Here is a 67,370-nt window from a genome sequence, read left to right on the forward strand (position 1 = left end):
GGGGATGCGGCGCGGGCAGGAGAAGAGCCGCGGGTGCGAGGATGAGCGAGGTGAGGAGAAGTCGCGTGCGTGCTCGGTGAGAGGGAGGAGAGCGGCGGTGCTACGGGGCCGCAGTCCAGCGCGGAGCCGTGGAGATTCGCGAGGAAGGCAGGACGACGGCGGCATGGGACGCTCCAGTGCGGGACCAAGGGAGCTTCGTGCGCGGGTGAAGGGCTGGCACCGGCGGACGCAACCATGGCGGGGCACTGCGGGACGCGGCACGATGAGTAGGGAGCTTCGCAGGGCACGACGTCTGGGCCAGGCAACGACGGGCACGGATAAGCAGAGGGAGGGCGAGGGAGGCGGAGTAGCTCGGTCTTTGGCTTAAGGCGCACGAGGGCAGCAGACAAGCGCACGAGAACATGGCATGGGCTGTCAGGACGTCCCTGTGCAGTGCAGCGAAAGGACAGAGAGAGAGAGAGAGAGAGGAGAGAGTGCACAGGCAGGCGCAACATGCAGTGGCACTAGCGAGCTCGGTCCTCTCCCTAGGACAGGGGCGAAGTAGATGAAACGAACGGTTGTGAACGCACGCGATGAGCAGCGGCACAGTAGTCACGCGGGGCCGATGCACAACGACGCGTGAGAAGTGCAGTGGCACCGCGATCAGAGCATTAACTCGACTTGCCAATGGGACAGGGCCAGTGAGGGCAGTGGCATGGACGAGACAACTCAAACTTGGCGGGACACGAAGGCAGACCACGACGCTGGCGACAACGACAATAGCGCGACGTGACAACGGAGGCAGACTGCGGTACGGCTCCATCGGTTGATTTCTAGCAAGCCCGCGTACACGGGCGACGTGGTCCGACAACGTGACACGACGCTAATAATTCGGATGATGGATTGATTCAGAGCAGGGGAAACGCTCCACCATATTCAAGCGGCCAGAACGGCAGTGAGGCAAGGACAGCAGCGGCACGGATTCACCTCAATAACGCGCGGCAGAGCACAGACACGAGGGAGCACGTAGCAGACGAACACATGGACGTCGCGTGGCTCTGCTGGCTGCGCGCCTGCGCGATAGACGACGCGACGCGGATGTGAACGATTTGTTTATAAAAATTGTTTTTCACGCTTAATCAAATAGGCAAGACGTCCGCTATTCATTTACCCTCAGGCATTTTTAATCACTAGTCCATACGTCATACTAACTCGTAGAAACAGAACATCTAGGAACTAATTACCTGTTGTTCAATATCATTCGTCAAAATGATACTTTTAAACATAAGTTAAATTTATAAATCGAGAAAAATCGCTTCGGTAATTTCTCTTAGGCCTAAATCTCGGTGCTAAACGAGCTCGTAACACCAGAGGTGTTACGACGAGATGGTCGGCGGCGACAATGGCCGGCTGTCAGGCGAGCGGCTGCAGCGGAGAACGTGGGTGAGGAAGGGAGAGAGTGGGTGGCTGAGGGGAGGGAGGGGCAGCGAGCGCGGCTGAGGGGGAGGGAGGGAGAGACGGGGCGACGGACAGGGAGGGGCCAGCGGTGGGCGGGGGCGGGCCATGGCAGGCAGGCGCGGTTGGCGGTGGGTACGGCTCGATCTGGATCTGAAGTGAGGGAGAGAGAGGGAGGGAGCCTGACCGCACCCCGTTATCAGGCGCTACCATCCGGCCTAGGCGAGTTGGCGCGGCACTACCGCGCCGTAAAGGGTTGGCGCCGGGCCAGCCCCTGCCACGCAAGCGTTAAGCGAGCCGGCTGCCTGCCATGGTAGCGGCCTTGCCGCGCCACCAGGCATGGCGCGACGGCATGAATTTGTCGCGCCATGACACTAGGCACGCCCAAAAGTATTAGTTTAAAAAACCATGTTAGATTTAAAAATAGTACTAAAAATTGTTAAAATAAAAAAAAATATGAAAGTCAAGGTTCAGAATTTCGGCCGGTTTTCACTGAAAATCGGCTACTTTTGTTTCTATCGGTGACCTCCAGTAACTGTACATACCGGTAATTTTGATTCCATTTTGTTCAGATTTTTTTTCAAATTTAGCTAAAATTTCATGAAAATTTTAAATTTGGACCGAAAATTTAAACCAATTTTCACCGGTTTTCGCGATTTTCGTTTCTATCGGCCGCTGAACACTGAAACCCGGCGGCACGCTTGCAATGCCTGGTTTCCAAGGAGGAGTCTGATCTGTATTCAAATTTTTGCGTGGGTTCCATGGAGGTGTCCAATCGGTATTCAATTTTTTGAACCTCGATGCGTCCACCGGTAGCCTCAACGTTTGGGTCTGCCGTGGACGATTTCTCTGGAGGCTTATTATTTTCACCGGTTTTTGCGATTTTCGTTTCTATCGCCGCCCTCCGGTATTTGTGTTTCCACTGGTACGCTGAACACCGTGAAACCCGGCGGCACGCTTGCAATGCCTGGTTTCCAAGGAGGAGTCCAATCTGTATTCAATTTTTTGCCTGGTTTCCATGGAGGTGTCCTATCGGTATTCAATTTTTGAACCTCGATGCATCCACCGGTAGCCTCAACGTTTTGGATCTGCCGTGGACGATTTCTCTGGAGTCTTATTAGGTGTAGATGTAGAAGAGAAGAGATAGATCCCCTCAAGCCTAGCTGACCGATCTCATGCCTCTCGGTCCCGGGGTGCATTGGGAGAAATTCTCTTGTCACGCAGGGACGACACCGGCACCGGCACCTTCGTTCCCGGTGAGGCAAGCGACCACTTCGCATAGATATACAACATGGACCAGGCGAGAAATTTTGATATTTAACCCTCAATACGCAAGCCTCTCTAGATTTGACATCCAATTCGTAAGCCTTTACAAATTTGACCCTGATATTAGGGATTTCTCTCTATTTTTCTCATTTTCTATTTTTAATAATTTCTTCTCTTTACACCGGCCATGGGGAAAGCCTAAACTACCCCTGCCTCCTATCAGGACAGAACTGGAGTCGCTCGGCGAGCGAGTCGCGACTCGCGCCCCCCGCCCAGGCTTCTCCGGCTCCGCCACCTCCACCGTGCGTCTCCGGCCAGCTCCACCGCCGCCCCGCCCGCCCGCCAGGCGTCTTCGGCTCCGGCCATCTCCACCACCCGCCTCCGGCCACCTCCTCCGCCTAGCGCGTTTGCCAACCACATCTGCCACCCGTTAGACCCTGCCCGACTCTAGGGTTTGGGCGACGACGTCCACCGGGTGACGCTCCACTGGCTGACACCGGACGGGGCAACGGCGCCGCCCTCCGCCGGCCGGGGACATGCCTGCGCCGGCCCTCCAGGGTTTTTTTTCGATGGAGGGGTATTCTAGTCTTTCCCATGGCCTGAGTAGTGTGAAGACATTATTAAAAATAGAAAATGAAAGAAATCCCTAATATCACAACAATTCACGTGTTCAGGGTCAAATTTGTAAAGGCTTACGAATTAGATGTTAAATCGAGAGAGTTTTGTGAACTTAGGTTAAATATCAAATTTTGTCGGGCCAGGCCGGCCTAAAAAGGCCCGTGCGTTTTCAGTGCTTTTCTTCTCCCGGCTCCCGCTCCCCCTCGTGCGAGCGCGCCGTCTCTCGTGCCGACACCTGGGCGACCGCCGCCGCCGCCCTACGCTAGGTACCCAGGTCTTCGTCGGGCACTTCGTGGCGACGAGCACCCACCAGGCATGCTCATCCCTTCTCTTCCTTCCTGCTGTGCGAACCGAACACCCGAACCCTAGACTTAAGCTATTTGGCTATTTGAATTCGTATCTGAATCTAATTGCAAGTGTATACAAGTATTATGCGTACTAACCCATGTCCATTTCTGGGTCCGCCCCTGCTTAAGGCTTTGCTTTGTTTCAAGGATGTCCGATGTGAGGAACAGAACTTGTTCATTGTTCTACTAGAATTTAACACCTGTTCGACTGACAGGATGTCCAATGTGAGCGTGTGCGTGCGGTTCAGACCGCTGAGTCACAAGGAGAGGAAGGCCAATGGTGACAAGGTCTACTTCAAGAAACTGGACTCGGAGTCTTTTGTTTTCAAGGTCTGGACTGGACCCTCTTCAGCCTGCTGCTTCCTTTACCTTTCACGGATAAAATGCATGTGGTGATGTTTCTGGTGGGATTCACTGTTCTGTTCCTGTATTGCACAACGCAACTTTCTAGATCAATCAATTTACTGAATTGGTTGACAGTTCTCGTGACCACGCCCTTCTGAACATTAACCTGTTTAAGCATCGCCCTACACAATTATGCTGTAGGGAGTAGGGACTATGAGCAAGAGCGGAATCAGGATCTAGTGAACTGAGGATCAAACACACACTCTGTTTGTTCTGTGTTAGCTGGATTCATCATCATTTTCCCTGTGATCTTATTGGTGTGAGTGACATTTCAATGCTTTTGCTTCTAATGTATTGGCAAACTCTTGAATTAGGATGAGAGGGAAGAAGATGTCATATTCAGTTTTGACAAGGTGTTCTATGAAGATGCGCAACAGTCTGATGTCTACAACTTCCTTGCAGTGCCCATTGTTTCAGGTTTTGTTTTTTCTGTTTCCTTCTAGATTTGTTCTTCAAGATAGTCAAAGCTGTTTCTTATCACTATGCTTTTATCATAACTAGATTATCTAATAGCCATTTTCCATATTCTGGAAACAGATGCCATCAATGGAATAAATGGGACTATAATTACTTATGGTCAGGTATCTATTGCTTCATACACATACACTCTGTACCCTGATTGACCAGTTGACAGTTGTACACTTGTTTTACTGCACATGATGTATATGTGTATCCACTTATTTTTTTCCCCCAAAGCAATGCTTGTTGTATTGCAACTTTCCAATTTACTGTAGACAGTCGTAATTTACAGAGCACCTATGATCAATATCTTAGCGATCAACTTTTAACCATACTGACATTTATTTCAAATTTGCATTTGCATGTGTCTAGACTGGGGCGGGAAAGACGTATAGCATGGAGGTAAATTAAATGTCCTTGAGCTTTAATTTATAGGATAATTACTGATCGTGTGTCTTCAGTCTTGACCTTACACATTTATGTAATTTTGAATGTAATAACATAGGGGCCAAGCATCTTGCATTGCAATGAACAGAAAACTGGACTAGTACAGCAAGTTGTGGATGAGCTTTTTGTATGTTTAGGATCATCAGCAAGCACGTGGACTGTGAAGCTGTCAATGGTAACATACTATCCTCATGCCGATTTAGAATCCACATTGCTTGTTTTTTTCCTTAAGTTTTTAGGTTTGCTTAATAGTAAAATAAGTTGATTTACCATGTCTCAGGTGGAGATATATTTGGAAAAAGTTAGGTGAGTATTTGGTAGAGAATTTCTCATGCTTTCCTCTTTATAAATGGTTTTTGTAGTGCTGCTATGGAGAGGATCAACTTTTATCTGTTCTTATCTCAGGGACCTTCTTGACTTGTCCAAAGACAACCTGCAGATCAAGGAAAGTAAAACCCAAGGAATTTACATTTCTGGAGCAACCGAGGTCAGAATGAAGAACGCATGCCTTCCTTTCATTCTATTTTTCTGTGATATTCAGAAAGAAGTACTTGTCATCAGGACCTTGATGCTATCACTTTGATATCTGGTATCTGTTCAATTATCCCTGCAGATATCCATCCTGAACAGTTCAGATGCATTAGAAAACCTTTCTGTAAGTCTTCTTGAGCTTTATTTGGAGTGCCTTTCTATAAGCAGGTACAAAATTTAGCGTTTACCTGTCTAAATTACAGCAAGGAATTGCCAACAGAGCTGTTGGGGAAACACGTATCCTCTTTTTGTCAATCTAGATTCTAGAGTCCTGAAATAGTTATTTTAAATTTGATATGGTATGCCATCCTTAATGTAAACAGAGATGAACCTAGCTAGCAGTAGAAGTCACTGCTTATACATTTTCTCAGTACAATATGGATCCACTTCAGATGAGAGGTATGCCAAACATTAGAGTTACATAGCTCTATGTGAATTTATTAATGGGACAAAAACGGATGTTCATGTTGTATTCTGCATCATGGGCAGATCGTTCCCACAGACCATTCACAACCTTTGCAACATGCCAAAATTGGATAGGTTTTCAAGTTAATTCATGTATCATGTTATTTTTAAGCCCATTTATAACCTTCAATATTTGATTTCATATGCTATTAATCAAGGCTGTATTAAGCTAGTCCCCATTCTTGCTAAATATGCAATGTTTCCTGTGCAAATGCAATTCTTCTTTCTTGCTAGATTTCTCTTCTCAGATGGTTGACTCTGATATTGCAAAGCAAACATAGTTTCATAGACTCATGTTACTGCAGTTATGAAGAAAATTATGCTATTGTCTGCATTTCATAATTGCTTCTTACCCTTACAGGGTAACATCAGGGAAGATTATACTTGTTGACTTGGCTGGTTCTGAGAAAGTTGAGAAAACTGGTGCTGAAGGACGTGTTCTTGATGAGGCAAAGACAATCAACAAATCCCTCTCAGCTCTAGGAAATGTCATCAATGCCTTAACGACAGGTGAGGAGAAAAGGATCCTTTTTGGAAGGAACAAACTCAATAAAAAAGTTAACCTGCCATGTGTTTGTGATTAGCTTAACCTGCCATATTCTTTAACCTCCAGGTAAACAGAATCATGTGCCTTTCCGTGACTCAAAACTTACACGCATTCTTCAAGATGCGTTGGTTAGTCTAAAGTTTCTCCAGCTCGTTTTTTTATTTTTGAAGAGAAGTATATTCAGGATTTCAATACCATGTGGCCTTGTCTAAACGCTACTGCTTGCTTGCAGGGTGGCAACTCAAGAGCGGCGTTGCTGTGCTGCTGTTCTCCCAGCCCATCAAATGCACCAGAGAGTCTGTCTACGCTTCGCTTTGGAACCAGGCATGACAGTCAATCAGTCTCACACTTGTACTGCGCTGCCGTAATTCATTGCTCTCTTTGATAAATACCCTTTCAGGACAAAGCTCATAAAGGCTTCTCCCAAATTGATCCCTGAGGCAGTGGATAACACCAAGAAGCCCACCATCGAGACTCATGATGAAGACGATCTGCGCGACAGGATACTGAGCAAGGTCTGTAGCAATGAACCCGAGGCGATTGATTTTATTTAGCCTACATTTCCTGTTTGTCAGCATCTTACTCTGAACCAAAACTTGTGTTCAGCTAAGGTTGAGCCTGAAGGAGGATGATGTGGATTTGCTGGAGGAACTGTTCGTGCAGTAAGGCATCATCTTCGATCCCAATTCCGTCGCGGACTTTGACTCGTCGTGCCGGGACACTGCAAGCGAGGAGATCTCGTTGCTGATGCAAGCTGTGGAGGAGCTCAAAGAAACTGTGGAAGAGGTAGTGCCAAAACGTCCAAACCTCCATTCTGTCCGTTATTGCTGTTCTTGAATCTCGAGCAAGTTGCCCGCCTTGTGAATAATCAGGCTGCCTGCCGGGACACCAATGTGTTCTAACCCTGACTACGCGTTGCAGCTCACGGACGAGAACGAGAAGCTAAGGCGCAGCCTCCAAGTCGCGCAGGAGATGACCGCTCAGGCCCAGCTTGCTGCGGCTGCCAACGCCGCCGGAGCTGCCGGGAGCCGTGCTCTGCTTGATTTCGTGGCGGCGGTCCTCCTCCGGCCCTTTGGGTTTGTACCAGACTGACGACAGAGCCAATGCCCATTGTCCTGTGAAGAACCATGTCATACACTTGGGCATATAATAGACCATGGTGGTGTACAGTATACTTGCAGTACAGATCCTTGGAGGTTCAGTCTGTTTGTAATGCGGCGAGAAATACTGATTTTGCTATGACATGTGTATCAGATATTTCTCGTTAAATTTGAGATTTTTGTGCTGGAAAATGCCTAGGAGTATGTTTTGTTTTTGAGCAATTTTTTCTTGAACTTGTATTGTATCGGTTTTTCTCTGGAACGCTCATCGGTTCGTCTGTTGGGCAGGATGCACACGTGGCTCAGCATCCAGCCGTTCGTCTCCTCCCTGGCACGAAAGCTCGCACAGCCCGTCCCGCCTCCTGTCCCTCCTCTTCCACCTCCCGCCCCAATCCCCCGCTCCTCCCTCCCTATCCACCATCACCATGGCCACAGCCACCGCCTCCGTCTATCATTGCAACGCCATCCTCCACCTCCCCAGACCTCCGCACTTCCGCCGGCTCCCGCCGCCTCTCCCCGCCCTCTTCACCCGCAGAGCCGCGAGCGTCGGGCTGGGGGCCGCCCGTCTCGGCCCGAAGGCGAGGGCAAGCTCCGTACCGCCACCGCCTCCACTTTTTGAAACCGTAGAAGAGGAGGAGGAGGAGCGTGGGTGGTCGGATGCGGAGGCGGGCTTTAGTGACGAGGCGGAGGATGAGCAGGAGTGGGCGGGCGGCAACGGCGCGGCGCGCGGGGAGGACTTGGGCGCGGACGCCGGCGAGGACCTTAGCGGGTTGGCCCGGCAGTGGCCGCGCCCGCGGGAGCTGTTTGTGTGCAACCTCCCGCGCCGCTGCGACGTCCAGGACCTGCTCGAGCTCTTCACGCCCCACGGCACCGTCCTCTCCGTCGAGGTATGCAGTGTGCTATGCGACAGCACCCCGCAGGATAATCCCCAGTTGAGCTTACGCCTATCCATTTTTTACTGTGAACCAATCAACAACGGGTTCCCACACTACATTAAGATGCTTGTGCATGTACAGTACCTTGCCAAAATGACGCATCAGCAAGTCCGATACTTCTGAATGGTTGTTCTGAGAAAAATTTTGTATTTGGCCTTAAAAATAATGCTCCTTTCTTATTTGACATCGAAACTGAAAATCTTTCCTATATGTCCTAAACTCGAGTTTTTCTTTCATATTTGACACTTCCGTCAGTTTGGATTGTTAACGGTGTAAGTCCTATGTGAAAAGTCCATTTTACCCCTAGAGTTTTTTACTAGTCCTGGCATTCCATGGTTAATATTGCTATCTTTTATTAATGTTTTTATCTTAAACTGTAATGTTTCATAAAAGATAGCAATATTAACCAAAAGATAGCAATATTAACTATGGAATGCCAGGACTAGTAAAAACTCTAGGGGTAAAACGGACTTTTCACATAGGACTTGACACCGTTAACAACCCAAACTGACGGAAGTGTCAAATAGGAAAGAAAAATTCGAGTTCAGGACATATATGAAAGATTTTCAGTTTCAATGTCTAATAAGAAAGGAGCATTATTTTTAGGGCCAAATACAAAATTTTCTCTTGTTCTGAACCGACTTGTACAGTTGTACTTGACACGATAGGCCTGGACACTAAGTGCATCAGCACTGCTGCATTTGCCAATTCCTCTTCATTGGTCAACCCAATGAACTCATTAGACGAACAAAACAAGCAGAATTTTCAATAAAACCATGCTCTTGACATCTTTCTGATGATACTGTATTAGCTGGTACTGTTTGACGGGATGGATGAACTTGGTGCAGATTCTTTTTATGATGGACTAGTATAGTAGTTACATTGTGAGTAGAGGCTGCTTGCTTGTGTTGTGTACAAATGATGATGTTAACTCTTTGGGTTGCATACAATACCTTCTAGTCTTTTACCAGTTCCTTTTGGTGTGTATTTTAATGCTAACACTACAAGTCATTTACGCCTCGCAGATTTCACGCGATGCTGAGACTGGAATTAGTAGCAAAATCTGGATGCCGAGTAGCAAAAGTTAACAACAGGCAGTTCTATGTAACCAAAAGGGTTTATGGCATCTTCCACAGGACATTCACGATCTCTAGTTCACTCCAAACTCATAAAACGGTACATAAAAATGATTCCAAGGTTGGCCCCAGCTTCAAGCACCTGATGTTGAGCTCCTCACTTAGGCCACCAGAGTGCTTGCGGTGGTTGACTCACTGCAGTAGAGCAAGAATTGTCAGCTACAAAGTAGAAGTGTATGATCGTCCAAATAGCATGCCACATAACAGAAAAAAAAAACACAGCACAACACAAGAACTATGGGGAATTGACCCATGTACTGCCTTAAATACAACTAAATGTTGATGACAATTCATTTGGTTACACGGGTCAGATTTTCATAACATTGCTATTGTAATCTCAAGGTGACAAACACTGCACACTAGCACCATGTTTGGCAAGCCTCCAGCTTTCAGCGGTGCATCAGATATGGAGTATGCACGGTAAAATAAAGTGGTTTATGTTGGCCCGAGATCTCTCGCACGAGTGAGCAATCGGCTCACCGGCGCACTCTCGCACTCACACTAGGCTAGAGGTTGAGGAGGAGTTGAGAACAGAGCACACACACGCAGCACAAGCACCAGCGCTGGCCGGTCGAACTCTGCTTCTAAATGTGGCGAACTGAACTACTCTATTCCATTGCCTTTGGTTAGAATATATACAACTCTACTGTATCTTGCCAGGTACACGGGTGGTTGGCAAGTACTCCAACCCCCAACTACTCATATCTAATCCTAGTACACAGACATGACCTATTGCCATGCTGCTACAGTGACTAGATGGGACAGCAGGGCTGACTTCTGCTGTCCACCCGTGAGTGAGAGAGAGGGGCAGCGGCAGATTACAGTTTAAGTCTCTACATTTAGTCCAAAATGGAATACGGCATACCGAAGCATCCTCAACATAGCGAGTCCTCAAATTCATGGAGTGGGGGATAGATCTCTGCCAAATAGAACCCTAAAATGCCAATGAATCTACATGCTTTATGAAATTGCACCAGATGAACATACTACAGCTAGCTATATGAACAATACCGCGTGAAATATAGCTCACAAATGCATTTCAAATAAGAGTGTTCTTTATCAAAGACTACCCAATTCAGCTGCTTCACAATTACTTGCAGCACAAATCCATGGCTCTAATCATCTACAATATCAATCATCGTTTATAATATCGAGTTTCACACACTGAATTGTATTCACATCACGGTTACATGCTTAGGTAGCAAAGAATCAGTAGCATCTGAAACAATCAACAATACTCTGACATAAAGAAATTACTACAATACTACAGCTCCAATGTAGTAATCGCCAGGCACAACAGATCAATGATTACCAAGTCAACTAAGCTAATACCACATACTTCAGTAATCATGCTAGTACCAACAAGCAACAAACTACAATGCATGGGTTCGAGTGACTTACTACTTCCAGGTGGGTGGAAGCTTCTTTGTGCGCTTGTAGTAGCGAGCAAGGCGGTGGATTCTGCTCTCAACAAGAATGAGCCTGAATTTGGAGTCTTTATCCTTCCTGTTCCTCTCAAGGTGCTTCCTTATCGCCACCGCCTTCTTGATGAGGAAGTACAGATCCTCTGGGATTTCTGGCGCCAGCCCTACAGAAGCACATGAAAACATGAATACATCACAAACCACAAAATACCAACAAGCCGACGAGGTGGAGCTTCTTTAGGGCCACAGTGGGAGATGGCCCGTCCTCATTTTGCAATTCTATAAAGGATGCTTCAGTATCTTAGTATATTTTGCTGATGAAGCTTTAAATTTGCCACCCTCACACTCCCTATACCTCAAGCTCCGCCACTGCCAACAAGTGAATCGAACGATTGGGATGTAATTCTCACCATGAGCCTTAAGGATGCGTAGGATCTTGCTGCCGGTGACGCTCTTGACAAGGGGGATACCGTGCTGGTCACGGAGCAGGACGCCGATCTGCGACGGCATCTGACCCTTCTTCGCCGCCTTAGTGATCATCTCCTCCACCTACCAGACGAGAACCAACGACACACACACACATCAACCAACCAAATCAGCAACCCCAACAATAACGGAAGCAGATGACGCCCGAATGGAATGGGGTCGAGGGAGAGAGGAGAAGGCTCTCACGTCGGAGGCCGCGGTCTTGAGCCAGGTCGGCGGCGTCCTCTTGTACGGCAGCGCCGACGACGAGATACCCTTCCTGCGTCACGGAGCCACGCAGCCGCCATTAGCACACAGATCCACTAGACTAGAAGCAATAGCACAAGTGCTACGATTACGAGGGCGGAAGGGTTACCCGCGGCTGTGCATACGCCCCATTGCGGCGTTGGTGTGTTTGGTTCGGGCGACGGCGAGCTGGCGCTTGCAGCGGCGGCGGCGCGATTGGGATAGAGGCGCGAGTGCGAGAAGAGGGGGACGGATGGAGTTAGGGTTTTGGATCCTATTCAACTTATCTGAGAGAATTTTCACTTGGACCCTTATGTATACTATTATTTGCAGATATGCGCTTATCACTGCAAAAACGCTTCTGGGCCGTCGGTCGTCTTCTTCCATTACCCCCACTCCCCCAGCGTGCGCACGAGGTCGTCTCTGCCGCACTAATTCGGCCCCTTCGCCGGCGACGAGCACCGCCAGGTACGCCCTCCCCTTGGCCTTCCCTTCCTGCTGTGCGAAACCGTGCGCGCCCAAACCCTAACTTACTATTCGTATTCGGATCTGAATCCATTTATTATGCCTACTACTTCGTTTGCTTTGCAAAAACTTTCGATGTGTTTGTGACGTGTTCAAACCCTCTGGGGCAAATAATATGTGTTGGAATGTTACTCTGCAAATTTTTGACGCGGTGATCAGAGCTAGCTCCATTGGCCGTTGGGTGCTAATAACCATGCTGCTGCAATTCTTTGTGCAATCAAAGCTGCTGGTCTTTACTTCACAGTGTTAACCTTTTGAAGACTGATGATGCCCGACATATTTCTTCAATTCTTTGCTAACTGCAACGACTCACTCATCTCTATCTGTAAATATGTTCTATTTCCTCGTGTGTTCATTTACCCCCATCCATTAATAAAAAAAACAAAACAAAAAACAGTCTTATGTTGTAGCTTTATTGCCAATCACCTCTATATCAACTGATGAAGCTATAGCAGTCTTCTGTTGTAGCTGTATTGCCATCACCTCTATATCGACTGAAGCTATGTCCCAAGCTGATGATGAAGTTCCTCAACGCGGGGATGTAGTAGACTCCGGTGAGCAGCCTGTGCTCACCAGACGGTGAAGATGACGGAGCCGACGCCCTTGATCTCCACGCCGGAGGCATCCCCAAACTTGACGGAGCCTCGGACGCTAGAGTCAAGCTCGGTGAAGAACCCCCGTCGACCGGTCATGTGATGGGTGGCGCCGGTGTCGAGGCACCACCCGTCACTCTTGTCGTTGCCGGAGCCGTCGCCGAGGAGGGCGTGTGCTTTTGGCTCGTCAAGGTGGAGGAGAGCCGCTGCGGCCAATGCCGCTGGAGGTAGCTCGATGCTTGCATGTGCCATGAACAGAGCCGGCTCCTCCTTCGCCTGTGCGACGTGAGCCTGACCGTGTCGTGGCTGTCGACAGTCCTTGGCCCAATGGCCAAACTGGCCGTAGTTGCGGCAGGCGTCGTCTCGTGCTGGCTTGTGCCTACCGGCGGCGCCGCCTTGGGCGCCTCCACGGGCATCACCCTCAGCACGTCCTCCGCGCCCTAGCCTGGGCGTCTCTGCGCAGCTTGCCATGCTTGCGGCCGCCTGTTGCGGAAGAAGGCTCCCCCTTCTTCCGGTCACCTTGGCTGGCAAGCCACTGCTCCCGAGTGAGAAGGAGCTTCCTGCCAGTGGTGATGGGCCCCGAGAGGGACTGTGGCTCATCGCTGTCGACGACCTTGAGGCAACCTATCGCCTCCTCGATCGACATCGTGGAGAGATCCAGTAGAGACTCGATCGAGCGAGCTATCTGCTTGTACTTCTCGGAGACGCAGCGGAAGAGCTTTTCGGCAGCTCTCTCCTCGCCGTAGGTGTCATCGCCGAACTGCACCATCTTCTGCAACAGAGTGTTGAGACGGAGAGCGAAGTCATCAACGTCCTCACCTGGCTTGAAGGCCAGGTTCTCCCACTCCTTGCGAAGTGCCTGCAGTGTGGACTTGCAGGTGTGGTTGCTGTCGATGCGTGCCGCAGCGATGGCGTCCCAGGCCTCCTTGGCAGTCCGCTTGTTGGTAAGCGAGAACTGCATCTCGGGCGGGACTGCAGCGATGAGGGCATCCAACGCCCGTCGATCTAGGTCGTAGTCGACGTCGTCGTACCGGACTGCCTCCCACATGTGCCGCACCTGGAGCTTTACCCTCATCACCGCAGCCCACTCGACGTAGTTGGTCTTGGTGAGGGTAGGCCACCCACCGCTGGGGCCGACGTCCCTGACGACAGCCTGGAGCCCGTGGTAACCACGGTATCGATCCGGGGAGAGAGAGCCACGCTGCCTGTGAAGGCCGCGCTCTCCATCGACCCGTCCGCCACCGTCGCTGTGCGTGCCTCCTCCAGGAGCGCCACCGGCGCGTCCACGCCTGTCGGGGCTGCCTCCCTCCCCAACAACTCGAGGTCCGCGTCGGCGCTGTCTTCAGCAGAAACGGAGCTGCTGATGCTGCCGCGCAGGGCCTCGACCTCTGTTGCTGCCGCACGCGCTGCATCTGATGTCGCCGCTGCTTCCGCCTCCGCTCTGGCCGCTGCCAGCCTCGACGCCCTTGCCGCCGCCGCAGCGGTCTCTGCCGCCGCCGGCTCGCATCGCGTTCCTTAGCCGCGGCAAGTTCGGCCTCCTGCCGACGCCGCGTGCTCGAGACGACCGAGCGTTGAGACTGCCCTGCGGACATGACGCGCTACGAGGGGCTGCTGCGTGGGGAGAGGGCTGCTTCAGATGAGCTGCTGCTCGTCTGCACAGAGGGAGAGGAGTGAGCAGGAGCGGCCGGAGCTGCTGTTGCTCCTAGCTGAGGTTTGTTGTGCGGCTGGGAAAGGAGATGGGCAGGAGATGCTAAGGCTACAGGATAGTACGGCTTTGATACCAGTTGTTAGTCGCTGAATTCTCTCTTGGTAGAAGCAGAATTCTTACTCTTATCGAGAGAGGATGACACTAGGAGTTGGGGCAATTTTCTGGTTTATTTCCAAATGACATGCAAACCTGAGGGGTTGGGGATACATATTTATAGGCTGCTAGCCAGCCAAACATATGTCAAGATGCTAGTCTAATATGCTAGTGTAAGCTGTTGTCCTCTAAAATGTTGTCTTCTAGTCTAAGATGCTGTCATAAAAATAGACCATGCAGCCACAAGAACCATGTGACCAGCATAGCCCCACAAAGACCAGCCCACACATGAGACTTATCCCATCATTATCTGTATGGATATTCAGCAACTTTTGCAGAAACTAATAGCTCATACTTCATACATTTAGTTTGGCAAGATCTCACTTGTCTGGCTGTTCAAGTTCATACGCATACTGCTAGAAGAAAGAGAAAAAAATGTCATCATCATCACTCTAAAGGCCAGGAAAAAGTATAATGTCGGTAAAAAAAGAAGCTATGCAAGCAAGGTCATGAAAATGCCAGGATAGTTTTTGAATCTTTTTAGAATATTTAGTGTGACATGCTAGACAAATAGTTTTGAAGAACTTTTGAACCCATATTGTAGATCGATTTCATGTTAGGCTTTTCTTCATGCTTGTTGCCTTCTTAGTGACAGTAGAAACGTCCAGACCCTTCTATAAGAACTATTTTACAGGTTGCAAGAAAAAAGCATATTCATATTCCACTTCTAGTATCAAATAGCCATTGTATATGGCAAATGACAACCATGTTTAGCAGGTAGCTTTGTTTAAGCCAGAAGAAATATTATGTAGCTTTATCCCAGCAGGAATGTTCACCTCAGTAGATCATATTCCACTTCTAGTATCAAATAGCCATTGTATATGGCAAATGACAACCATGTTTAGCAGGTAGCTTTGTTTAAGCCAGAAGAAATATTATGTAGCTTTATCCCAGCAGGAATGTTCACCTCAGTAGATTGTTCCAGTAGCATCAGGTCAAAGAATGGCATGATCCAGTTCTCAAACTTGCAGTAGTTATCATTGGGCACCAACAGATTTCCTATCCGGTTCAGTCCTTTTGACCGCAGTAGTGCTCCAGGTAATGAAAAATCACCTCTGTAAGTTGGTGCAAGGCATTTAATGAGATCCCCCTCTATACCCCCAGCAGTTGTAACAATAACATCCTCCAAAAGAACATAATTTTTCAATGAAAAAGTTAACATTAGAACACTAGAGCTCAATGCATTTGGTAATGTTAGGAACAGATATTTCTAGGCATGCTCCAAGCAGACCACTTTAAAGAGGGACATTGAAACTTCTTTTCAGTCCAAATTTGCACTTGTGATACAGAAGTAAGAGAATTTACCATGTGACGCTGAGCTAGAAAACAGATTATATCCCGGATGCCAGACGACACAAGGTTTGAAGTGAAGCCCAGAAATATCTTGCATTTCACAGATTCTCTATATTTAGGGTCAAGTTCAGCTTCATCACAATCTTCACCGGGCTTCTCATGTGACAACCTCCAATCTAAGAGCGTGTTTGGAATGAAGGAATCCAAAACACTGGAATAAGAAAAAACACAGGAATAAGGTATGATGAAAAGTGAAAAACTACGGGATTTTAAAACACAGGAACAGAAAATTTAGGCTGTTTGGAACACAGGAATTTACAACATAGGAATTGTAACATGTAAGGCAAATATAGGTCAGTGAGAGCCAACGATGATCGTTTCCCTTGGATCGCAGTGGATGTTTTATTTCCTGCGTTTTGCACATCAGCTACTCCCTTTCCTGCGGAACGTAACTCGCATTCCTTCAATCCAAACGCTCCAACGTGATTCCTTTCCTATGGAATTTGTTCCCTCAAAATTCCCGTGGAAATCCTTCATTCCAAACAGGGCCTAACTTTAGTTCAGCCAAGCATAGCAAATATCAGAACCATGCAAATGATAGTAGTGTCCGTGCAGAAAGTGACCAACTAGTGAATATTTATAGTTTTGTTGTACGTTGTGATCGGAGGTGGCCTAGCACTCAATGACACAGGATTTATACTGGTTCGGGCAACGTGCCCTATGTCTAGTCGGGGTCGGTCGGTGACTTTATTCCTGAGCCCAGGTGCTCGAAGTCTGTAGTGGGGTTACAAACAAGAAGGAGAAAGGAGGGGTGTTCAAGAGGCCCGGTCGGGTCCGACCGGAAGGGCCGAGGGCGACCGGAACTCCGCTATGAGCTAGAAGTCCAAGCGTGTGCTTGAGGGGTTGTGAGCTATCGATCTAGTGAGTTTGAACTTGAAGAAGTCGATCTCCCTCCGTTGGAGGGAGCGCATCCCCTTTTTATAGATGAAGGGGTGACTTTACAAGTGAGAGGGAGAGAGTACGGATGTTTCTAAGCCACCCCTAACACTGTTGATGTCGATGTAGAATGTTAGATGCGTATGGGAGGTCGTGCTATCTTCTGCTATCTTCTTCAGGAAGGATGGACGCCGGTACCTGCAAATACTATTTGATGCCTAGTGGCATGTGAGGAGCTGCGCTATGTTCACCCGGTACAGCAAATCCTGGTGCTCATACCGCGATCGATGTCCAGAGACATGCGGAGGGCTTACCGTATGGGAGTTTTAGCGGCCCCTACAATATTGTAGGGGGAGATGGTGGCTACAGAGTATTGTTTTGCGCAGGGTATGGTCCCTGGTACAGTGGTTTTGACTTGTGAGCCTTGCCTTGCCTTTCCCCGCACGTCTTCTAGTTCCTACCAAACGGGGCGCCCCCGGTCGGATGGCACCAGTCGGCTCTGAGTGCGCCGGTCGGAGAAGAGCGATGAGCAGGGTTCCCACGAGCCCCGGTCGCGGGGTCGGAGTAGGAAGTAGCGTTTTTGGCCAGGCCTTTCGATTGAAGAGACCACTTGGAGACGACTGGTGCCTGAAGCAAGTGCTCCGGTCGGAGAGGTGGGCCGAAGAAGTTGACGAGCGGGCGCTTGTTCTTTTGGGTAGACCTTCCGGTCGGCGACCGGATTGCCCTTCCGGCCCGTTGTGTTTTAGACTCTTGGACTAGCCCATGAACTACATGTTGTTTTCCTGGGCCGAGCCCGGGCGTGAAAGCCGGTCCCCGAGGGATCCCGGGTTTATGAACCCGACAAGCAGAAAATTGGAGAAAACTGAAAAATGAATAAATATGTTGAGGCAATATTGTGCTATGTCAATATGTCATATAGGTACTAGCTTAATCCAAACGAAAGTCCAGCTACAAATGTCTACTTGACAGAATCCACTAGATTCCTACAGGTTGTTTCTTCAATCCCCAATCATTTCCACCGAGTCTTATTAGGTAATTTTTGGTATGATTTTGCTAAATCGACAATCAAATTGACTATATATGGTTTCTGATGTCAACTATACATTTCACTTGTTCTTATTTTTTTTAAAAAAAAATCCCCCTCCCCTAATTTGAATTGCAGGCCTCTAAACATTAATTTGCCGAGAATTAACAACACGCTACAACAGACCTCCCATCGCACAAAATCGCATGAACCTATCTTCTTCGCTAGTTTGCTACAGTGCCCCCAAGCGCAAGCTCGCCCTCCTGAAAGAAAAACAAAGCAGAGCAGCGGGTGCCGTACCATCTGGTTGACGACGTCGATGGCGTCGCCGAGGTTCGATGCCTGGAACCCCGTGTACGAAAGCGAGGCGAGCAGCCCCTCGAGCCCGAGGCCCGGGTCGTTGAAGTCGGCGCCGGTGATCCTTGTGAATCGCGACTCGTCGAGCGACTCCGACGGCTTCAGCACGATGGAGCGCACGCTCTCCAGCGCCTCCACGTCGTAAACCACGCCGCCGCCGCCGCTGTCTCCCGCGCAAGCCATCTCTGGAGTCTGGAGCCCGAACCGCCGCAGCCGTGAGACAGTAGCCTCGCTTTCACTTCGGTGCCGTTTGAATCCCACCGATTCTATCCCGTCGGGAGGGGTGGGTTGTGCCGAGAAAAGAGCTCCACACGCCGCTGCAGGCTACTGCCCTCCTGTGCGCTCGGCCTTCGGTGTCCTCAGCCCGGAGACGCGCTCGCCTTCCACACGTCGGGCCGCCGGTGCCGCCCACACCTCGCTCGCACGCGTCAGGCCGTCGGAGCCGGAACCCGACGACGGCGTCCGGAGGAGGTGGGCCCGACGGCGTCGCGGGGAGGAGGAGCGGCGGGACGAAGGACGAGTGCGGGGAGGAGCAGCTCTGGCCCGGAGGAGGAGCCCGACGGCGGCTAGGCGGTGGAGGGAGGGAACTGACTAGCGGACCGTGATGGGGAAAAACTCCTTTCACGTTATAATAGGCCCACGGCCCAGACCACGGCCCACAGACCACAGCCCACAGCCCACAGGCAACCAGAGCAGTAAAAAGGCTGAGACACTGCTATTGTGGCCCAGGCCTATCTGGTTCGTTTTCTCCCCCTCCTCCGGCGGGCCCCGGCCGACAAACACGCCAACGCCGGCGAGATCCAGATCCGCCCGCCCCGCAGGAAGAGGATGTTCGGACTTCAGGCGAGCGGCGCGGCGGCCTCGTGGGTGGTGGGGCGGATGGGCACCGACGCGCACCTCTACGATGACCCCTACGACGCCTCCATCCCCGAGCTCCTCGACTCCCGCTTCGACGCCGACAAGGTCGACGCCCTCAAGCGCCTCCTCGCCCTCATCGCCCAGGGCGTCGACGTCGCACACCTCTTCCCGCAGGTCACCCTTCTTATTGTTCTTCCCTGATCCTCGACTCTTGCTGTTTTACTTTCTTCTGAACAAAACCACAAATGCGGGCAGGTCGTCAAGAATGTGGCGTCGCAGTCGCTCGAGGTCAAGAAGCTCGTCTACCTCTACCTCCTCCACTACGCCGACAAGTAAGCCAAGCCGCCGCCTCTTCCATAATCATCATGTCCTGTGCATGTGCTTGCTCAGTAACACTCCTAACTAGTACTACAGTTCAGTGATAATACTAACTCATTTTCACTTCTTGAAAATCCTCTCAATGAATTCACTTCAGGCGCCAAAACGAAGCCCTTCTTTCTATTAACATTTTCCAGAAGGATTTATCGGATATAAACCCACTGGTGAGGGCTTGGGCCCTGCGCACTATGGCTGGCATCAGACTACATGTTGTTGCTCCGCTTGTATTGGTTGCTATCAAGAAATGTGCCAGGGATCCGTCTGCATATGTAAGGAAATGTGCTGCCTATGCACTTTGTAAGCTGTGCGACTTGCTTCCAGATGAAAGTACGGCTTTGGAGGAGGTTTGTCTAGTATAACTCCGCCCCTTCTTTATGCAGCAACTCTGCATACCATACACGTATCTCAAGCCTGACCTGTTGATGATGTTGTTGCAGATTGTGGACATCTTGTTCAACGACAATTCCCCTGGAGTAGTCGGAGCTGCTGCTGTTGCATTTAAGTCAGTCTGTCCAAGTTGTTTACCGTTAGTATCAAAACATTTCCGAAGGCTATGTGAGACACTCCCAGATATCGAGGAATGGACTCAGATCGTCCTCATTGATATCCTCTTGCGCTATGTAATAGCCAGACATGGCTTGGTCAAGGATTCTTTACTCTTTGCTTCAGATTTACCGACGGAGACTCAGAGCGTTACAGATTCAGATGCTGTCGCTAGAGTGCCCACCCAACCTGATTCTATCAGCAACGGGGTTTCAGATACTATATCAAGCATCATGCTGTTCCGGCACTACATCGAACAATGTTCAGGTCCCTCTGATAGAGAAGGCAATAGTTTGAAATTTTCGTCTGTCACCACAAACAGCAATGATGATGTCGCAATTCTTTTGAAATGTACATCGCCTCTTCTATGGAGTCGAAATAGTGGAGTTGTACTTGCAGCAGCAAGCGTGCATTGGATCATGGCTCCTATTGGGGACGTGAAGAGAATTGTTGGCCCAATTTTGTTTACTCTACGGTCATCTCCTGATGCAGCATATGTGGTACTTAGATACTTACTCTTTTGTTTTCATACTCTTGATTTCATCTAAGCACAGTTATGGTGCCAAGAACAACTGTTGGCAGAGTACTCGTACAATTTTTAGAGGCATATTCTGTTAAAGTGTTAATAGGACTTTGCTTTATTCATATTAGTTAATTCTTGATCGAACCATTTGAAGTTCTACTCTTGCTTTTGCATAACAAAGAACCTCGGTTCAAAGTCAACTTATGGCCTTGTGTTCACATTCCCCCCAAAGGGCTAAAGACTACCTGTAATTTCTCCATGATTTTCTCTTTCAATGGTCACCTTCTGTTTCTGTTACAAAAAAGAATTGAATTTGGCACAGACGACCAAATGCAACTTTGTATTAGATGAAGGTACAAATTTTAAAATTGAACTTGTCAATCGAATTTCTCCCCTGAGGATTGAAAACCAGATTCTTTCTTGGTTGATACAAGAGTTTTTTTTAAAAAAAATCATGCAATTTCTCACTTTGACTTGAGCTTTCCTATTATTTTGCTCTTGCAGATGCTTGGCAACATATTAGTTTTTGCCAAGACGATGCCATCATTGTTTGCCCCGTTTTATGAGGACTTCTTTGTAAACGCTTCAGATCCGTACCAGACGAGGGCTTTGAAGCTTGAAATACTGGCCACTATTGCCACAGAGCCATCTATTCCAGCCATTTTTGAAGAATTTCAGGTAATTGCTTGTAGCTGCAATGGACACTATATCTTCTGAGTTCTCTTTGGAAATTGCAATGTTTTATGTACGACTTTTCCTTAAAAAAAGTTGTTTTTACATCTAACATGAAATCTATAGCTAAATGTTTGCTAAATCTTGAGATCATGTAATGACATTATGCCATTGTATCTACTTTAAAGACATGATATTTCACTCTGTCTAGGATTCATGCATGGTTCCAAAATTATTTGTTGCTCTGTGTGCTCAATGTTGAGTTCTTTAAAATGCACTCTCAAGGATAATCCAGGAACAGCTCCTCCTTGCCTAGAGTCAAATGCAACTTATAGTCAAATTAGCAAGATTTAAGTATTATTGTCCACCTGCAATTTGGTGAAGAATTTCAATTTCGGAGAAAAGTGACTACTTATTTGTCATTTTGTTAATTCATGTTTGTGGCATTGTGTTCTCTTGCTGCCAGGATTACATTAAAGATCCAGATAGGAAATTTGTTGCAGATACCGTTGCAGCTATTGCATTGTGTGCCCAGAAACTTCCCTCTATTGCCACCGCTTGCCTTGAGGGACTTTTGACACTTGTATTTTATGGTAATAATCTTCATGTATGCATATTTTGTGTAAACCATTCTTCTTGGAATTAATATTTTATCTTGGTCACATTACAGAATCATTTATTAGTAACTCAGTTCACTTAGATGGAGAAGATGCTGTTTTGGTTCAAGCAATCTTGTCAATCAAAGCAATAGTGAAAATGGATCCAATATCCCATGAAAAGGTATTATTTAGTCTTTTATATATCAAGACTCGAATCTTGTAATCTGCTACTTGTTTTTCTTGACCAAAACAGTACTTTTCACATGCCAGCTAAACCCAAGTTTGACCCAGGCTGTTGGTTCTTTTTGCTTTTCATTTTAAACTTTTAGGAAACAAAGTGTCTGATCTGCTTCTTCCTTCATGAGAGCTTATCTGATTCTTTTAGCCTCTTGACTATTTGAATGTACCATCCATCATTGGGACTTGGGAACTTGCCCCTCCCATGTCCCATTTGACTCCTGCATTTTAGCTGTCCTTTTCATGCTCATCCAATAAAACGTCCTAAGAGGTGTCTGTTATCTTGGTTTTATGGTACAAACTGATGCTTCAGTTCCTAGATCACCTTGTGTGAAGTGTGAACAAGAAGTCAACAACTGCTTTTAGTTATAGTTATCTGTTGGTGATAATCGATAACTAACCTACTCCAGTGTGAAGGACCTGTAAATGTCAAAGCATCAGAATTAAAATGCTTTTTTTTTGTATCATTTTTACGGGTATGCTGTAATGTTCAATCATATATTTTATATTGTATGCAAGAATATATGAAGTATATAAATTACCCTTTCTGCTATTGTTTAGATGCATTTCTTCCAACTTGGCAATTGATCCGGTACCCTCACTAATTCTTTTACAGAAGATATCTGTTTCTCTTCCTTCTTGATGTTGTGACCTTGCATCTTCATTAAACTATTTCTATGCAGGTAATTGTCCGCTTGGTTCGCAGTTTGGATAAAATCAAGGAGCCTGCAGCACGATCCTTGATCATTTGGGTGTTTGGAGAGTATAGCTTCATGGGAGATCTCACTACAAAGATAGTTCCTCCTGTTCTTAAGTATCTTGCGTGGTCCTTCGCTGCTGAAGTCGTGGAAACAAAGCTTCAAATCCTAAATTCTTCTGCCAAGGTATATCCTAAATTAACATTCCAATATCTTATCTGGAGATTGGTAATAGCTTTACTTTTTGTCAGGTTATAATGCGCTGTACAGAAGAACACATGGAAGAATTCAAAAGGATAGTTGCGTATGTCATTGAGTTGGCTACATGTGACTTGAATTATGATGTTCGTGATCGTGCTGGTTTACTATCAAGACTTTTGCCGTGCTACATGACTCACCAAGGTCCCTCACATGAACCTCACAATGGTGATATCTATAAAGAGCTAGCTGATCATATATTTAATGGGAAGCTGCAGCCAGCATCTCATTCAGCAAGCAACTATCGCATATATCTTCCAGGTTCCCTTTCGCAGGTTGTTCTTCATGCAGCCCCTGGTTACGCACCACTTCCAAAGCCTCAAAGTATGGAATTAAACCATAATGTCTCGGGAGCAACCAGAGGCAAGTCCAAACTTTCTGGAAGTAATAACTCTGATGCTGAATCTGGAACTTCAACATATGAGAGCAGCTCTGTTTATGATTCGGAGAGTGAAGGTGCTGGCCTATCGGACAGGGATACTGTTGAATCCCATCAGGATCAAGAAGATAACCAGGATGCTCCACTGGTACAGATATATGATGCTAGTATACAGCAAGGCCAGACAGGTCAAAATACTGAGGAAAATTTGGCAGATCTCATCTCTACTGATTTGACTGAGTTGATGTCTAAGTCAGCCATGGAATCATGGCTTGATGACGCTCCTGCTGAGCCAGTTGTTCAGAATTTGACACAGACATCATCTGCCAGAGTTTCTTTTACAAACCGCGACTTTGAGCGAAAACCTAAATTGCACACATTGTTAGACTCATCTGGCAGTAATGGCTTAAGTGTTCTATATGCCTTCTCATCTGAGGTTTTGCCCAGATCACGCTTGCTAGTATGTGTAGACTTATATTTTGAGAATGTCACTACACAGCAGCTAACAGATATAACCATTGAATCTGAAGAGGCTTCTAGCAGTGTGGATTCTATAGAACAAACATCAGAAGGATCTTCGGGGTATGTATCATCTTCATTTGTGTTTCAGTTACTTCCATGACAACATTTATACAGGCAGATGCTTATGATGCAATTGTTTTGTTGGTTTATTAATCTTTGTTGGCTTATATTACGTGTCTGCGGATAAATTATTTTTACAGTGTCCCTACTATCATTCCTGTGGAAGAGATACATTCGTTGGATCCACAACAAATGGCAAAGATGGTTCTTCAGGTCCATTTTCATCACCATCTCTTGCCTCTAAAGCTGTCTGTGCTTTGCAATGGGAAAAGGCATCCAGCAAAACTTCATCCTGACATTGCTTATTTTGTTCGGCCACTACCCATGGACCTAAATACTTTCCTATGCAAGGAAAACCAATTGAGGGAAATGTTCGAGTATGCTAGGAGGTCAGTGAAGTTCAATCTTGTTTGATTCCAAGTTAGGTTCGCACCTATCGACAATATGCACTAGAACTAATCTGATGAAAATTGCTACAGGTGCACCTTCAAAGATCATCTTCAGAAGCTAGAGCACGAGGACAGTGCAGAGCACAGCGATAAGAACCTTCAGGTGGCCCAGAGTGTTGCTTCAAAGATACTGAGCAATGCTAATGTTCACCTTGTCTCAATGGATATGCCAGTAACCTTCAGTGTCGATGACGCCTCTGGCTTGTGTTGGAGATTCAGCAGTGAGATCCTGAGCACTTCAAAACCTTGCCTGATTACCATCCTTGCGGAAGGGCGTGCCTTAGGTCCACTGGATCTTACTGTGAAGGTGAACTCAGAAGATACGGTATTTGCCCTGAACCTCCTAAACAGAGTTGTGGCGATCATAGATTGAGGTGCCAACTTTTTAGCTTCTTGAGCATTCAGTTTAAGATATCATGTGGATGCTGTAAATTGTACATTATCAGCAAATACAAAGGGTATTTGGCAAGCGCGTGACTGTTTGATTTGTTGAATAATAGCATCTCCAATAGTTCCAAAAAAAGGAATTGATAAATGAATGAGTTTTATTTGCAACTTGCTGAAAAAAAGTAGAGTATATATTTGTTGGTTTTCTCCCACCGTTTCTAATATCTTTTCTTGCTCCTAAAGAAACGGTTCCACATGAAGGTTTCTTGGTGGCAGCTCGGTCTTCCTCGCGCATACTCCCTCCGTCACTGAATATACGTCGTTCTCGCTTCCTGAGAAATGACTTTGATTAAATTTATATAAAAAATATTAATATTTATGATACATACCTGATATCATTAGATATATCTTTTAATCTAGTTTTTTAATAAATTTATTTGAAGATATAAATATTGCATATACTTTTTATAAGTCTAGTTAAACTTGTGGCACGAAAACAAAAAAACCAACTGATAATCGGCCTGTTCGGGAGGCCGTAAACGATCGTGGATTATTTACTGCTGGCTGGTTTGGTGTGAGAGAAAAACACTGTTCCCAGCTGAAAATTTATGATCGTTTACGAGCAAGCGAACAGGCTGAATAAGGACAGAGGGAATTGATTCAACCCACTGCACCTAACCGGCCATAACTAGCCGCAGGTCCTGTCAGGCGGGATCAGAGATATTCAACATTTTACAATTACAATGGATGACGGCTCCTGATATAGCAGTTTTAGGATTGACGATACAAATTTAATGGACGATATGAATTTAACAGCAAAGAAAAAAATTTGATATGTATTTACCACTTGTACTCGTGTAGCACAGCAGCACGTCAGTCTATGCTTCGATCCGAGTCACTGGTCAGCAGGCTCGGGCTAAAATGACCGCCCTTGCCCTGGTGTCTTTCTTCTCCCCCGCGCGGCCCACTCGTGACTCGTCTCTCCCTCCCATTCTCTCTCTGCACCGCGTGACGCCCGCCGGCCTCGTGCGACCCCACGCTGGATGAGCTGGGCCTGGGGTGCTCCGCGCTCGCGCTGCCGGCGCCCTCCGCGGCCGCGGCGGTCTCCATGGTGGCGGCGCTGCTCGACAACGGCGGCGGCGGCGACGGGGACCTCCGCGAGCGGGCGGTGGCCGCGCTGGTCCATGATGGCGGCGGCCGGAGGAGGAAGAGCCAGAGACGACGCGGGGCTGCGGCACGTCTGCTACCAGGTGAGCGCCCCCGACGGCAAGCCGAACGGCACGCTCCGTGGTGATGCCGATGGACGGCAACGTCATCGAGACGCCCCTGTCCTCCTCGGCCGCTGGGGACTGCTCCAGCACGTTCTCGATCATCCTCACCACGTCGCCCATGGAGGGTCGCTGCTCTGGCCGCGGCGCCACGCACGCGAGCGCCACCATCTCCTCCTCGATGTCCCTGTACCGGAGCAGCTCCACGTTGAACACCTCCGTGGTCCACTCCTCCCGCTCCACGGACCGCACCCACCGGGAGGCCCAGGCTCATCGCCGTGAGCCCGTGACCGCCGCGCCCTTCATGTGCGCGTCAGGCGCCGGCGCCTTGCCAGTCAGCGCCTCCAGGACAAGCACGCCAAAGATGTACACGTCGGTCTCCTGCGACAGCCGCTACGGCGCGCGGGGCAGCTGAGATGGGGCCAGGCCATGACGACGAGGGGGAGGCGCGGGCCGCCGGCGAGCCTCCTGGCAGTGCGTCGCGCGCTGTGGACCGGCCTGTACCACGGGCCAAGCGCAGCACGACAACGCCGGCGTCCACCACGCCATCGCACCCCTTCACCTCGACGCGGCTGTCCAGGGCCACGACGTTCTCCACCTCGCCGTCTCGACCTCGGCGCTGGACGCGGCAAGGACGACCTCGGTGAAGAGGCCTCAGTGGTGGCCGGGTCCCGAGCGCCCCTTCATCCAGTGCGGGGGCGCACGAGGCCGGCGGGCATCGTGCGGAGCAGGGAGAGACGAGTGGGCAGCGCGAGCGGAGAAGAAAGACGCGAGTCATTTTATCTGAGCCTGCCGACTCGAATACAAGCTGCACGCCACGCAAGTAGAAGTGGTAAATACGTATCAAATTTCTCTCAGCTACTAAATCCATATCGTCAATCCTAAAGGCGCCATCCGTCACGTTAGCGGCAGCCATAGCCCGTCGGGCGGCGCCACTGCACGTTCCAGACAACCTGTAGCCAACTACGACCAACCTGCAGCCAACCATGACCAAGCAGGGTTAGACCAGCGGCGGCCATAGCTGGTCAGGCGGTACTTGCGACTAGCCAGCCACACCAGGCCGGGCAAGGCCAACAGCGGCCATAGCAACAATCTAAATGATGGTGCTGTAAACGCTCACTGTAGGCGACAAAACATGGAGGCATGTTACGTTTAACAGACAGAATTGCAAAACCAAAAATGGTTTATGGATCCTCCAAGTAAACATAAAAAAGTTGAGGTTCCTTGTCCATCTAACCCGCTCCAGACATATTAAGCATTACATAAATTCATATCTAGAACAAATTCAAAGGTGCTAAAGACCACGCCATCAGAGGATACCACTTAGGCCACCAGAGTGCTGGCCGTGGTTGACTCACTGCACAAAAACAAGGAAACAAGGTCAGACATATGCAAGAAGTTTCAAAACAATTGGAGATCAAATAGATAACAATTGTTGTGCCATGTGTAAATCTGTAGGAACTTAACAGTGGGATAACTGGATTAATCTGATGGGCAAAGTTTAGACTATTCAGCTATACAGTATAACCACTGACTGAATCCCTTGGTTTTCAGTTTTGTATAAAACACATATACTAGTTTAAGCCAAGCAAATTCACTAATCTTTATTGAATTCAACAATTGCACATGTATAATGATTTTACAAATATATAAAACTAGCACTAGTAGTCATTAATTATATTCAATGAACAAGGACACTCACTGCTAATAGTATTTCAAAGTTAGTCAAATTGTACTTTGTCAATGTGGAGTATTCAGAATGAATATGAATACCAGCAGTGTACCAGTGTAATAGACAACAAAATTGTGTCAATCCCCACTAACCCATAAACACACTAAACAGGCCTGTCTAGCATTAAGTCAAATAGCATTTTGTCGATTTGTCAAGTGCCCACCATGATTACCATCAGATAGAAGTGTCACAATAGCCTAAATCTTCACTCCACTAGCATGTCTATCTGGCTTCAATTGACTGGAATAAGTGCATGGCATCTACACACACCACTAACATGTCTAGAACAGCTCCTAAGTAGCAATTGGTGCACATTGACTCTCTCAGCAAACACATCACCAAGATAACTAACAATTCACAACTCCATGGTTCAGTCACTGATAACAAGAGCAGGCAGGAATGGACTCCGATTGACTTACTACTTCCAGGTGGGTGGGAGCTTCTTGGTGCGCTTGTAGTAGCGGGCAAGGCGGTGGATCCTGCTCTCAACAAGAATGAGCCTGAATTTGGAATCCTTGTCCTTCCTGTTCCTCTCCAGATGCTTCCTAATCGCCACCGCCTTCTTAATGAGGAAGTAGAGATCCTCAGGGATCTCCGGCGCCAACCCTACACGCATACATCGGATAGCATCAACACACCACACTTTAGACGCCACACATACGAATCGAGCAGGAGAGTCACAAGTTCTCACCATGGGCCTTGAGGATGCGGAGGATCTTGCTACCAGTGACGCTCTTGACGAGCGGGATACCGTGCTGGTCACGGAGCAGGACGCCGATCTGCGACGGCATCTGGCCCTTCTTCGCAGCCTTGGTAATCATCTCCTCCACCTGCCAATCCACAGCATGCGAGCGCGTCAATCGACAAACCGCATCGCCCGAATCGAACCACTCGGGAATGAGGGGGGGGGGGGGGGGGGGGGGCGGGGGCAAACAACTCACCTCGGTGGTGGCCGTCTTGAGCCAGGTCGGAGGAGTCCTCTTGTACGGCAGCGCCGATGACGAGATACCCTTCCTGCAGCACGGGGCAACGCACTCGCCATTAGAACACACGGAATTCACTGGGCCAGAAAGCAACAGCTCTAACGAGTGAAGGGGACGGAAGGAGGGAGAGAGGCTTACCCGCGGCTGTGCATACGCCCCATGGCGGCGGATTGGTATCTACCTCAGGCGACGGCGGGACGGGGGCTTGCTGCTGCAGCGGCAGCGGCGGCGGCGGCGGCGGCGCGAGGGCGAGAGGAGTCGCGTGCGGCGTTAGCAGAGAGCTGCGGCTAGGGTTTGGGGGCGCTACTTATAGTGAGCGGCGGCGCTGAGGGTTTCCGCTAGGGCTGCGCCGTTTCGATCTGGGCCGTTTGCTGGGCTTCGCCCATCCGCTCGGGACATTTCGGCCCGGTATGCGCCTTCTGAAGCTTTCTCAGATGGGAATTTTTCCCCCTTTGTTTTCTGTGTGGTAAAATAAAACATCTCTTATAAAAAAAAACATCTTAGAAATTGGCTTGTTTCAGCTCTATATAGGCTTGTAGTACTTGTGATTATCTGATATGGTTTGCAAAATTCTTTTGGAACAAGAATTTTTCTTCGGCTGTTCGTGGTGGGAAAACCTGCCATTATTTCTCAGCTGAAAGGCTTCGTGTCAGCGCGTGTTTATTTCAGTTCTGACGGCGCTGATTTGGAACCACAAATCGAAATGGGGAGAAAAATTACCCGAAACATAGGGATGTGGAAGCTGATTGCCCTATTTGGAACATAGGGATTAGGAGTATGTTACAGGTAGATTTCTACAAACGATGTGTCTATTTACAGGAACCTCCCATCGCATGTGCAACAGAATGGATCTTTTTCATTCCACTCGTTTTTTTTTTCTTTTCCTTCGTCAGCTTTATAAAGGAAAGAGTCGACAGTTCATGAGTTACTTCCACTTTGCCATTAACAAGTACAGTAGTATACTAGAAAAGAAAACCTTACAGAGGTGGAGGATTATACGTAACGTAACGGAAGCAACCTGCATCCATGAGCAAACCGACAGCACATAGCATACGAGGATCAATGTAAAAGGAGGCTACATCATATTGTTTTTCTAAAAAAACACAATGTAACAGTTGTTTAAAAAACACAATGTAACAGGTAACATCGTATACATAAACCAAAGTAAGAAGAGCCAATTCTCTCAGTGCATTGAAAATTTTACCTCCTCTCACTATCATCGGCATAATTCACACTTCCCTCATTGCCATTTCTGTCAAAATCTGTTTAGTTTTCTGTTAAGTTGATCTGGAAATGACCATTTTGCCCCTCCCATGCAAATAATGTGAAAATTAGGAAAAAAATCATATCTTTTCGTACGATTTTCAAATGAAGATGATTTTTTATATGTAAATTGTAGCTCTCAACGCGATCTACAACTTTCTAGTTCTGAGTTTTTTCATTTGAGGCCTTTAAGATGCTCAAAAAAATTAAACAACGTTTTAGCAGTATATTAATCGCGTACATTGTGGTGCTTAATGGCAACCTTGACAACCAGGAAAGGCTTTGAGGGAAGATACAACTGACAGAACTTCCAGCCAGGAAATTACTATTCATGTTCTGAAACAGCATCTTAACAACAATAGTGGCATGAGACCAAGTCTTATTATCATAATGCTGCCTTCTCCATGTACAAATCATGAAGTTAAAAAATACTCCTACATAACAGCAAATAGCTTTTACCAAAGGGTGTTTCAATGCAAGTATGTAGAATGTGAATTGAGCTTAGATGAAAACCAAAACCGCATGAAGACATGATTAATATCGATAACGGAGGAAGATATGAGATACTGTTCATGGTAAGTTGGTAACCTTGACAAACAAAAGCCTTTTGAGAAAAACTGAAAGATGTGATGGCCATTAGCCAATTCAAGTATATGAAAGTCTCTGCTTATCAGCAAAATGCTCTAAAAGGAACAATTTACTAGTAATGGTTCTTCTATGAATCAAATTACTAGTAACAGTGACGTGGGACCAAAAGAAGAAATTCAAAAACCAGCCATACAGATTTAGTGTGAAATGTCAATATGGCTAGCCCTATCCATTTGATAAGTGAGTTTAGCAAAATAAGGAACAACCCAATGGGACTGCTAGACAATTGGACAAATCGATTGGCTAAACCACAGATCCAAAATTGTTATCATCACAAGTAAGTGACTGCACATGTAAGGCAATGTTTCGGACAATCCCATTACATGAAATTGAAGGAGTGGCAATCAACACAAGTAGGCAACATTAGAAGTCTGACCCAAACAAAAGTAGCACTAAATCAGCATGAATACATAAACCGGTGCAGATCATAGCAGCGATTCGTGATCAGGAAAGCCATAAACAGTGATGAAGGAAGCAGGTCCACAATTTACATTGCAGTAGTATTACACATTACAGGTAGCTAAGCAGAAGCAGTAAAGCACCATCAGCCAGATCCATTAATTAATCGATCCATTGATTGGGTCACACAAATCGTTATCCGTTTATCCAAACCCTAGGGAGCAGTCCCGAAACGAAGATGAGGCCAAATTGAATTCAAATGAGCCAGCCATAGGAGGGAAACAAAATCAAATCACGGGGACGGGAGGCAGACGAAGTCATTACAAACGAAGACCGCGGGGGCGGCGGTGGATCGGACTGGAGGGGAAAGGGACGGGATCATTTGGCGACGATGCGGCGGATAAAGTCGTCGTAGCGGATGGTGCCGTCGGGCGCGACGTCGACCTCGCGGATCCACTCGTCGAACTCGTGTGCCTCGAGCTTCTCGCCGATGGAGGTGAGGACGTGGCGGAGGTCGGCGACGGAGACGGTGCCGGAGCCGTCCTTGTCGAGGACGCGGAAGGCGTCGCGGAGGGGGCGGTCGAAGGGCTCGGGCTTGAGGTGGGCGCGCATAAGCTCGAGGAAGCGCGGGAAGTCGAAGGGCGCCGTGAGCTTCTCCTGCGCGGCGATGTCCCGGAGCTGCGCCTGCGTGGGGTTCCCGCCGAGGGAGCGCATGAGGACGCCCAGCTCCGAGGGCGCGATGCGGCCGTCCCCGTCCGTGTCGAACAGCGAGAAGGCCTCACGCATCGAGGCGATCTGGTCCTCCGTCAGGTCCTTGCCGCCCATGGCCGCCGCCGGGGTCGTCGGATCGGAGATCTCGCGGTGCGGGAAGGGGTGAAGAGGCGTGTGGGCGACTGATTTGGGATTTTCTGGGGGTGGTGGCCGGTGGGGATGGGGGTGGGGAACAGGAACACAACACAACACAACAGCGAGGCCGCCGCGTCCGCGACCGCGAGCGCGAGGGGGAATCAGAACACCACGCGCTCGTCTCGTCTGGGTGGGCCGGTGGTGGACTTGGGAGTGCCCGTCCTGGGCGGGCTCGTTGTGAGAGTTTCTGCGAGGCCCACGGAAGATGGTTGGAGGTTTTTTTTTTTTTGATAAAAAGGCAATTTTATTAGCAGCATGTTGCTGCGGTAATGATAAAGTTTCCTTGGATTACAGCATTCACCGCTTCCCTAGTTGGGAAAGCGTTCACATGATTGCAGTTTGAACAAGTAATGTTTACAGTGCATTCCTGACTATTACAGTCATTCAAGGCCTGAGAAGCTAGAATATGGGAAGTAGTATTTAGCTCCCTGGAGATTTGAAAACTTCAGCTTGAAGTTGGGAGCGGCAATTGATGAATTTTTGAGTGAGAGGTTTGGTCTCCCATAGTGGCGGGTTGGAGTGATCAGAGCTATTGAAAAAGCTCACTAGCTGTTGGTTATCCGACAGAAAGGTGACCTGTGATAGATGAAGTGCTGTAGCAATCTCGCGGCGGCTAAAGCTAAGCAGCTGCTTCAGCCATTAGCACTGATGTCGAATGAAGCATCATCGCTTTGATGTATATTGCAAGCTTATGTGAGGCTGAGTGTTGATGATGAAGATGCATAAGCCTGCTGTTCTAGCAACTTGTGGATGTGAATCCGGTGCTATAGCTGCATCAGTGTAAATTCTTGACCCTGGAATTAGCGCGGGTAATAGCAATCTGTAGAAGGGTGGTGCAGGTGTATGCCTTTCCATATACCGTTGGTTTGTAGTAGTATTCAGGTCGCCCTCATTAGTTGTTGTTCCTGCAAATAGCAAAGAATTACCTGTTTGTTGGGGTCTCCGCTGTTCCTGGATGCACTGGATGCGCAGATCACTGTGCTGACATCGGTATGCACGCAGATCAGCCTGCATGGTTTGTTGCTGTTCATTGGAGCATCTAATAATTGGATGCTCTTGGGGAGAAGTTGGAAAGTTTTGGTCTTGACTATTATTTGTTTTCTCTGTAATAGCAGTGACTTTAATGTCCGCTGCCACTGCATAATGTACCTGCAAAACAGACCAAGTTTTGTTTTGAAAGCGAGCGTCATTTCTTGCCTTCCAGAGGTACCATAATGTTGTAAGAATTTTCTAGAGTTCGTCATCAGAGGTGTGTTGACCAATAATTATAGATAGTATTTCCTGTACTCCATCTTGTTCCTGCGGCAATAAAGAAGTGAGCAAGGGAGGGGATGAAGAGAACCAAACCGCCCTTGCAAAGGTACAATGGAAAAATAAGTGGGAATCATTTTCTATCATGCTGCATATTGCACATTGTTTGCTTATTTTAGTTGAGAGACTCCCAGCTCTTTCACCAGTGGCAAGTGCTCTTCTAATAAGTCTCTAAAGGAAGGTTTTGATGCATGGGGAAAGAGTTTTATGCCTCCATGCTCTTTTAAGGATATTCAAAGCTTGCTGAGAAATACTTATTGGTCCTTGCTGTGGGAGTGGTACCTGTAATTGATTATTTAGAAGCTTGTGTTAGAAGATAGAAGTCTTCATCTAAGCCGTATGGTACATATGTAAACCGTAATTAGTTCCTAGATTAGTGGATCTGATTATTGTAATCTTGACAAAAATGTAAGCCACGGCGTGGGGACTCTTCCCACCTCTATATAATACGGAACCGTGTACCCTAAGGGGTGACACGTTAACCCTACTCCTTTTACATGGTATCAGAGAGCCGCAATCCCCACGGAAATTCTCATGGCGCTCTCATCTTCCTCCGCCGCCGCCGCTATGTTTCCATTCACCTTTCTTCCCACAAATGAAAAACTCAACCGCACAAACTTTCAGTCCTGGAAAGCCCAGGTCTTGTCGGTGGTGCGGGGCGCCCAGATGGGTTCGTTCATCAAACCAACTGCTGTGCCGCCGTCGCCGTTTATCACCCCTGATGGATCCAAGGCGGATGGTTCCAAGAAGGATCCTGAGCCAAACCCTGACTACGCGTCATGGGTGGCTAAGGATCAAACCGTCCTCAATTATCTGCTGTCGAACATGTCCAAGGAGATTCTAGGGCATGTGAACACCTACGTCACTGAGGCGAGCGCCTGGACAGCCATTGAAGGGCTGTTTGCATCCCAGTCGCGCGCAAAGATCATCAGCACCAGGATGGCCTTGGCCACGGCCTCCAAAGGTACATCCACAGTTTCTGAATACTTTGCCAAAATGAAAGCCTTGGCAGATGACATGGCAGCCGTGGGACGCAAGCTGGAGGACGAAGAACTCATCTCCTACATTCTCACCGATCTTGATCTGGACTTTGATCCGGTCGTTTCGGTGGTGGCAGCATGGGTGGAGTCGATCGCCGTCTTTGAGTTGCTTGTGCAGCTTCTCAGCCACGAGCAACGCATCGCCATTCGCAATGGTGGGCATCAGCCCTCCATGAACGCGGCGCACAAGGGTGGCCGTGGTGGAGGTCAATCATCCAAGGGCCATGGTGGAAGTGGCCGATCTGGAGGTGGCCGTGGTGGCGGTGGCCGGAACGCTGGTTCTAGTCGCGGCAACAATGGCGGCGGTCGCACATCGTCTTTTCAAGCCAGTGTCATTTGCCAGATCTGCGGCAAGGAGGGTCATCATGCCAGCAGATGCTACAAGAGGTATGACTCCTCTTATTCAGGGGATGCATAGCAGCAAAGGTCCGCCTCAACTGCAACAACTGGCTATGGAGTGGACACCAATTGGTATATGGATATCGGTGCCACTGATCACATCACCAGTGATCTAGAGAAGCTCACCGTGCGTGATCAATATCATGGTGGAGATCAAGTTCACACTGCTAGTGGATCAGGTATGAAAATCAATCACATTGATCATAGTGTTTTGAGTTCTCCTTCCACTAAATTACACCTTCGTAACATCTTGCATGTTCCTCAAGCCAACAAAAATCTTGTTTCTGTAAATCGATTTACTCGTGATAATCATGTCTTTCTAGAGTTTCACCCTGATCGTTTTCTTGTCAAGGATCAGGGAACGAAGAATACTCTTCTTTAGGGCAGATGTGAATATGGTCTTTACCCAATAAAAACTCCACACAAAGAGGTGCTCGGTGCTGTCAAGCCTCCTACCTCTCTATGGCATCATCGTCTCGGTCATGCTTCCCTTCCAGTCGTCCAGCGTGTCATCAGTCGCCACCAGCTCCCCTTTGCCCAAGAGTCAAATAAAGCTCATGTTTGTGATGCATGCCAGCAGGGTAAAAGCCATCAGTTGCCATACCCTAAGTCCACCAGTGTGTCTAGCAATCCTCTTGATCTTGTTTTCTCGGATGTATGGGGCCCTGCTCCAAATTCTGTTGGTCGGAACACATATTATTTAAGTTTTATTGATGATTATAGTAAGTTTACTTGGATTTACCTTCTGAAGCGTAAATTTGAAGTTTTTCAATGCTTTCATGATTTCCAACAACTTGTTGAGCGATAGTTTGATTGCAAGATCAAGAGTGTTCAAACCGATTGGGGTGGCGAATATCAGTCCCTGAGTACCTTTTTCCAATGCATAGGCATAGCTCACCATGTGTCATGTCCTCATGCTCATCAACAGAATGGGTCAGCCGAACGCAAACATAGGCATATTGTTGAAGTAGGACTCACCTTGTTGGCCCACGCATCAATGCCTCTAAAATTTTGGGACGAGGCTTTCTCAATAGCTGTGTTTTTAATAAACCGGCTGCCTTCCAAGGTCATTAACCATGATACACCTTTTGAACGACTTCATGGTCAGTCACCAAACTATTCTTTCCTTCGTATTTTTGGGTGTGCTTGCTGGCCGAATCTTAGACCATATAATTCTTGGAAACTTGCTTTCCGTTCCAAGCAATGTGTGTTCCTTGGTTATAGTGATCATCACAAAGGTTATAAGTGCCTTGAGCCCTCTACTGGTCGAGTCTATGTTTCGCGTGATGTAGTCTTTGACGAACACGTATTTCCTTTTTCTAAACTTCACCCAAATGCTGGTGCTCAACTCCGAGCCGAGCTTCAACTTCTTCTTGATGTTCTCCTTAATCCTACTTTCACTCCTGGGAGCAACTCATCACATGATCATGTGTTTGATTCTTCATTACCTACTAATATATTACCAAGTTCTTCTGGAGATGTGTTACAGGATGGGGAACGTACTGGAGGAAATTCGGCTGGAAATTGTGCTCAAAATGGTGCTCAGATCGGGTTAACCAACCCTTATTTCATGTGTCACCAGCCAGGAGACAACGGTGGCACGGCGTTTGGAGCTGATCCGATCACGTCAGTGGATGTAAGCACGGCAGGCGGGGCCGGATCACCATTGGGATCATCGTCAAGCCCCGCGTTGTCTGGATCCAAACCGGCAAGCCCATCTGGATCCTCTATGCAGCCTCATCCACTACCGTCGCCTACCTCATCGAGTGCGGCTGCACAAACTGATCCCAGGCTAGGGGATTAGGATCTCGGCCGCTGAATGGATTGGCTGTGGCAGCTAACTCTGCTGGTGATACTATGTTTTTGCTGCTACAACCCGGATCATCAGGTGAAGTACCTACTATGCCTCGACCTGCCACTCGATCTCAAAGCGGCATTGTCAAACCCAAGACCTACTCTGATGGTACGGTTCAGTGGTGTAACAGTGCTGCTGTTTTAGAAGAACCAACTACTCTCAATGATGCCTTACGGGATAAAAATTGGATTATGGCCATGAACGAGGAGCACCGTGCCTTGATTCAAAATGGTACATGGCACCTGGTTCCACCTCCTCATGGCAAAAATGTTATAGATTGCAAGTGGATTTATAAAATAAAGAGAAAAGCTAATGGTGACATTGAGAGGTACAAGGCTCGATTAGATGCCAAAGGTTTTAAACAGAGATATGGTGTGGACTATGAGGATACCTTTAGTCCCGTTGTTAAAGCTTCCACTGTTCGATTGATCTTGTCTATTGCAGTCTCTCGAGGATGGTCTCTCCGACAACTCGATGTTAAGAATGCCTTTCTCCATGGTGTGCTTCAAGAAGAAGTCTACATGCGTCAACCTCCTGGCTATGTTGATCATAGGAACCCTGGGTATGTGTGCAAACTTGATAAAGCCATCTATGGTCTTAAGCAGGCTCCAAGAGTCTGGCATGCTCGCCTGTGCGGTAAGCTTGAAGCCTAGGGTTTTACTCCATCAAAGTCAGATGCATCACTCTTTTACTATAACAAGGGCCGGCATACATTGTTTGTTCTTGTTTATGTGGATGATATAATTGTGGCTAGCTCTTCATCTGAAGCAACCGCCGCTCTTCTTGCTGATTTATAGAAAGACTTTGCTCTCAAAGACTTAGGTGACCTCCATTATTTCTTGGGCATCGAAGTCAAGCGAGGAAGCAATGGTATGATTCTCAGCCAAGAAAAATATGCTAATGATGTCCTTAAGAGATCCGGTATGAACAGATGCAAACCAGTTAACACATCACTATCTAGTTCTGAGAAGCTAAGCATTACTGATGGTGACTGTCTTGGGCCTGATGATGCAACAAGGTACCAAAGTGTGGTTGGAGCCTTACAATATCTAACATTGACTAGACCGGACATTTTATTCTCTGTGAATAAGGTCTGCCAATTTTTGCATGCACCTACTACAGTTCACTGGAGCGCTGTGAAACGTATCCTGAGGTATGTACGAGGCACCATCAAACTTGGGTTACATATCAAGAAATCAGAATCAATGCTTGTTAGTGCGTTCTTAGATGCTGACTGGGCTGGTTGTGTTGATGACTGAAGATCCACTGGTGGCTTTGCTATGTTTCTTGGTAGTAATTTGGTCTCTTGGACAGCTAGGAAACAACCTACTATCTCTCGGTCTAGCACAGAAGCCGAATACAAGGCTTTGGCCAATGCAACTACAGAATTGCTATGGATTCAAAAGTTGTTGACAGAAATCGGTATTCATCATCCCCCAAGAGCACGGCTATGGTGTGATAATCTTGGAGCAACCTATCTCTCAGCTAATCCTGTGTTCCATGCAAGAACAAAACACATAGAAATAGACTTTCATTTTGTCAGAGAAAGAGTGGCTCGAAAGTTTTCTATGTGAGATTCATCTCAACAGGTGATCAAGTAGCTGATGGTTTTACCAAGGCTCTTCCACTCGTCGAACTCGTGCGCCTCGAGCTTCTCGCCGATGGAGGTGAGGACGTGGCGGAGGTCGGCGACGGAGACGGTGCCGGAGCCGTCCTTGTCGAGGACGCGGAAGGCGTCGCGGAGGGGGCGGTCGAAGGGCTCGGGCTTGAGGTGGGCGCGCATAAGCTCGAGGAAGCGCGGGAAGTCGAAGGGCGCCGTGAGCTTCTCCTGCGCGGCGATGTCCCGGAGCTGCGCCTGCGTGGGGTTCCCGCCGAGGGAGCGCATGAGGACGCCCAGCTCCGAGGGCGCGATGCGGCCGTCCCTGTCCGTGTCGAACAGCGAGAAGGCCTCACGCATCGAGGCGATCTGGTCCTCCGTCAGGTCCTTGCCGCCCATGGCCGCCGCCGGGGTCGTCGGATCGGAGATCTCGCGGTGCGGGAAGGGGTGAAGAGGCGTGTGGGCGACTGATTTGGGATTTTCTGGGGGTGGTGGCCGGTGGGGATGGGGGTGGGGAACAGGAACACAACACAACACAACAGCGAGGCCGCCGCGACCGCGAGCTCGAGCGCGAGGGGGAATCAGAACACCACGCGCTCGTCTCGTCTGGGTGGGCCGGTGGTGGACTTGGGAGTGCCCGTGCTGGGCGGGCTCGCTGTGAGAGTTTCTGCGAGGCCCACGGAAGATGGTTGGAGGTTTTTTTTTTTGATAAAAAGGCAATTTTATTAGCAGCATGTTGCTGCGGTAATGATAAAGTTTCCTTGGATTACAGCATTCACCGCTTCCCTAGTTGGGCAAGCGTTCACATGATTGCAGTTTGAACAAGTAATGTCTACAGTGCATTCCTAACTATTATAGGCCTGTTCGCTGGTTGGTTTCTGGGCTGGTTTGGGCTGGCTGGTGCTGGTTTATTGTGAGAGGAAAACACTGTTGGCTGACTGGTTTGGGCTGGCTGAAACCAACAAGCGAACATGGTCAATTGATGAGAAGCTAGAATATGGGAGAAGTAGTATCTAGCTCCCTGGAGATCTTGAAAACTTTAGCTTGAAGTTGGGAGCGGCAATTGATGAATTTTTGAGTGAGAGGTTTGGTCTCCCATAGTGGCGGGTTGGAGTGATCAGAGCTATTGAAAAAGCTCACTAGCTGTTGGTTATCCGACAGAAAGGTGACCTGTGATAGATGAAGTGCTGTAGCAATCTCGGCGGCTAAAGCTAAAGCAGCTGCTTCAGCCATTAGCACTGATGTCGAATGAAGCATCATCGCTTTGATGTATATTGCAAGCTTATGTGAGGCTGAGTGTTGATGATGAAGATGCCTAAGCCTGCTGTTCTAGCAACTTGTGGATGTGAATCCGGTGCTATAGCTGCATCAGTGTAAATTCTTGACCCTGGAATTAGCGCGGGTTATAGCAATCAGTAGAAGGGTGGTGCAGGTGTATGCCTTTCCATATACCGTTGGTTTGTAGTAGTATTCAGGTCGCCCTCATTAGTTGTTGTTCCTGCAAATAGCAAAGAATTACCTGTTTGTTGGGGTCTCCGCTGTTCCTGGATGCACTGGATGCGCAGATCACTGTGCTGACATCGGTATGCACGCAGATCAGACTGCATGGTTTGTTGCTGTTCATTGGAGCATCTAATAATTGGATGCTCTTGGGGAGAAGTTGGAAAGTTTTGGTCTTGACTATTATTTGTTTTCTCTGTAATAGCAGTGACTTTAATGTCCGCTGCCACTGCATAATGTACCTGCAAAACAGACCAAGTTTTGTTTTGAAAGCGAGCGTCATTTCTTGCCTTCCAGAGGTACCATAATGTTGTAAGAATTTTCTAGAGTTCGTCATCAGAGGTGTGTTGACCAATAATTATAGATAATATTTCCTGTACTCCATCTTGTTCCTGCGGCAATAAAGAAGTGAGCAAGGGAGGGGATGAAGAGAACCAAACCGCCCTTGCAAAGGTACAATGGAAAAATAAGTGGGAATCATTTTCTATCATGCTGCATATTGCACATTGTTTGCTTATTTTAGTTGAGAGACTCCCAGCTCTTTCACCAGTGGCAAGTGCTCTTCTAATAAGTCTCTAAAGGAAGGTTTTGATGCATGGGGAAAGAGTTTTATGCCTCCATGCTCTTTTAAGGATATTCAAAGCTTGCTGAGAAATACTTATTGGTCCTTGCTGTGGGAGTGGTACCTGTAATTGATTATTTAGAAGCTTGTGTTAGAAGATAGAAGTCTTCATGTAAGCCGTATGGCACATATGTAAACCGTAATTAGTTCCTAGATTAGTGGATCTGATTATTGTAATCTTGACAAAAATGTAAGCCACGGCATGGGGGCTCTTCCCACCTCTATATAACACGGAACCGTGTACCCTAAGGGGTGACACGTTAACCCTACTCCTTTTACATGGTATCAGAGAGCCGCAATCCCCACGGAAATTCTCATGGCGCTCTCATCTTCCTCCGCCGCCGCCGCCATGTTTCCGTTCACCTTTCTTCCCACAAATGAAAAACTCAACCGCACAAACTTTCAGTCCTGGAAAGCCCAGGTCTTGTCGGTGGTGCGGGGCGCCCAGATGGGTTCGTTCATCGAACCAACTGCTGTGCCGCCGTCGCCGTTTATCACCCCTGATGGATCCAAGGCGGATGGTTCCAAGAAGGATCCTGAGCCAAACCCTGACTACGCGTCATGGGTGGCTAAGGATCAAACCGTCCTCAATTATCTGCTGTCGAACATGTCCAAGGAGATTCTAGGGCATGTGAACACCTACGTCACTGAGGCGAGCGCCTGGACAGCCATTGAAGGGCTGTTTGCATCCCAGTCGCGCGCAAAGATCATCAGCACCAGGATGGCCTTGGCCACGGCCTCCAAAGGTACATCCACAGTTTCTGAATACTTTGCCAAAATGAAAGCCTTGGCAGATGACATGGCAGCCGTGGGACGCAAGCTGGAGGACGAAGAACTCATCTCCTACATTCTCACCGATCTTGATCTGGACTTTGATCCGGTCGTTTCGGCGGTGGCAGCATGGGTGGAGTCGATCGCCGTCTTTGAGTTGCTTGTGCAGCTTCTCAGCCACGAGCAACGCATCGCCATTCGCAATGGTGGGCATCAGCCCTCCATGAACGCGGCGCACAAGGGTGGCCGTGGTGGAGGTCAATCATCCAAGGGCCGTGGTGGAAGTGGCCGATCTGGAGGTGGCCGTGGTGGCGGTGGCCGGAACGCTGGTTCTGGTCGCGGCAACAATGGCGGCGGTCGCACATCGTCTTTTCAAGCCAGTGTCATTTGCCAGATCTGCGGCAAGGAGGGTCATCATGCCAGCAGATGCTACAAGAGGTATGACTCCTCTTATTCAGGGGATGCATAGCAGCAAAGGTCCGCCTCAACTGCAACAACTGGCTATGGAGTGGACACCAATTGGTATATGGATATCGGTGCCACTGATCACATCACCAGTGATCTAGAGAAGCTCACCGTGCGTGATCAATATCATGGTGGAGATCAAGTTCACACTGCTAGTGGATCAGGTATGAAAATCAATCACATTGATCATAGTGTTTTGAGTTCTCCTTCCACTAAATTACACCTTCGTAACATCTTGCATGTTCCTCAAGCCAACAAAAATCTTGTTTCTGTAAATCGATTTACTCGTGATAATCATGTCTTTCTAGAGTTTCACCCTGATCGTTTTCTTGTCAAGGATCAGGGAACGAAGAATACTCTTCTTTAGGGCAGATGTGAATATGGTCTTTACCCAATAAAAACTCCACACAAAGAGGTGCTCGGTGCTGTCAAGCCTCCTACCTCTCTATGGCATCATCGTCTCGGTCATGCTTCCCTTCCAGTCGTCCAGCGTGTCATCAGTCGCCACCAGCTCCCCTTTGCCCAAGAGTCAAATAAAGCTCATGTTTGTGATGCATGCCAGCAGGGTAAAAGCCATCAGTTGCCATACCCTAAGTCCACCAGTGTGTCTAGCAATCCTCTTGATCTTGTTTTCTCGGATGTATGGGGCCCTGCTCCAAATTCTGTTGGTCGGAACACATATTATTTAAGTTTTATTGATGATTATAGTAAGTTTACTTGGATTTACCTTCTGAAGCGTAAATCTGAAGTTTTTCAACGCTTTCATGATTTCCAACAACTTGTTGAGCGATAGTTTGATTGCAAGATCAAGAGTGTTCAAACCGATTGGGGTGGCGAATATCAGTCCCTGAGTACCTTTTTCCAATGCATAGGCATAGCTCACCATGTGTCATGTCCTCATGCTCATCAACAGAATGGGTCAGCCGAACGCAAACATAGGCATATTGTTGAAGTAGGACTCACCTTGTTGGCCCACGCATCCATGCCTCTAAAATTTTGGGACGAGGCTTTCTCAATAGCTGTGTTTTTAATAAACCGGCTGCCTTCCAAGGTCATTAACCATGATACACCTTTTGAACGACTTCATGGTCAGTCACCAAACTATTCTTTCCTTCGTATTTTTGGGTGTGCTTGCTGGCCGAATCTTAGACCATATAATTCTTGGAAACTTGCTTTCCGTTCCAAGCAATGTGTGTTCCTTGGTTATAGTGATCATCACAAAGGTTATAAGTGCCTTGAGCCCTCTACTGGTCGAGTCTATGTTTCGCGTGATGTAGTCTTTGACGAACACGTATTTCCTTTTTCTAAACTTCACCCAAATGCTGGTGCTCAACTCCGAGCCGAGCTTCAACTTCTTCTTGATGTTCTCCTTAATCCTACTTTCACTCCTGGGAGCAACTCATCACATGATCATGTGTTTGATTCTTCATTACCTACTAATATATTACCAAGTTCTTCTAGAGATGTGTTACAGGATGGGGAACGTACTGGAGGAAATTCGGCTGGAAATTGTGCTCAAAATGGTGCTCAGATCGGGTTAACCAACCCTTATTTCATGTGTCACCAGCCAGGAGACAACGGTGGCACGGCGTTTGGAGCTGATCCGATCACGTCAGTGGATGTAGGCACGGCAGGCGGGGCCGGATCACCATTGGGATCATCGTCAAGCCCCGCGTTGTCTGGATCCAAACCGGCAAGCCCATCTGGATCCTCTATGCAGCCTCATCCACTACCGTCGCCTACCTCATCGAGTGCGGCTGCACAAACTGATCCCAGGCTAGGGGATTAGGATCTCGGCCGCTGAATGGATTGGCTGTGGCAGCTAACTCTGCTAGTGATACTATGTTTTCGCTGCTACAACCCGGATCATCAGGTGAAGTACCTACTATGCCTCGACCTGCCACTCGATCTCAAAGCGGCATTGTCAAACCCAAGACCTACTCTGATGGTACGGTTCAGTGGTGTAACAGTGCTGCTGTTTTAGAAGAACCAACTACTCTCAATGATGCCTTATGGGATAAAAATTGGATTATGGCCATGAACGAGGAGCACCGTGCCTTGATTCAAAATGGTACATGGCACCTGGTTCCACCTCCTCATGGCAAAAATGTTATAGATTGCAAGTGGATTTATAAAATAAAGAGAAAAGCTAATGGTGACATTGAGAGGTACAAGGCTCGATTAGATGCCAAAGGTTTTAAACAGAGATATGGTGTGGACTATGAGGATACCTTTAGTCCCGTTGTTAAAGCTTCCACTGTTCGATTGATCTTGTCTATTGCAGTCTCTCGAGGATGGTCTCTCCGACAACTCGATGTTAAGAATGCCTTTCTCCATGGTGTGCTTCAAGAAGAAGTCTACATGCGTCAACCTCCTGGCTATGTTGATCATAGGAACCCTGGGTATGTGTGCAAACTTGATAAAGCCATCTATGGTCTTAAGCAGGCTCCAAGAGTCTGGCATGCTCGCCTGTGCGGTAAGCTTGAAGCCTGGGGTTTTACTCCATCAAAGTCAGATGCATCACTCTTTTACTATAACAAGGGCCGGCATACATTGTTTGTTCTTGTTTATGTGGATGATATAATTGTGGCTAGCTCTTCATCTGAAGCAACCGCCGCTCTTCTTGCTGATTTATAGAAAGACTTTGCTCTCAAAGACTTAGGTGACCTCCATTATTTCTTGGGCATCGAAGTCAAGCGAGGAAGCAATGGTATGATTCTCAGCCAAGAAAAATATGCTAATGATGTCCTTAAGAGATCCGGTATGAACAGATGCAAACCAGTTAACACATCACTATCTAGTTCTGAGAAGCTAAGCATTACTGATGGTGACTGTCTTGGGCCTGATGATGCAACAAGGTACCAAAGTGTGGTTGGAGCCTTACAATATCTAACATTGACTAGACCGGACATTTTATTCTCTGTGAATAAGGTCTGCCAATTTTTGCATGCACCTACTACAGTTCACTGGAGCGCTGTGAAACGTATCCTGAGGTATGTACGAGGCACCATCAAACTTGGGTTACATATCAAGAAATCAGAATCAATGCTTGTTAGTGCGTTCTTAGATGCTGACTGGGCTGGTTGTGTTGATGACTGAAGATCCACTGGTGGCTTTGCTATGTTTCTTGGTAGTAATTTGGTCTCTTGGACAGCTAGGAAACAACCTACTATCTCTCGGTCTAGCACAGAAGCCGAATACAAGGCTTTGGCCAATGCAACTACAGAATTGCTATGGATTCAAAAGTTGTTGACAGAAATCGGTATTCATCATCCCCCAAGAGCACGGCTATGGTGTGATAATCTTGGAGCAACCTATCTCTCAGCTAATCCTGTGTTCCATGCAAGAACAAAACACATAGAAATAGACTTTCATTTTGTCAGAGAAAGAGTGGCTCGAAAGTTTTCTATGTGAGATTCATCTCAACAGGTGATCAAGTAGCTGATGGTTTTACCAAGGCTCTTCCACTCGTCGAACTCGTGCGCCTCGAGCTTCTCGCCGATGGAGGTGAGGACGTGGCGGAGGTCGGCGACGGAGACGGTGCCGGAGCCGTCCTTGTCGAGGACGCGGAAGGCGTCGCGGAGGGGGCGGTCGAAGGGCTCGGGCTTGAGGTGGGCGCGCATAAGCTCGAGGAAGCGCGGGAAGTCGAAGGGCGCCGTGAGCTTCTCCTGCGCGGCGATGTCCCGGAGCTGCGCCTGCGTGGGGTTCCCGCCGAGGGAGCGCATGAGGACGCCCAGCTCCGAGGGCGCGATGCGGCCGTCCCCGTCCGTGTCGAACAGCGAGAAGGCCTCACGCATCGAGGCGATCTGGTCCTCCGTCAGGTCCTTGCCGCCCATGGCCGCCGCCGGGGTCGTCGGATCGGAGATCTCGCGGTGCGGGAAGGGGTGAAGAGGCGTGTGGGCGACTGATTTGGGATTTTCTGGGGGTGGTGGCCGGTGGGGATGGGGGTGGGGAACAGGAACACAACACAACACAACAGCGAGGCCGCCGCGACCACGAGCTCGAGCGCGAGGGGGAATCAGAACACCACGCGCTCGTCTCGTCTGGGTGGGCCGGTGGTGGACTTGGGAGTGCCCGTGCTGGGCGGGCTCGCTGTGAGAGTTTCTGCGAGGCCCACGGAAGATGGTTGGAGGTTTTTTTTTTGATAAAAAGGCAATTTTATTAGCAGCATGTTGCTGCGGTAATGATAAAGTTTCCTTGGATTACAGCATTCACCGCTTCCCTAGTTGGGCAAGCGTTCACATGATTGCAGTTTGAACAAGTAATGTCTACAGTGCATTCCTAACTATTATAGGCCTGTTCGCTGGTTGGTTTCTGGGCTGGTTTGGGCTGGCTGGTGCTGGTTTATTGTGAGAGGAAAACACTGTTGGCTGACTGGTTTGGGCTGGCTGAAACCAACAAGCGAACATGGTCAATTGATGAGAAGCTAGAATATGGGAGAAGTAGTATCTAGCTCCCTGGAGATCTTGAAAACTTTAGCTTGAAGTTGGGAGCGGCAATTGATGAATTTTTGAGTGAGAGGTTTGGTCTCCCATAGTGGCGGGTTGGAGTGATCAGAGCTATTGAAAAAGCTCACTAGCTGTTGGTTATCCGACAGAAAGGTGACCTGTGATAGATGAAGTGCTGTAGCAATCTCGGCGGCTAAAGCTAAAGCAGCTGCTTCAGCCATTAGCACTGATGTCGAATGAAGCATCATCGCTTTGATGTATATTGCAAGCTTATGTGAGGCTGAGTGTTGATGATGAAGATGCCTAAGCCTGCTGTTCTAGCAACTTGTGGATGTGAATCCGGTGCTATAGCTGCATCAGTGTAAATTCTTGACCCTGGAATTAGCGCGGGTTATAGCAATCAGTAGAAGGGTGGTGCAGGTGTATGCCTTTCCATATACCGTTGGTTTGTAGTAGTATTCAGGTCGCCCTCATTAGTTGTTGTTCCTGCAAATAGCAAAGAATTACCTGTTTGTTGGGGTCTCCGCTGTTCCTGGATGCACTGGATGCGCAGATCACTGTGCTGACATCGGTATGCACGCAGATCAGACTGCATGGTTTGTTGCTGTTCATTGGAGCATCTAATAATTGGATGCTCTTGGGGAGAAGTTGGAAAGTTTTGGTCTTGACTATTATTTGTTTTCTCTGTAATAGCAGTGACTTTAATGTCCGCTGCCACTGCATAATGTACCTGCAAAACAGACCAAGTTTTGTTTTGAAAGCGAGCGTCATTTCTTGCCTTCCAGAGGTACCATAATGTTGTAAGAATTTTCTAGAGTTCGTCATCAGAGGTGTGTTGACCAATAATTATAGATAATATTTCCTGTACTCCATCTTGTTCCTGCGGCAATAAAGAAGTGAGCAAGGGAGGGGATGAAGAGAACCAAACCGCCCTTGCAAAGGTACAATGGAAAAATAAGTGGGAATCATTTTCTATCATGCTGCATATTGCACATTGTTTGCTTATTTTAGTTGAGAGACTCCCAGCTCTTTCACCAGTGGCAAGTGCTCTTCTAATAAGTCTCTAAAGGAAGGTTTTGATGCATGGGGAAAGAGTTTTATGCCTCCATGCTCTTTTAAGGATATTCAAAGCTTGCTGAGAAATACTTATTGGTCCTTGCTGTGGGAGTGGTACCTGTAATTGATTATTTAGAAGCTTGTGTTAGAAGATAGAAGTCTTCATGTAAGCCGTATGGCACATATGTAAACCGTAATTAGTTCCTAGATTAGTGGATCTGATTATTGTAATCTTGACAAAAATGTAAGCCACGGCATGGGGGCTCTTCCCACCTCTATATAACACGGAACCGTGTACCCTAAGGGGTGACACGTTAACCCTACTCCTTTTACATGGTATCAGAGAGCCGCAATCCCCACGGAAATTCTCATGGCGCTCTCATCTTCCTCCGCCGCCGCCGCCATGTTTCCGTTCACCTTTCTTCCCACAAATGAAAAACTCAACCGCACAAACTTTCAGTCCTGGAAAGCCCAGGTCTTGTCGGTGGTGCGGGGCGCCCAGATGGGTTCGTTCATCGAACCAACTGCTGTGCCGCCGTCGCCGTTTATCACCCCTGATGGATCCAAGGCGGATGGTTCCAAGAAGGATCCTGAGCCAAACCCTGACTACGCGTCATGGGTGGCTAAGGATCAAACCGTCCTCAATTATCTGCTGTCGAACATGTCCAAGGAGATTCTAGGGCATGTGAACACCTACGTCACTGAGGCGAGCGCCTGGACAGCCATTGAAGGGCTGTTTGCATCCCAGTCGCGCGCAAAGATCATCAGCACCAGGATGGCCTTGGCCACGGCCTCCAAAGGTACATCCACAGTTTCTGAATACTTTGCCAAAATGAAAGCCTTGGCAGATGACATGGCAGCCGTGGGACGCAAGCTGGAGGACGAAGAACTCATCTCCTACATTCTCACCGATCTTGATCTGGACTTTGATCCGGTCGTTTCGGCGGTGGCAGCATGGGTGGAGTCGATCGCCGTCTTTGAGTTGCTTGTGCAGCTTCTCAGCCACGAGCAACGCATCGCCATTCGCAATGGTGGGCATCAGCCCTCCATGAACGCGGCGCACAAGGGTGGCCGTGGTGGAGGTCAATCATCCAAGGGCCGTGGTGGAAGTGGCCGATCTGGAGGTGGCCGTGGTGGCGGTGGCCGGAACGCTGGTTCTGGTCGCGGCAACAATGGCGGCGGTCGCACATCGTCTTTTCAAGCCAGTGTCATTTGCCAGATCTGCGGCAAGGAGGGTCATCATGCCAGCAGATGCTACAAGAGGTATGACTCCTCTTATTCAGGGGATGCATAGCAGCAAAGGTCCGCCTCAACTGCAACAACTGGCTATGGAGTGGACACCAATTGGTATATGGATATCGGTGCCACTGATCACATCACCAGTGATCTAGAGAAGCTCACCGTGCGTGATCAATATCATGGTGGAGATCAAGTTCACACTGCTAGTGGATCAGGTATGAAAATCAATCACATTGATCATAGTGTTTTGAGTTCTCCTTCCACTAAATTACACCTTCGTAACATCTTGCATGTTCCTCAAGCCAACAAAAATCTTGTTTCTGTAAATCGATTTACTCGTGATAATCATGTCTTTCTAGAGTTTCACCCTGATCGTTTTCTTGTCAAGGATCAGGGAACGAAGAATACTCTTCTTTAGGGCAGATGTGAATATGGTCTTTACCCAATAAAAACTCCACACAAAGAGGTGCTCGGTGCTGTCAAGCCTCCTACCTCTCTATGGCATCATCGTCTCGGTCATGCTTCCCTTCCAGTCGTCCAGCGTGTCATCAGTCGCCACCAGCTCCCCTTTGCCCAAGAGTCAAATAAAGCTCATGTTTGTGATGCATGCCAGCAGGGTAAAAGCCATCAGTTGCCATACCCTAAGTCCACCAGTGTGTCTAGCAATCCTCTTGATCTTGTTTTCTCGGATGTATGGGGCCCTGCTCCAAATTTTGTTGGTCGGAACACATATTATTTAAGTTTTATTGATGATTATAGTAAGTTTACTTGGATTTACCTTCTGAAGCGTAAATCTGAAGTTTTTCAACGCTTTCATGATTTCCAACAACTTGTTGAGCGATAGTTTGATTGCAAGATCAAGAGTGTTCAAACCGATTGGGGTGGCGAATATCAGTCCCTGAGTACCTTTTTCCAATGCATAGGCATAGCTCACCATGTGTCATGTCCTCATGCTCATCAACAGAATGGGTCAGCCGAACGCAAACATAAGCATATTGTTGAAGTAGGACTCACCTTGTTGGCCCACGCATCCATGCCTCTAAAATTTTGGGACGAGGCTTTCTCAATAGCTGTGTTTTTAATAAACCGGCTGCCTTCCAAGGTCATTAACCATGATACACCTTTTGAACGACTTCATGGTCAGTCACCAAACTATTCTTTCCTTCGTATTTTTGGGTGTGCTTGCTGGCCGAATCTTAGACCATATAATTCTTGGAAACTTGCTTTCCGTTCCAAGCAATGTGTGTTCCTTGGTTATAGTGATCATCACAAAGGTTATAAGTGCCTTGAGCCCTCTACTGGTCGAGTCTATGTTTCGCGTGATGTAGTCTTTGACGAACACGTATTTCCTTTTTCTAAACTTCACCCAAATGCTGGTGCTCAACTCCGAGCCGAGCTTCAACTTCTTCTTGATGTTCTCCTTAATCCTACTTTCACTCCTGGGAGCAACTCATCACATGATCATGTGTTTGATTCTTCATTACCTACTAATATATTACCAAGTTCTTCTGGAGATGTGTTACAGGATGGGGAACGTACTGGAGGAAATTCGGCTGGAAATTGTGCTCAAAATGGTGCTCAGATCGGGTTAACCAACCCTTATTTCATGTGTCACCAGCCAGGAGACAATGGTGGCACGGCGTTTGGAGCTGATCCGATCACGTCAGTGGATGTAGGCACGGCAGGCGGGGCCGGATCACCATTGGGATCATTGTCAAGCCCCGCGTTGTCTGGATCCAAACCGGCAAGCCCATCTGGATCCTCTATGCAGCCTCATCCACTACCGTCGCCTACCTCATCGAGTGCGGCTGCACAAACTGATCCCAGGCTAGGGGATTAGGATCTCGGCCGCTGAATGGATTGGCTGTGGCAGCTAACTCTGCTGGTGATACTATGTTTTCGCTGCTACAACCCGGATCATCAGGTGAAGTACCTACTATGCCTCGACCTGCCACTCGATCTCAAAGCGGCATTGTCAAACCCAAGACCTACTCTGATGGTACGGTTCAGTGGTGTAACAGTGCTGCTGTTTTAGAAGAACCAACTACTCTCAATGATGCCTTACGGGATAAAAATTGGATTATGGCCATGAACGAGGAGCACCGTGCCTTGATTCAAAATGGTACATGGCACCTGGTTCCACCTCCTCATGGCAAAAATGTTATAGATTGCAAGTGGATTTATAAAATAAAGAGAAAAGCTAATGGTGACATTGAGAGGTACAAGGCTCGATTAGATGCCAAAGGTTTTAAATAGAGATATGGTGTGGACTATGAGGATACCTTTAGTCCCGTTGTTAAAGCTTCCACTGTTCGATTGATCTTGTCTATTGCAGTCTCTCGAGGATGGTCTCTCCGACAACTCGATGTTAAGAATGCCTTTCTCCATGGTGTGCTTCAAGAAGAAGTCTACATGCGTCAACCTCCTGGCTATGTTGATCATAGGAACCCTGGGTATGTGTGCAAACTTGATAAAGCCATCTATGGTCTTAAGCAGGCTCCAAGAGTCTGGCATGCTCGCCTGTGCGGTAAGCTTGAAGCCTGGGGTTTTACTCCATCAAAGTCAGATGCATCACTCTTTTACTATAACAAGGGCCGGCATACATTGTTTGTTCTTGTTTATGTGGATGATATAATTGTGGCTAGCTCTTCATCTGAAGCAACCGCCGCTCTTCTTGCTGATTTATAGAAAGACTTTGCTCTCAAAGACTTAGGTGACCTCCATTATTTCTTGGGCATCGAAGTCAAGCGAGGAAGCAATGGTATGATTCTCAGCCAAGAAAAATATGCTAATGATGTCCTTAAGAGATCCGGTATGAACAGATGCAAACCAGTTAACACATCACTATCTAGTTCTGAGAAGCTAAGCATTACTGATGGTGACTGTCTTGGGCCTGATGATGCAACAAGGTACCAAAGTGTGGTTGGAGCCTTACAATATCTAACATTGACTAGACCGGACATTTTATTCTCTGTGAATAAGGTCTGCCAATTTTTGCATGCACCTACTACAGTTCACTGGAGCGCTGTGAAACGTATCCTGAGGTATGTACGAGGCACCATCAAACTTGGGTTACATATCAAGAAATCAGAATCAATGCTTGTTAGTGCGTTCTTAGATGCTGACTGGGCTGGTTGTGTTGATGACTGAAGATCCACTGGTGGCTTTGCTATGTTTCTTGGTAGTAATTTGGTCTCTTGGACAGCTAGGAAACAACCTACTATCTCTCGGTCTAGCACAGAAGCCGAATACAAGGCTTTGGCCAATGCAACTACAGAATTGCTATGGATTCAAAAGTTGTTGACAGAAATCGGTATTCATCATCCCCCAAGAGCACGGCTATGGTGTGATAATCTTGGAGCAACCTATCTCTCAGCTAATCCTGTGTTCCATGCAAGAACAAAACACATAGAAATAGACTTTCATTTTGTCAGAGAAAGAGTGGCTCGAAAGTTTTCTATGTGAGATTCATCTCAACAGGTGATCAAGTAGCTGATGGTTTTACCAAGGCTCTTCCTGTAGTCAAGTTAAGAAAATTTAGAGACAACCTCAACCTTAGAAGTGGCTGAGATTGAGGGAGGATGTTAGAAGATAGAAGTCTTCATGTAAGCCGTATGGCACATATGTAAACCGTAATTAGTTCCTAGATTAGTGGATCTGATTATTGTAATCTTGACAAACATGTAAGCCACGGTGGGGGCTCTTCCCACCTCTATATAACTCGGAACCATGTACCCTAAGGGGTGACACGTTAACCCTACTCCTTTTACAGCTTGAAGGCCTCTTTAGTAGTGCATGTGCCCTTCTTTGATGGTGTCCATCTAACAATATCAAAAGAATCTGAAGGCACCGATGGAGTTTGAGTAATAGACATGGTAGCTTGGGCATCAAAGATTTGGGATATTAGATTAATGTTCCAAGATTGGGTATTAGGAATCCAGAGATCAGCCACATATTGTGGGAATTTAGCTAGAGTGACTGGAAGGTTGATGTGATCATGAATTGATTCCCAAATAGAACACCAGGGTGTAGACCAAATACTAGAGTTACCTTTGTGAATTTGGATGGTACAATGCTTGTTGAGAATGTGCTTAATTTGGGTGATGGAGGACCAAAAAATTGATTTAGAAGCATTATTTTTAGCTAGCCAAAAGAAAGTGTCAGGGTAATATTTAGCTTTAAGGATTGAAGAGAGAAATTGATTTTTACCAGTGGCTATATTCCAAGCAGCATGGAGGATGAGGCTACGGTTAACATTCAGAATGTCTCTAATTCCTAATCCCCCGTCATCTTTAGACTTACAAATGTCCTTCCAAGAACGGAAGTGGAAAGGAGAGGTAAGAGTTTTCATCTTGCACTCCCGCCCACCAAAAATTTCTAATAATTGAAGTAATTTTGGAAATAAAGGTTTTGGTAAAAAGTACAGTGGACATATAATAGATAAGAATAGAAGCTAAAACAGAATTAATGTAAGTAAGACGCCCATAATGATTTAGTTTGTTGGATTTAATAGTGGTGAGTTTATTTCTAAATTTGGTAATAATGAAATCATAAGCTTTAGATCTGTCACTATGATTGAAAATTAGGGGATGACCAAGATAAGTTGAATTAGCTACAAGGTCAGAGACATGGAAGACACTTTTAACTGCCTGTTTGCTTTGATTATCAACATTTTTGCTAAAGAGGATGTGAGATTTAGCAAGATTAGGAGTTTGACCCAAAGCATTGCAGAAAGATTGAAGAATAGAATTGATGTTAACAACTTCTGTATAGTTGGCTTGACCACAAATGATGAGATCATCAGCAAAAAGCAAGGAGTGAATGTTTGGGCAATTGGGTCCTAGAGTAACACCTTTTATGTTATTATGTTCCATACTAGTCTGCAAATTTAAAGAAAGTTCATTTACAGCCGGTACAAACAAATATGGTGAGAGAGGACAGCCCTGTCTAATACCTCTTTGAGGATAGAAGGAAGTAGCAGGTTCACCATTAATAATGACAAAAAGAGTTGTGGTTGAGATACAACTATGAACAAGATTGATAAAATGGTTATGAAAACCATGTCTCCTCATAACTTTGACAATAAAAGACGATTCAATTCTATCAAAAGCTTTTGCTAAATCAAGTTTAAGGAGGAAGGCATTTTGTTTCCAAGATTTAAGATTAAAAGAGTGAATTATTTCTTATGCAATGATGATATTTGAAGCTATGTGCCTACCATGTACAAAAGCAGATTGGGATGGGTGAATTATATGGGGTAGATGATTTTTTATTCTGTCAACAAGAGATTTAGCTATAATTTTATAACTGACATTGCAAAGACTTATAGGTCTAAAATCTTTAGGGGTCAAAGGAGCATTATTTTTAGGAATGAGAACAATATGCTATTTATTGATGGGTCTAAATTGCCCGTATGATAAAAAGAGGAGACCAAATCATGAACATCCTTACCAATCCAGGCCTAAGAAGATTTGTAAAAGGCAGCATTTAGGCCATCAGGACCAGGGGCTGCATTGCTGCGCATATTTTTTATAATTTTGTGAAGTTCCTGCAAATCTGGAATAGAGTTAGTGAAAGCATCATTTACCTGAGTGTGTGAGAATTCATTAGACCTTTCTTCAATATCCTCATCAGTGGGATTGGATTGATGGCTAGTGAAGATTTCTGTGAAATAGTTGTTGACTGTATGAGCAAGTTGTTGCTGAGTGGTGGAGGTGGAACCATCTGGATTTTGAAGATATGTGATGGTATTTCTTCTAGAACGCTTGATGATAGATTGGTGGAAAAAAGCAGTATTTCTGTCACCGGAGATAGACTATTTTTTCTTGTATCTTTGGCGGTGAAAAGCTTCCTGTTTGGCTAGTATGGCTTGGTGTTGGAAAATGAGTTCATTTTGGATAGCATGGTTCTATTGGCTCAGAGGGTGCATCTAATGATGTAGGAGTTGCTGTTCTGGTTTGTAGTTGATCAGAAAGTTTAGGTTTGGATTTGCACCAAGTTTTGAGATCTAAAGCTAAATAGGATACTTTGCGGTGGAAAGACCTATGTGAGGATTTATTCCAACTATGCTCAGCAACTTTGATAAAATTAGTTTCAAGGGGCCACCAATTTTCAAATTTGAAGTACTTTCGTGGCTTTGGACGATTGGAATCAAGGATAGTTAGGATAGGAGCATGATCACTCTTCATCATCGGTAGATGGTAAACCATAGTGTTGGGGAAAGCTGTACACCAATCTGCATTACCAAGACATCTATCCAAGCATTCGTAAGTAGGGTTAGTACTAAATATTTTATTAGTCCAAGTGTAAGCTAGACCATTGTATCCTAAATCAAACAGCCCATAGTCTTTAACTAAGCAACAAAAATCAGATATTCTTTTTGCATTGGTAGGATTTGGACCCAAATTTTCATTAACATTCATAATATTATTAACGTCACCCTTACATAAGATAGGCAAGCTCAGATATGTTACAACAAAAGATCGAACTTGCACCCAAATACTAGCAGTTTTTTTGTGATAGGGATCACCATACATACACACTAGACCGAACTTCTTTGATTGCTCATGGACAGTGGCGGATGCAGAACAGGATTGAAGGAGGAGCTGGTCTCTTCTTCTTCCTCTCTCTCTCTCTCTCTCCATTTTTCTTCTTTCATCCACCTCTTCTTCTCTCTCACCCTCCCCATATTTTTATTGATGCGCCAGCTGTAGGGGGGGCTGGAGCCCCCCCCACAACCCCCCTTTAGATCTGCCCCTGCTCATGGACACACAAAGCGATGAAGAAGTGTTGACTGACTGCTACTACATCTACTTCTACTTCATGCTTGGTGAGAAGCCAGAGACCACCGAACTATCCTTGGGCTAGAACTATGTGAGCAGATGGTTGGAGGTTGGTTGCGCACAGCGGCACAAGATGCATCATGGGCCGAACAGTAGCTGGGCGGGTCCCTTTTTTGCCGTTTCATGTTTTTTTCCTAACAAATACTCCTTGGTGATTACAAAACTTAATGCAGTACCGTGTTACGGGATAAGTGAGTTATGTTTAAAAATCACCAAATCACCCCAAGTGTGGGTGACAAGTCAAGACCATATACTTCGAAGGTGAGTGGCTCCTTCTAGAAGTTGTCTGGCTACTCAAAGGTGACGTTGAGCTAGATGCGCCCGAGGGGCACAACTTCCTTCCCTGGGATGATCCCATAGAATGACGCCTTGTTTGGGCACAAGCTACTCTTAGGGATCCTCATCCTATCGAGGGTGCTAGTGTAGAGGATGTTGAGGCCACTGCCTCCATCCATGAGCACCCTAGATAGGAGTGTGGTACCCATGATTGGGCTGACCATGAGCGGGTAATGTCCTAGATGGGGGACGCACATTGGGGCGGCAAGGGTGTTGACAGCATTCATCTCCTACTCGGTGATGTGGCGCTGGTGACGGGACTCATATGCCTAGGAGCCCCCAAAAATCATGAGGCACTGGTTGGCCTTAGGGAACTCGATGTCCTCCTCCTAGGCATCGGCCGTTGCGGTGCTGGCCTTCTAGGCTGGCTTCTAGGCCTTGCTTGGTTGGCCAAGGGTGCCACGGATATAGCCCCTCATGGTTGTGTAGTCCTTGAGGAGGTGTTTGGCTTGTCCCCCATGGAATGGGCAAGGTGCCTCGAGCTCCTTCTTGAAGTGCTCGGGGCGTGGGACCTTCCCATGGGGCTGAGGTCGGGCAGCATGATCGACCACGACCACCATCTCCTTCCCGTGATGCTTCTCGTCTCTGGCCCTCTTATCACGGCTATAGCAGGGTCATCGCTGCCATCGCCACCACTAAGGTGGGCGGCGGTCTTGGCCTTGACATTGAAGTTGGCCTGGACGACCTCCTCGCCCATGGCATACTTTGGTGGTGCCGTCCAGAAGCTCCCACGTCGTCCGTGGGCCCTTGCATCCAAGCGCATGGACGAGCGCCTCGCACATCGTGCTATAGGTGAAGGCATTGATCATGTTGGCATCGGTGGCATTGGGGAGCTCATTGCGCTTCTTGGAGAAGCGCTGAATATACTCCCTGAGGGTCTCGTTTGCCATTTGCCTGCAATTGTGTAGGTCCCACGAATTCCCAGACCGAGTGTATGTGACTTAGAAGTGGCCAATGAAAGATGAGTGGAGATCTCTTCAGCAGCGGATGCTGCTAGGTTCTAGCTACTTAATCTTGACAGGAGCAGGGGCTAGTACTATATGGCAAAGTCATCATCGGACTCCAGCCCTCATGGTGAGGTGGTAGCCCTCAAACTAGTGTTTAGGGTTGGTCTCACCATCATACTTGGTGATGTGTGTCGATGGCCGAAAGCGCCTGGGGTAGGAGGCTGCCTGGATCCTGGCCCCCAACACTAGGGGGGCAAATCGGTCCTGAGCAGGGCTCCCTTCCTACCGCTCAGGGGTGCTTGACTGAGCCTAAGCATAGCGCTTGGCCTCGATGGTGTCGCGCACATCACGGTCATCACCGAGCTGGTTACGCACGGGTGGACGGCAAGGAGAAAACTCGCACCTTCACCCAGCCAGGGCTTGGCCCCCCTAGTCCTCAGGCGATCGGAGCTATTGCTAGAGGTACTATCGCTGTCGCCCATCGCCGGTGGGGTACGCGCATCAGAGTGGTCCCCATTAATGGTGGGCATCAGCTGGGACGGCCTAGAGGCGGTAGCATGGCTCTGAGCTTTTGGCCTACTGCTCGAGGGCGACACGAAGGAGCCACTTTATCTTGTCAAGCCTCTTATGTGTCTTCGGGTCCAGCATGTCGGAGATGTCCTCAAGGCAGTAAGCAGCGTCCACCATGTTGTAGGTCACATGAGGGAAGCATAGAACACCATAAGCCCCCATGTTATCATCATCATTGGGTTGCGCCGCCTGCTACCGCACAAGCTCCCACCTTTGCCGCTCAAGCTTGGCCTTAGCGGCCTCTAGGTCCACCTGCTGGGACAGTAGGCACGTCGCCTTCTCCTGGAGGTACTCCATGTGGCTACGGGGACTTTGGTCTAGCGGCGTGAGCTCGGGGCATCGTTGATGAGGTTGTCGCCGTCAATGTTGAAGCACTCACTGGATGGAGAGTAGTAGTCGATGTCATCAGAGTTGTACCCTAGGCTGTTCCCTAAGAGGATACCTAGGAAGGTGCGCAAAGAGGGGACGTTGGTCCCCACTGCGCCAGAGAGGATGGTGCCTTATGGTGCCCACCGGCTAACGAGGTGCTCTAGCTCTAGCTAGAAGGATGCCGCCGTGTTCTAGATCCCAAACAACAGGTCTAGGAGGTAGTACCAGAACTGCTTAGGCGGTGGGAGCACCTCACCGGTGGTGATCTGATGGTGGATGTTGGCCAGCATGTAGAACATTTGGCGGTGCTCCGAGATGGTGGGTTTAGGCCTAGACTATTCCGAATCTACCAGGCAAGGATCTCGAGATCTACCCCCAAGACGCCCAGCAGAGGAGACGATGCTTGGGACTCATTGTCCACCGACACAATCTCCTTGAGCGGGTGAAGCTCATCATAGCAGTCAGTGACATATGCCAGGGTTCTAAAGTTAAGGACCTAGCCGAGGGTGAAGGCACCGGCTATGACGAAGAACTCGTTGGGAAAGCAAACGTTGCCGTGTGAGGCGATGTCGCCTGCTCCAGCGATGAGGCGGGTGGCTTTGGCCACCGTAGAGCCTGAATCACACTTAACACGCTCCCCTACCTAGTGCGCCAGTTGTCGTGGGGTCATAACCACAGCATGCATTGTTGTTCATTGAGTGTCATTGGGTGTGGGTCTCCGATGGCTTGGGTGGACTCAAAGACACGCAAGAGCACCAATTGGACACAGGGATTTATCCTGGTTTGAGCTATCGAGGCCTTACATGCAGTAGCAAATGATCTTAATATCCAAGAGCACCCAAATTGGGGGTTACAACAGGAGTGTAAGAGGTTTGGAATGGGATCGCTTGGTGCTAATCTAAGGCTCATCGGCGGTGAGGTCTCTTCCTCGTTGGAGGGGAAGAAGATGACAGTGTGGAGGAGCTCTCGGTACTCCTCTTGAGGTGGCCCTACTCTCGGTGCAGAGCTCAAAGATGTCTAGAGGACTCTATTTTGTGTTTGCTCGTCCTCTCCCCTCTTTAGGATCCGATCTCCGCTTATATATCGAGGTAGGTCAGGTACATGGTGGTTTGGGGGGTTCAGTCTATGGTCTACATGTGCCGAAAGTCCAAGAGAGTGCTGCCACGGCGTGGATAGACCTTTGGTGTTGTCGTGGAATCAAAGAAGCCCTAGGCGTCGTCTGGCTATTGTGCTCTAATGCTCGGACCATAAGATCTTGTCGGCTTGGACTAGCCTCCACTAGGTGCACCTTCTAGAGGCTTCTTGGTGGCAAAGGCATCCAACTCGAGAGGATGACTGAGCGGGCCTACAAATCCCCAAGCCCCTCAAACCGTTAGAGGGGTTTTGTCCCCTTGTGTCATGCCCCATGCATGGCTTTGTCGGAGAAGTGGTTGGTAGCACCGTGCCCGTTGGACGGTGCTGAGGAGCCCTCGAGTCTCAGTGGATCAGGGCGGTGCCCTCCAACCCGGCCTTTGGGTTGGACGGGAGGTGTGGCCGGGGATCTGGCTCGGACTACCTTCGAGCGAGAGCCGAGGACTCGGGCGAACCCTCAAGGCCCAGGCAGAGGCTGAGGGCATGCTCGGGTCTCGTCTGATCTTTTGGCCAGAAGGTGCGTGCGAGCGCACTTGAGGGGTGTAGCCCCCGAGCGATCCTGGAGGGATCGGTCGGGGGGAGGGGCATTCGATCGGGAATCTCTTACCCCGAGACTTGACATATCCTTATGTAGTAATCTCATCACATGGCCTGTGCGATACAGAACCCATGTGCTGCACTGCATGACAGGGCTTGGCGCCGGTGTGCTGGCTGGCTACGGCCGCCGGCAAGTTTTTTTAATGTTAAAAAACCATTTTCAAAGTTGGTTGCCTAAGACTATCTGACTCTATACACATGTTTTAAAGAACTGGTTTGCACAACGAAACCGTTTAGATATGATTTTCAGTATCTATTAGCATAACACAACCATTTTAGAAATGCCTTTGTAAAGTCGGTCGCTAATCCGCCCCTAGAAATGAACTAATTTTGCAATTGGTGGCATATAGTGCCAGCTTTTAGAACTGCTTTTAAAAATTGATTTTGACCATGTCTAAAAATCTTTTATAGTAGTGTACTTTTTCATTGAAACGAACACTAAAATTAACTGCTTTTTATAGCTTTGTTGCAAACACAAATGATACGGGTAGCATGTCATGTCATCAATGTTATTTCATAGATATCATGCTTCTAGTATATTTTGCTTAAGTGCATTGACTAATAAAAAAATTGATCACCATGTCCATTTTCTATATACAATTAAATGAGAACTGATCAAATATATAGGTATTGAGAAAAACAAACTTCAATATGTATATATTATATTGCAAATACTGCTTTAGGTTTTTGCTTGTCATATTATATATACTCAATGAGAACAGTGGCAGTAGTATATTTGTCAAATCATGAGCTATTTTATTTGATGTAGGTACAGGAGAGTCATTTAGACAAGATGAGGAGGAGGAGGTGGTGGAGCTTGTCATATTAATTATGCAGAATCTTTCAAGTAGAAGACACGGAAAATGTAAGGTACACTACGCCAGATTTGCACATCACTGTCGGCCTCATCACTACCGGATTTGTGAGAACCGACAGTGATGTATCTTCACTGTCGGTTATGAGCTTGAAAATGAAAAAATGATTGGTGATGGGCTAAAACCGGCAGTGAAGGACCACATCACTGCCAGGTTTTTGGCTTGAACCGGCAGTGTTTTGGCGGGCACTCATCACTGCCAGTTTAAGCCAAGAGCCGACAGTGATTGGGCACTATCACTGTCGGTTCTAGCCAAGAACCGACGGTGATAAGCCTACAACACAAAAAGGCTGTAGCCGTCCTCTCCTTCCTCCTCTCTTCCATCCTGAGAACAGAGGCGCTCATTTGGACCCTTCCCTCCATTGTTGCGACTGCTCTTCACCATGAAGCTAGTGCTTGGATTTTGAAGAATGGCTTGATCTTTTTGCTTTAAGGTTAGTAACAAACATCCACTCCTTTGATTTTGTTGCTTAATTAGCTTCATTTTGATGGCTACATTGTTTGATTCTCATTCTAGTTCTTTCTCCATTCTAGAGAGCACCTTTTCAATTGGACATTTGTGCAAGGCTCAATTTATGGTGAATTCATCATCCAAAAGGTTGGTGTCTATGAACACATTTAAATTCCTAGCTAATTATTCCATGGTGGTCAAGATCATCATTGTTAGTATGTGATGCTATAATTAGTTCTTAGAAGTAGAGTAGAATAGTTGTTCTTCAATATCATGCAATAATTATTTTTACTACGATTTTCAATTTACAGGGCCGGGGCTACCAATTTCAATTTTTCAATAATTAGTGTACAATATTGTTTTCCAAAAATGGTACTTTTGAGCTACAATTGTTGTTCATGAAGCTCAATTTCTTATTAATTATTTATAATTATTGTCTCATTATTTTTTGTGCAGAGATGGATCGAGAGTGGATGCATCTGTCCTGAACGGACAAGCGGTACATGTATGGCGTCAGCCAGTTTATCACCTGATGCCAAAGCCCATGCTAGGAATGGAAAGCCTGTCTTCTGCCCATGCAAAGATTACAAGAATCATAGGAACTTTTGTCAAATTGAGTCTATATGATTGCACTTGATTACCAGGGGGTTCATGCCAAACTATACGATATGAACTATGCATGTCGAGGTTGGTGTGAATGTTCTGCAGGGAAACGATGATGGTGTGGACATGCTTGACGTAGTCCATCCACGATGCTGACGAGGAACCTGGTGTCAACACGAAACCTATGGCCATAGTTAATAATGTGTTTAGGAACATGCTAGCTGACAACACCGAGGATAACGATGGCCTTTCTCAGCTGCTACGTAATAGTAGAGACCGGATGTCTTAGTGAAAGACAGCTGAGAAAGCTAGAGAAAATAAGACAAGATGGCAAAACACCATTGTATATGAATTGTCCAATGAGCAAACTAGAAGCCGACATCATGCTGTTAGAGTTCAAATCGATAAACGGATTGAGCGATAAAGGCTTCGATCAGTTATTAGGTATAATAAGGAAAATGCTCCTAGAAAAAAATGAGTTGCCAGAAAAGATATACTTGGCCAAGCAAATGATCTGCCCCATCGGCCTCGAGGTTGAAAAAATCCATGTGTGTTCCAATGATTGCATATTGTACCATGGAGAAAAATACAAAGACTTGGACAAGTGCCCCAAGTGTAAAGCTCCATGGTACAAGGAAGGGCCGTCAGATGAGGGTACCAAGACCAGAGGAGGTCCCGTAAAGGTCGTTTGGTATTTCCCTATAGCTCCCCGGGTGCATAGGCTATTTGCATGTGCAAAGTCAGCCAAGTTGTTGCGCTGGTATGGCAAAGAGCGTAAGAAAGATACAATGATGAGGCACCCTGCTGATGGGCATGGCTGGAGGACTGTCAATACTATGTTCTATAAGGACATCGGTGGAGAGGTAAGGCACCTTTGGTTTGCTTTGAGCACAGATGGGATGAATCCTTTCGACCAGGTTAGAAGCAATCATAGCACCTGGCCAGTGACGCTCTGTATATACAACCTTCCACCTTGGGTCTGTATGAAGCAGGCATACATCCAGATGCCACTATTGATCCAAGGGCCAAGACAACCTGGGAATGACATCGATGTGTTTCTGGAACCAGTGATCGATGAACTAGTGGAGATGTTTGAAAAGGGTGTGCCGGATGTTTAGGATGAGTATAAAAAGGAACATGTCACGATCAAGGGAGTACTTATCGCTACAATCACCGACCTGCCAGGTCGAGGTTCGTTGTCTGGAGAGAAGACAAAAGGCTATACTGGATGTGTCGAGTGCTTAGACGACACCGACGCGGTAAATCTACCAAATAACTCAAAGATAGTTTATATGGGACACCGTAGGTTCCTACCTAAAGATCACCCTTACCGTAGGAACAGAAAAGATTTCAACGGTGCTATTGAGAAACGCTTAGCTCCAAAATATCAAGACGGGCCTACGATACTTTGAGAACTCAACAAACTAGAGGTTGTCCTTGGGAAGGGGGACAATGCAGTAGCAGCGGCTGATGGGAGCATTTGGAAGAAAAAATTGGTTTTCTGGAAACTACCTTACTGTCTATTTCTGAGTGTACGCCACTGTCTTTATCCCATGCACATCACTAAAAACGTGCGCGCTAACACTCTTAACACCTTGATGGACACCGAGGGGACATCGAAGGATTCACTAGCCACACGCCTAGACATGCAACACTTGGGAATCAGGAAGGAGCTGCATCCTGTGGAGCTAGAGAATGGCCAATTCGAACTTCTAGTTGCGTCATGGACATTGAAGAAGGAAGAAAAGCGTGCACTTATTTCTTTCTTCAATGAACTCAAAGTCCCGATAGGCTACTGTGTGAACTCAAAGAGGCTAGTGAACATGAGAGAACTCAAGTTCAACTATGGCCCTATGAAGGCCCATGACTGTCATGTCATTATGATTCAGCTGCTCCCTGTTGCCCTGTGTGGTATTCTCCCCCAAAGGTCCGCGCCCCAATCATAAAGCTTTGCTCGTTCTTCAACGCGATCTCAAAAAAGGTCATTGATGTGTCTACGCTAGAGCAGCTGTAGTGGGACATAGCCGAAACTCTCGTTAGGCTTGAGATGCATTTCTCGCCAACTTACTTTGATATCTCATTGCATCTGCTCATTCATCTTGTTGACCAAATTAGAGCCCTTGGCCCAATGTACCTATATTAGATGTTTCCTTTCGAAAGATTGATAAAAGTTTTCAGGAGGTATGTTAGGAACAGATTTAGCCCAGAAGGGGGCATGGTTGAAGGATGGTCAATAGAGGAGGCCATTGAGTTCTGCACATATTATCTGGACATCAAAAGGGTTAGAGTTCCAGAATCTCATCACGAGGGAAGACTACATGGCAAAGGAATGATCGGGGAGAAATCTGTTATAGTAGACGACCCTGTTTCTTTCAGACAGGCATAGTTTGTTGTTCTCTAGCAAGCCAAGGGTGTGATGCCATACATTGACGAGCATAGGCAATCGCTGCAAACTATGTATCCGAGCAAGTCATAGACTTGGTTGGATAAAAAATATAAGGAGGAATTTGTCAGCTGGTTGCGACGTCGCTTGCTTAGAATAAAGTTGGGTAATCAACTAGATGCCTTAGCCAAGGAACCTTGAAGTACATATCTTAAGTACCAAGGATATGAGATCAATGGATTCACATGTTACCCAAAAAGCAGGATGGAAAGAGCACATACCAAAATTGTGGTGTTAGTTTTGATGCTCATGACGAAAACGACAACGTGCAGGTGACATACTATGATTTCATAGAGGAGATATGGGAGCTAACCTATGGTCCATTGAAGGCAGCTCTTTTTTGCTGCCAGTGGGTCCGGCTCGAGGAAATCAACACTGAGAGCGAAGGGTTCACTATCGTTGATCTCACTAAGACCGCATACAGAGACGACCCTTTCGTCCTTGCAAGAAATGTTATGCAAGTCTTCTATGCAAGGGACAACAAGACAAAAGGAAGGCTAAAAGTAGTCCTAGAAGGGAAAAGGAAGATTGTCGGGGTCGATGGAGTAACGGGCGAAGAAGACTACAGGGGCTATTAGGAAATGCCTCCATTCTGGGCAAACGTACCCCTACCAATCCTTCAAGAGGGTGACGAACCTGCTTACGTACAAATTGATCACAATAAGGGCCTCGTTGTTGATGCACCTAAAGATAGTTAGATTATTGTTAACTATGTAATCATTATGCAGACGTTGTTTCAGCAATTCGTACTGAATATTTAATTTATATTTTGTGCGCATCTCTACAATTTAATTATTCACTATATAATCAAATATTAAGATGATGTTCACAAACACTATTATTTGATAATTATAGACCATTAATTAATTATCATAGAATTAAATAATCAAGATACAAATTTTTGTGTTATTTTAGAACATAAACTAGCTGCATTATTTCTATTAATAAATAAATAAAGAAAAGCAAACTAAGTGAACTCCCTACCCTAGCTCAGCGGTTAAGGCCACGTACTCTGTACTCTAAGACCCACGCTCGAATTCCAGGCGGGCTAAACTTTTTTTATTTTGCATTTATTATTTAGTAGTGCATTATGATGGAATAAAAGAAAAAAAATAAAACCATTCTAACCGAACTCCCTATCCTAACTCAGCGGTTAAGGCCGTGCACTCTCGACCCCGCGACCCGCGCTCGAATCTCAGACGGGACAAACTTTTTAATATTTTTTTCCAAAAAAGCTACGATGGCAGGCTCCAAACCGACATTGTTTTTTTTATATTTTTTACTAAAAGTAGGCGGCAGGGCCCTTCACTACCGGTTTTGGTTTTAAAACCGACAGTGATAGCTTCTATCACAGTCGGTTGCTCAAACCGACATAGAAGGCCCAATTCACTGTTAGTTTTTAAACTAAAGCTAACAGTGATGTGTAGATGCTCCTCACATGCCAACAGTACTCCCATGACCACAACAGTTGGAACACTGCTCCCACCTACCCTGATAACTTTAGTTCAGAAATAAAAATATACCACGACTGCTAGCCCCTATAAAATGGCCCTCAGCCAAGAGCTAGCCTCTCCATGCATGTTGGTTTTAGTCAGGCCTTATCAACCATGATATAATGTTTTTCTCTCACAATAAACCATAGATATCGTTATGCATCGTAGTCTACCAAATGGTGCACACATGAGGTACTAGAAGAATGCTACTAAAGATAGAGCAACGCCGAAGATTAGAGATACCACGAGGTTCACAGAGCAGTGATAGCCACCTTCACTGTCTAAATAAATATATTATTATCGTATATGTAACTTATTTCTAATTTTTTGTAATTTTTGATGTATTTCATTACTATCTAAATAAATCCACGAAAAAAATAGCGCGCTATTTTGCTGCTATAGCGCGCTAATAGCGTCCCATATAGCTCGCCGCGACGATATCTTGCATTTTCACGCTATACGCGCTATTGCCGCTATAGCGCGCTATAGCGCCGCTATTGCCGCTATAGCGCCATAGCGCCCTAAATCGCCGCTATTGCTGTTTCATGTGCTGACAAAAAAAAACAAGGCAGAGTCAGATTTAGGCCCATCTTGAGCCCTCTAACCCTAATCCAGAGTACCCTCCGTTATTGTTGTTTCATGTTAGCTACTGAATATTTGAACCTTATGGATGTTTAGACTATATGGAAGTATGAAACTATGAATATGTTGCCTGTTTGGATTGTTTATTATTATTTTGCCTGGCTATATATAAATAGCGCGCTATAGCGGCGATATAGCGTGAGCGGCTATCTCACGCTGCGGCGCTATAGCGGTGCTATAGCACGGCTATAGCGGCGCATAGCTCCCAGGAGTGGCCGCCGCTAAATTATATAGCGCGCGATTTTTTTCATGGAAATAAATATATCGTTCTTGTTAAAACTTTCCCACTATAGTATCTAAATAAATATATCCTTTACATATATGCACCTTCACTGTCGGCTCTATTTAGAAACCGGCAGTGATAGCCACCTTCACTGTTGGTTCTATTTAAAAACCGACAGTGAAGTCTATACCCCCTATATAAAACAAACTGCCAGCCACATACATCGATCTCACCCACACACGAACTCTCTCAGTCTCATTTCTCATGTTTCACTCTCACTTCTCAAGACATTCACTCTCTCTCTATGTGATTTGGTCATGGCTCCTACATTTTCAATGGTATTGATATGTTGTCTTCTCTAATATTCTATCTATATTCATTTAATCTATATTTATATTCACGTTTCTTTGCATTCTACATTTATATATCTATTCTTATTCCTTGCATTCGATCTATATTTAATTATGTTGCCATATTTTACTTGGAAGAATTTTTTATGTATATATTTTATGTTTATTTTTTGCATTTTATCGATCAGGTGGTATGAACAACGGACCTCCCCCACCACAAGAACCGTGGAATGGCCACATTTCATTCGCTCCTAATGTGGCCATTCCACGGTTCCCTGTTCCAGCTATTGTATGAAATATTTTCCAACATCTTTTATTTTTTGATGCTAACAAATAAGTGTAATTAGTTTAATATCATTGTTGCATGCATATATGTCACAGACTATATTCCCAATAGATTGGCTATGAATAGCACTTAGCTGGTTCTTTATTTCGGACATCGTCGAGAACACGACATCTAATGCAAGTGGTCGGCTATGGACGTGTGAACCATATCCACAGGATGGGAATACAGAGCCCAGACATGATAAGCGCCCAATTAAGTGCCGTGCGCATATGTTTAGAGGCACTTCGACGTATTTGCTATGATGTGCCTGATTTCTCGCACTTCAAGGGACTTGCTTTGAATGCTGGTGATATCCCCGTCCCGTAAGCAAGCGAATAGTTTGCGAGCTACAACCATGCAGATATGGTAAAATGGTAACTTATACCTGAGTCATGGTTATTTGTTGTTTATTATTGTAATAACATTCTCTAATTTTTTTTCTTCGCATGCAGATTGCACTATAGGACCTTACCTATGCTGCATGTGGCTTGTGGACCGTTCTAGACCAAGCTACGGAGCAACTCGGGTACGATTGGAACTTCTGCAATGGAAACCTCAGCTAGCTCACTATAGAAGGACGCTAATACTGCATAAGGATTACGAATAGGGGCTCTGATACCACTTGAAGGGTCGAGATGGCGACTAGAGGGGGGGGGGTGAATAGTCTTTTCTAAAACTTAATCACGTCGGCTAAC

At 47.0% G+C, this 67,370-nt stretch overlaps 10 protein-coding genes and 3 non-coding genes across 16 annotated transcripts; 7 read left to right on the forward strand and 6 right to left on the reverse strand.

Moving 5' to 3' along the window:
* Positions 1–3,462: 3,462 nt before the first annotated feature.
* On the forward strand, positions 3,463–7,835 carry LOC136502189 (kinesin-like protein KIN-1). The gene is made up of 17 exons (XM_066497655.1): positions 3,463–3,631; positions 3,881–3,995; positions 4,385–4,487; positions 4,608–4,651; positions 4,902–4,931; positions 5,035–5,151; positions 5,257–5,282; positions 5,382–5,463; positions 5,590–5,631; positions 5,711–5,744; positions 5,831–5,906; positions 6,334–6,482; positions 6,586–6,647; positions 6,752–6,843; positions 6,920–7,034; positions 7,126–7,305; positions 7,441–7,835. The coding sequence occupies exons 2-16, from the start codon at positions 3,882–3,884 to the stop codon at positions 7,183–7,185; spliced, it is 1,146 nt and encodes a 381-aa protein (XP_066353752.1). The 5' UTR covers positions 3,463–3,631; position 3,881; the 3' UTR covers positions 7,186–7,305; positions 7,441–7,835.
* A 151-nt stretch (positions 7,836–7,986) lies between these two features.
* On the forward strand, positions 7,987–12,618 carry LOC136502190 (uncharacterized). Of its 2 annotated transcripts, none has more exons than XM_066497656.1 (2): positions 7,987–8,506; positions 12,159–12,618. In XM_066497656.1, the coding sequence occupies exons 1-2, from the start codon at positions 8,045–8,047 to the stop codon at positions 12,258–12,260; spliced, it is 564 nt and encodes a 187-aa protein (XP_066353753.1). In that variant the 5' UTR covers positions 7,987–8,044; the 3' UTR covers positions 12,261–12,618. The 2 variants fall into 2 exon arrangements, with proteins under 2 accessions (XP_066353753.1, XP_066353754.1); XM_066497657.1 differs by lacking the exon at positions 12,159–12,618 and adding an exon at positions 9,580–9,707.
* On the reverse strand, positions 9,630–12,112 carry LOC136502193 (small ribosomal subunit protein uS15). The gene is made up of 5 exons (XM_066497659.1): positions 11,956–12,112; positions 11,787–11,859; positions 11,525–11,663; positions 11,092–11,278; positions 9,630–9,825 (listed from the first exon to the last, which is right to left on the reverse strand). Exons 1-5 carry the CDS (start codon positions 11,976–11,978, stop codon positions 9,792–9,794), a joined length of 456 nt encoding a protein of 151 aa, XP_066353756.1. The 5' UTR covers positions 11,979–12,112; the 3' UTR covers positions 9,630–9,791.
* A 1,233-nt stretch (positions 12,619–13,851) lies between the features above and the next one.
* Positions 13,852–14,462, forward strand: LOC136499336 (uncharacterized). The gene is made up of 2 exons (XM_066495026.1): positions 13,852–13,887; positions 14,136–14,462. Exons 1-2 carry the CDS (start codon positions 13,852–13,854, stop codon positions 14,460–14,462), a joined length of 363 nt encoding a protein of 120 aa, XP_066351123.1.
* Positions 14,463–15,720: 1,258 nt separating this feature from the next.
* On the reverse strand, positions 15,721–18,604 carry LOC136502195 (deoxyhypusine synthase-like). Of its 3 annotated transcripts, XR_010770444.1 has the most exons (3): positions 18,358–18,604; positions 16,110–16,273; positions 15,721–15,859 (listed from the first exon to the last, which is right to left on the reverse strand). XR_010770444.1 is itself a non-coding variant. In XM_066497661.1 (2 exons), the coding sequence occupies exons 1-2, from the start codon at positions 18,595–18,597 to the stop codon at positions 16,196–16,198; spliced, it is 318 nt and encodes a 105-aa protein (XP_066353758.1). In that variant the 5' UTR covers positions 18,598–18,604; the 3' UTR covers positions 16,065–16,195. The 3 variants fall into 3 exon arrangements, 2 of the variants coding, with proteins under 2 accessions (XP_066353758.1, XP_066353759.1); XM_066497661.1 differs by lacking the exon at positions 15,721–15,859 and having other exon boundaries at positions 16,065–16,273; XM_066497662.1 differs by lacking the exon at positions 15,721–15,859 and having other exon boundaries at positions 16,119–16,308.
* A 638-nt stretch (positions 18,605–19,242) lies between these two features.
* On the forward strand, positions 19,243–25,059 carry LOC136502188 (AP3-complex subunit beta-A-like). The gene is made up of 11 exons (XM_066497654.1): positions 19,243–19,446; positions 19,528–19,604; positions 19,748–19,994; positions 20,088–20,693; positions 21,221–21,394; positions 21,855–21,981; positions 22,059–22,168; positions 22,908–23,108; positions 23,174–24,141; positions 24,282–24,530; positions 24,621–25,059. Exons 1-11 carry the CDS (start codon positions 19,243–19,245, stop codon positions 24,961–24,963), a joined length of 3,306 nt encoding a protein of 1,101 aa, XP_066353751.1. The 3' UTR covers positions 24,964–25,059.
* Positions 25,060–27,391: 2,332 nt separating this feature from the next.
* Positions 27,392–29,255, reverse strand: LOC136502192 (small ribosomal subunit protein uS15-like). The gene is made up of 5 exons (XM_066497658.1): positions 29,099–29,255; positions 28,919–28,991; positions 28,669–28,807; positions 28,397–28,583; positions 27,392–27,602 (listed from the first exon to the last, which is right to left on the reverse strand). Exons 1-5 carry the CDS (start codon positions 29,119–29,121, stop codon positions 27,569–27,571), a joined length of 456 nt encoding a protein of 151 aa, XP_066353755.1. The 5' UTR covers positions 29,122–29,255; the 3' UTR covers positions 27,392–27,568.
* Positions 29,256–31,312: 2,057 nt separating this feature from the next.
* LOC136502194 (probable calcium-binding protein CML7) lies at positions 31,313–32,213 on the reverse strand. The gene has a single exon (XM_066497660.1). The coding sequence runs from the start codon at positions 32,093–32,095 to the stop codon at positions 31,649–31,651; it is 447 nt and encodes a 148-aa protein (XP_066353757.1). The 5' UTR covers positions 32,096–32,213; the 3' UTR covers positions 31,313–31,648.
* Positions 32,214–34,522: 2,309 nt separating this feature from the next.
* LOC136502403 (small nucleolar RNA Z247) lies at positions 34,523–34,661 on the forward strand. The gene has a single exon (XR_010770548.1). It is a non-coding gene; the product is annotated as a small nucleolar RNA Z247 (small nucleolar RNA).
* A 3,702-nt stretch (positions 34,662–38,363) lies between these two features.
* Positions 38,364–38,891, reverse strand: LOC136499337 (probable calcium-binding protein CML7). The gene has a single exon (XM_066495027.1). It carries the CDS (start codon positions 38,775–38,777, stop codon positions 38,364–38,366), a length of 414 nt encoding a protein of 137 aa, XP_066351124.1. The 5' UTR covers positions 38,778–38,891.
* Positions 38,892–41,317: 2,426 nt separating this feature from the next.
* LOC136502400 (small nucleolar RNA Z247) lies at positions 41,318–41,456 on the forward strand. The gene has a single exon (XR_010770545.1). It is a non-coding gene; the product is annotated as a small nucleolar RNA Z247 (small nucleolar RNA).
* A 3,702-nt stretch (positions 41,457–45,158) lies between these two features.
* LOC136499338 (probable calcium-binding protein CML7) lies at positions 45,159–45,691 on the reverse strand. The gene has a single exon (XM_066495029.1). The coding sequence runs from the start codon at positions 45,570–45,572 to the stop codon at positions 45,159–45,161; it is 414 nt and encodes a 137-aa protein (XP_066351126.1). The 5' UTR covers positions 45,573–45,691.
* A 2,420-nt stretch (positions 45,692–48,111) lies between these two features.
* LOC136502401 (small nucleolar RNA Z247) lies at positions 48,112–48,250 on the forward strand. Its single transcript, XR_010770546.1, has one exon. It is a non-coding gene; the product is annotated as a small nucleolar RNA Z247 (small nucleolar RNA).
* Positions 48,251–67,370: the final 19,120 nt, after the last annotated feature.

This window comes from Miscanthus floridulus, chromosome 13 (genome assembly GCF_019320115.1).
Source record: "Miscanthus floridulus cultivar M001 chromosome 13, ASM1932011v1, whole genome shotgun sequence".
Taxonomy (NCBI): domain Eukaryota; kingdom Viridiplantae; phylum Streptophyta; class Magnoliopsida; order Poales; family Poaceae; genus Miscanthus; species Miscanthus floridulus.

Bases quoted from the DNA above. Each gene is read 5' to 3' on its own strand.
- LOC136502190 (XM_066497656.1), top strand. From the start codon at position 8,045: ATGGCCACAGCCACCGCCTCCGTCTATCATTGCAACGCCATCCTCCAC. The intron at 8,507-12,158 runs GTATGCAGTGTG...TATTATTTGCAG, and splicing joins GCACCGTCCTCTCCGTCGAG to ATATGCGCTTATCACTGCAA.
- LOC136502189 (XM_066497655.1), top strand. From the start codon at position 3,882: ATGTCCAATGTGAGCGTGTGCGTGCGGTTCAGACCGCTGAGTCACAAG. The intron at 3,996-4,384 runs GTCTGGACTGGA...CTCTTGAATTAG, and splicing joins CGGAGTCTTTTGTTTTCAAG to GATGAGAGGGAAGAAGATGT. The intron at 4,652-4,901 runs GTATCTATTGCT...GCATGTGTCTAG, and splicing joins CTATAATTACTTATGGTCAG to ACTGGGGCGGGAAAGACGTA.
- LOC136499336 (XM_066495026.1), top strand. From the start codon at position 13,852: ATGGCGTCCCAGGCCTCCTTGGCAGTCCGCTTGTTG. The intron at 13,888-14,135 runs GTAAGCGAGAAC...ATCCGGGGAGAG, and splicing joins CCTTGGCAGTCCGCTTGTTG to AGAGCCACGCTGCCTGTGAA.
- LOC136499338 (XM_066495029.1), bottom strand. From the start codon at position 45,572: ATGGGCGGCAAGGACCTGACGGAGGACCAGATCGCCTCGATGCGTGAG.
- LOC136502192 (XM_066497658.1), bottom strand. From the start codon at position 29,121: ATGGGGCGTATGCACAGCCGCGG. The intron at 28,992-29,098 runs GTAAGCCTCTCT...CCCGTGCTGCAG, and splicing joins GGGCGTATGCACAGCCGCGG to GAAGGGTATCTCGTCATCGG. The intron at 27,603-28,396 runs GTAAGTCAATCG...GTTTTTGTGCAG, and splicing joins CTCCCACCCACCTGGAAGTA to TGAGTCAACCACGGCCAGCA.
- LOC136502188 (XM_066497654.1), top strand. From the start codon at position 19,243: ATGTTCGGACTTCAGGCGAGCGGCGCGGCGGCCTCGTGGGTGGTGGGG. The intron at 19,995-20,087 runs GTTTGTCTAGTA...ATGTTGTTGCAG, and splicing joins AAAGTACGGCTTTGGAGGAG to ATTGTGGACATCTTGTTCAA. The intron at 23,109-23,173 runs GTATATCCTAAA...ACTTTTTGTCAG, and splicing joins TCCTAAATTCTTCTGCCAAG to GTTATAATGCGCTGTACAGA.
- LOC136502194 (XM_066497660.1), bottom strand. From the start codon at position 32,095: ATGGGCGGCAAGGACCTGACGGAGGACCAGATCGCCTCGATGCGTGAG.
- LOC136502195 (XM_066497661.1), bottom strand. From the start codon at position 18,597: ATGGCTTGCGCGGGAGACAGCGGCGGCGGCGGCGTGGTTTACGACGTG. The intron at 16,274-18,357 runs GTACGGCACCCG...ACACGCTCTTAG, and splicing joins TCGACGTCGTCAACCAGATG to ATTGGAGGTTGTCACATGAG.
- LOC136502193 (XM_066497659.1), bottom strand. From the start codon at position 11,978: ATGGGGCGTATGCACAGCCGCGG. The intron at 11,664-11,786 runs GTGAGAGCCTTC...CTCGTCTGGTAG, and splicing joins TCAAGACCGCGGCCTCCGAC to GTGGAGGAGATGATCACTAA. The intron at 11,279-11,524 runs GTGAGAATTACA...GTGCTTCTGTAG, and splicing joins ACGCATCCTTAAGGCTCATG to GGCTGGCGCCAGAAATCCCA.
- LOC136499337 (XM_066495027.1), bottom strand. From the start codon at position 38,777: ATGGGCGGCAAGGACCTGACGGAGGACCAGATCGCCTCGATGCGTGAG.